We start from the raw sequence: 72,089 nt of genomic DNA on the forward strand, positions 1-72,089 counted from the left end.
TTGATGAAAACCTCACCAATACGTACTTCTCTTCCCAATTCCTCTTCCTGTAATGTTAAGAAACAGACAAGTAAATTTTTAATGTAACAGCTAGGTCAAAAATAAAAGTGGCGAATGTGTAACAACATAATTGGCTCACCATTTCGTTTTGAATCTGTCGATATGACTTTGGCCCTGAGAGGTGGACATGATGACTGAGGCCATTACGGTCAGACATACGGGCATCATAATATGTTTTGCTCCTTTGTTGTGCTTCTTCAGTGTCCCAGAATTCTGTCATTGTTGTCCATAGAGTAGTTCCAATCCATTTAGGTTGGCGTCTAGTAGTTCTCACGGTGCGAACCATGTCTTTGAGCCGATTTTGACAGATGGTCTCGAAGTGAGCTTAAACAGTCCGAGTTATCAAATGATCCCAAGTGTGGGTTTTCTACAAAAAACAAAAAGAAAATAAAACCAAAGTCAACCATCAGAGAAACTCAAAATAACAAATCGATAAGTCTAAGAAACGATAACCATCAGGATGATATCAACTAAACTAAGAAGTCTTAATGCTAAGTCTAAGAAACGATACACCATAGCTTCAAAGAGTTTGTAATCGCATCAGAGACCAAACAATGAGACCTAAGCAAGACCTAAACAAAACCAAAACCATTATTCAAAGAGTTTGTAATCGAATCAGAGACCAAACACTTCATAACTAAGACGAATCGAGACCAACCAATGAGACCTAAGCAAGACCTAAACAAAACCAAAACCATTATTCAAAGAGTTTGTAATCGCATCATAGACCAAACACTTCATAACCAAGACCTAAACACTAAAATGAAATGAGACGAGACCTAACCGTACCATTCGGTATTTGGTAGGGGAATGGGAGAGAGGACGGTGGTGAACTCATGTCTGTTTGGCACTAGAAGCAGTGCATTTAGAGCCTGCAATGTGTCCTCCTGGAGTTCCGGCAACACCGGAGGATAATCAGCTTGGAAATTGTTGCCTTGAGACGATGGATGCTAACGATGACTGCGAGTCTGAGAGACTTCAGCTGGAGAAGGCGGAGGGTCAACTAGAGTAGGCCGAGGGTCAAATAGAGTAGGCGGAGGATGCGACGGATTGTAGTGGACTTCTTGAGAAGGAGTCGGGTTCACTGTAGGCTGCGGTGGGTGAGTGTAGGTGTAACGCCCCCGAACCGTACTATGACCACCCAGGCCATCAGACGGCGCCGAGATGCTACTATGGGAACGTTCATCAAAGGTCCGGCCGGGTGCAAGAACAAATCAGGCCCTTCAGCCAGTCCCTTGGCGAGGTTCCCGACCACACGACATATCCTTCAGGCTTTGCAACCCTAAGGACACGCCGTGCATTGGGCCGACTCGGACTAAGTCTATATCAGTACGACCCGCTCGATTTAAAAGAAAATACGAATACATTAAAACTTAAACAAGTTTCCACAACCGATTACACAAAATAGTTCACAAGGCTTAACGCCAAATTTTGGTTCGCAAATAAACATACTTTGAATTTTACAATAGACAGAAAAAAGAAAACTACTCCGGAGCCCTATCGTTCACCACGCCCTCTAGTTCCCTCTAGGGTCACCTGCAGAACAACAATATTATCATATGTAATCTAAGATTACTTAGTGAGCTCAGGGTTCCTGCAGAGAAATAAATCCCAAACCCCAATTCCCCATTAACAATCAACATGCATGCAAATAAACCAACATGCGAACAAAAATAAGCAACATGCAAGAATAGATAGACAATATGTAGGCATAAGCCATCAACAAGCAAGTAAGCGATTAATATGCAAGCAAGCAAAACAACTTAACAACCATCAGAGATGACATGCGGAAGCTAACAAGCCAACAAAATCATTCTACCAATAATCGCAACTACATGCAACAATATACAACAACATGCAATGACATGCAACAACAAAACTTGAAATGAAACAGCAGTTTTTAACAAGTTTTAATCTATTTTGGGCCCGGTATGCATTCCTCTTCCCCAACCCCTCATGAATTCTCCAAAATGCAACCACAAAGGCAGGCGTTTGGATATCAACCAAAATTACACCATCGTGTAAAATAGCCTCGGCCAGGGTAGCTAGCCCAGTAACCTCCGAGCTCTTCGTGACCAACCCTGCACACACACGAACATGGGTTGCATGTCGCGGCTGCATGTGGCACGGAATGGGAAGGATAGCCATACCAAATCTTAAAACACTTAGCCGGAATTTCTCGCGGACTAAAGCGCCTTAAGATCTCACCGAAGTTTATACTTGAATTTATACGGTTCTTAAACCTATAATTTTACAAGTATCTCCACCAAAACTCGCCTTTGTTACTAGATCATCTCGATCTAGCAAGTAGCACAACCTCAACGCGCATGCATTTAAACAAGAAAACATAAAAGAACTTCAAGTAAATGCATCTACATGCAACATGCAAAACCGCGCACTAGATGGATGTGTTTAACTCTCCATCTAAGCCGATGCAAATATGTGCCTGAACTCACGGTAAACCGTCGACGAATGATCTCCTTTGATGAAGCTCTTCTCGAGGCAACTCGGATCTCCCCTTCGGTTAGAATCGATTTCCTTATCGATCTAACGTTGATGGTCTTGGTCGATAGTCTTCTCTTGCAACTTCTTCTTCTTCTCGCAAACACTTTCTTCTTTCTCTCGCAAACACTCACTCTTCCTCTCTCAATTTCTCTTAACTTACCCCTTCTTTCCTTGAGCAAAAATGAGAGGAATGAGGGCTTATTTATAGAGTGAATGGGCGGCGGAGATAGCCAATGAGAGTCGCATTCACTCTCCCTATTAGAGGGACTTCAACACTTGGAAGCTTCTTGGTTAGCCACCTTGAATTCCACTTAAACTTTTGAATTCTTTAATCCTTCCACTAATGCTCCACTAATCCTCTTGGAATTAAATATTCACCCACAAACTCCCACTAACTTCTCTTGATTAAAATAATAATCCCACTCAAATCTTGACTTAAGTGATTTTTGGTGGCGGAAGACTTTTAACAACTTCAGTCGATCATCGTCGATCCTCGGCAGCTCTCTTGGCAACTATCGGCATCCATCCGCAGCTTCCTTCGGGTACTCGACCCTTTCTCGGATACTCGGCAACTTCCTCGAGTACTCGATAACTTCCTCGAGTGCTCGGTACTTTCCTCGAGTGCTCGGTAACTTCCTCGAGTACTCGACACTTTCTCGGGTACTCGGTACTCTCGGAAATTCTTGGCGTCTACTGGACAATGCGTCACGGACGGTACGGGCGGTACGTCTCGGACGACTCGGATAACTCTTGGTCCGTTACACTTTTCTCGGACTTTCCTTCATCAAATTTTCAGCTCTTCTTGCTGCCTTCCTTTCTCGATCTTCTGGACTTGAATGGACGTCAAAACTTTATCCCTTGGTAAGGGTCACTACATTCTCCCCCCCCCCCCTTAATAGAATTCGTCCCGAATTTCATAGGGTTCTGATGGTCCTGCCTCATCTTCTTCGGCGAAAAACTGAGGATACTTGGCGCGCATCCTATCCTCATCTTCCCATGTGGTGACTTTACAGTTCTGCTTTCCCCAAAATACTTGGATTTGAGGAATGCTCCGGTTCTTCAGCTTTCGGGTTCTTCTTTGTCCTATTCCAAACGGTCCTTCGGGGTATGTGAGATTTGACTCCAACTCCTCGATAGGCTCGGTTACAATCATTCTAGGATCTGGCACATGCTTCCGTAGTTGTGAAACGTGGAAGACTTTATGCAATCGCATCACCTCGGGCATTGATAACCGATAGGTACCTCGCCAACTCTTTTCTCAATCCGGTACAGTCCGATAAACCTTACCGCAAGCTTTCCCGCTTTGCCAAAACGATCCTTTCCTTTTTGTGGTGCAACCTTCAAATATACCATGTCTCCAACTTCAAACTCCACTTCTCGCCTCTTACGGTCTGCGTACTTCTTCTGGCGATCTTGAGCTTTCTTCATGCTCTCACGAATAAACTTGATCTTCTCCGTTGTTTCATCAATCAACTTGTGATTGAAACTTGTCCGCTCTCCAACTTCCGTCCAACATAAAGGCGTTCTACACGGCCTTCCGTACATGGCTTCAAATGGCGACATGCCGGTACTCGAGTGATAACTATTGTTATACGCGAACTCCACCAATGGCAAATTCTTCTCCCAATCTGATGACCATTCTAACGCACATAGTCGGATCATGTCCTCTATGGTTCAAATAGTCCTCTCCGTCTGTCCGTCAGTCTCTGGGTGAAAAGAGGTGCTCATATGAACATCCGTTCCAAACGCCCTATGTAGATCCTGCCAGAATATTGACGCGAACTTCGGGTCGCGATCAAAGACGATGTTTGCTGGTACCCCATGCAACTTCAGAATCTCGTCTATATACTTCTCTGCCAAGACTGGCGCTTGATCTGTGCTTCTTACTGGAACCAAACGGGTTACTTTGGTTAAACGGTCAACCACTACCCATACTGCGTCATTGATTCTCCCTTTTCTTATCGGTAGACCGGTAATGAAATCCATAGAGATAGAGTCCCATTTCTAAGTCGGTATGGGCAAGTTGCGAAGCAATTCTGCTGGCACTTGATGCTCTACCTTGATTCGTTGACATGAATCACATTGGCTTACCCATTTTGCTACTGCTCTCTTCAGTCCAGGCCAATGATAGTACTTACGCACGTTCTTATACATCTTGGTGCTCCCCGGGTGTATACTCAAAGCTGAGCTATGGGCGGCTCCTAATATCTCCTCTCGTAATTCGTTCCGGTCAGGTACGGTTACTCTCCCATTGAGAAGTAAAGTGTCATCATCAGCTAGATGATAACCACTAGCATTCGGTCCTTCTGAACTTTTTAACTCCTCGATGATCTTCTTCAGGTTCTCGTCTTTGGGTTGTTCTTCACGAATTCGATGTAGTAGGCTCACTTGAGTTACTGCTTGTAAACCCAACGGCTCACTAGATTCTCCTTCTAAGGCTAAAAGCCTTACCTTCTTCAATTCCTCGGCTAAAGACTCCACGTCTTTCTGGACATCAACTTGAGCTTTTCTTCGGCTTAGCGCATCTACTACTACGTTTGCTTTGCCTGGGTGATACTGAATCTTTAAATCGTAGTCGGCTACGAACTCCATCCATCTCCTCTGGCGCAAATTAAGGTCCGGTTGCGTGAACAAGTACTTAAGACTTTGGTGGTCTGTAAATAGCTGAACAGCTTCTCCATACAAATATGATCTCCATATTCTTAATGCAAACACCACGGCTGCCATCTCCAGGTCATGTGTGGGGTAGTTCTCCTCATGCATCCTTAGCTGCCTAGATGCATAGGCAATCACCCTATCACATTGCATCAATACACATCCAACTCCAACTCTTGATGCGTCTGTAAACACAGAATACGATTGATTTGGCTCGGGCAGAGCTAGTACTGGCGCGGTTGTCAGCGCTCCCTTTAACTTCCTGAAAGCTTCTTCTACCTCTTCACTCCATATAAATGGTACTCCTTTCCCGGTAAGTCGTCTCAAAGGCTTCGCGATAGTCGAAAACCCCTTTACAAACTTCTGGTAATAGCCTACCAGGCCTAAGAAACTCCTAACTTCTGATGCGGTCGTTGGCTTTGGCCAATCTTGTATTGCGGCGATCTTTTCAGGGTCTGCGGACACTCCTTGCTCTGAAACTCGGTGTCCTAAAAATCCAATCTCCCTCTGCCAAAACGTGCACTTGCTAAACTTTGCGAATAGCTTCATCTCTCTTAACCTCTCCAAAACCTTCTTCAAATGCTCTGCGTGCTCCTCCGCACTACGTGAATATATCAGGATGTCATCAATGAATATTATCACGAATCGATCCAGGTAATCATGAAAAACTTCGTTCATTAATCGCATGAATGCCGCCGGTGCATTGGTAAGTCCAAACGGCATCACCACGAACTCGTACTGGCCATATCTCGTTTGAAACGCCGTCTTCATCACATCTTGATCTGCAATTGAGATTTGATGATAGCCGGAGGCTAAATCAATCTTCGAAAACCAACTTGCTCTTCTCAGCTGGTCCAACAGCTCATCGATCCTTGGCAAAGGATACTTGTCCTTTATAGTTATGTTATTGATACCTCGGTAATCAATACATAACCGCATGCTTCCGTCCTTCTTCTTGACGAACAACGCTGGGGCTCCCCATGGCGACGAACTTGGTCATATAAAACCCTTCTCCAACAAGTCTTCTAACTGAGTCTTGGGTTCAGCCAACTCGGCTGGTGCCATGCGATATGATGCCTTAGCAAATGGGGTAGCTCCGGGCTCCAAATTTATGGTAAAAGGATGGCTCCTAGGTGGAGGCAATCCTTCCAATAGCCTAAACACGTCCTCAAAGTCCTTGACTATGGCAATGTCTTCAACTTCCATGCCTTCCTTGTCATCTCCTCCCATGGCGGTCAGAGTGACTAAATAAACTTCATCCTCTCCAATCGATCTGCCAATCCTAGTTGCCGATGCGAAGTATGCCGTTTTACTCGGGCTGATCCCGTTGAAAACTAGAGGGGTCCTCCCTCCGTTTTCAAATATAACTCTGCTTCTACTGCAGTCTATATGGGCTTGGTGTTCCGATAACCAATCCTTTCCCAAAATAGCATCAAACCTATCCAATGGCATCACCAAAGGATTTACCGGGAGGTTCGTTAATTGCAAGACTATCGACACTTCCTTGACCCATCTTCTTGTCTTCAAAGGTGGTTGATTACCAGCAGTGTAGACGTTGATGTTCACCTCTTCCTCCTCACACAAGTCTCCAAACTTGTCAACCACTTCGGGAGTCGCAAAACTATTGGACGCTCCCGAATTGAACAGTACATGTGTGGGGTTACCACCAACAAGTAATGTTCCTAAAACGCAAAGCAAATATAACAAAATGCAATGCTAAAACTAACCACGCAAACACACAACAATCACTAACAATCACAAGAGAGTTAGAACCCAATCAAACCTGTTATAGGGCCTTTCGCGGCCTGTGGAGGTTTGGGTGGCTTGTTGGGGTTGCTTGCTTCTTCGCTGGGGGTTCCTTCACTTGGTTCGCTGCCTGGGCACGGTTCACCGTTTGGGCGTTCGGTTTGGCCGGCTTTGACGGACATGAGTTCGCATAATGTCCTAACTCGCCACAGTAGAAACATGTGACGGTTGACAGATTGTTGCTCTTCGTTTCCTCAACAGTCGGACAAGCGCGAGCGAAATGCCCAACTTGCCCGCACACATAGCATCCCCTCGGATCCATGTTGCTCACATTACGACCACCTTGGCTAACGTTCATCTTAACCTTCCCGCGGCCTGCGCCCCAGTTCCGTCCCGCTATTTGATTCACCTTCCGGGTGTTCACAATCTTAGTCTGTTGGACGGTTTCCTTCTTTTTATCCCTAGCTGCAATCTCCTTTTCTTTCTCGATCGCTTCCTCAACACTTACCGCTCTCTCTTCTACTTCCTCGACACTGCGGTACGTCACAGCGTGCAACCTTCCTCTAATATCTAGCCTGAGTCCATTGAAGAATCTCCGGGCCATTGCTAACTCGTCATCATTTCCTTGGTACAGATACCTCCGAAGTCTTGTAAAAATTCTCCCATATGCTCGAACGGTCATTTCACCTTGTTCTAGTTGCAAAAACTGACTCTCCAACCGGTCGCGTGACTCTGGTGGAAAGTACTTCAGCTTGAACTCTTTCTTAAAGATTCCCCATGTTATCGTCTCAAATCGATATCGCGAAACTACGGTATCCCACCATGCACGAGCATCTTCCTCCAAGAAATTAACCGCTACTGGCCTCCTAAATTCCTCTAGACACCTTGTCATCTCAAAGTTACTCTCAAGGTCTTTTATCCAAGCGTCTGCAAAAACGACATTCGCGTCTCCTTTGAATTTACGGAATCCTAAGTTCCGCAACAACATCACCCGCTTAAGAAACTGGTCGGACGGATCTTCTGCTGCACGATTTGCTTGTTCCTGCTGCTTCTGCTGGATCATATGGTTCAAGAGATCTTGGACCATCTTAAGTGTCTGCTGGGTCTCCGGCACATTCTGCTCACTCGGTCCTTCTCCATGCGCTCGATCTACACTCGGCATGTTCTGAGTTGGATAAGCGGCGTACGGTCCAAACGGTGAAAACCCTGGCGGGTACATACCCTCCGATGTACTGAAACGATTTGAACTTAATGGTGTGTAGCCTAGCGTCGCGCCAGGTACATTCCAATCTGGCATAAACATGTCCGGCCCATACATGTCTGGCAATGACTCTTCCCTTTGCGCATCATCAAACTGCAAATCCCATTCCTCCGGACCAAACTGCTGACTTGAACCCCTCCCTGTGCCCGGCGATCGGTACGTCGACCTTGATCTTTCGGATCTTTGACGAGACATCTGCATCCACGATCAACAAAGGGTTTACTTAATCCCATCTAACCCTAAGTGATGAACGATCCGGATTATCCTAAGTGTCTATTGCGACCATTTGACTCGATAAATCATTTGAAAATGCGAGTCCTATACAACATCATAACCATGCTCTGATAACACCGTTGTAACGCCCCCGAACCGTACTATGACCACCCAGGCCATCAGACGGCGCCGAGACGCTACTATGGGAACGTTCATCAAAGGTCCGGCCGGGTGCGAGAACAAATCAGGCCCTTCGGCCAGTCCCTTGGCGAGGTTCCCGACCACACGACATATCCCTCAAGCTTTGCAACCCTACGGACACGCCGTGCGTTGGGCCGACTTGGACTAAGTCTATATCAGTACGACCCGCTCGATTTAAAAGAAAATACGAATACATTAAAACTTAAACAAGTTTCCACAACCGATTACACAAAATAGTTCACAAGGCTTAACGCCAAAGTTTGGTTCGCAAATAAACATACTTTGAATTTTACAATAGACACCAAAAAGAAAACTACTCCGGAGCCCTATCGTTCACCACGCCCTCTAGTTCCCTCTAGGGTTACCTGCAGAACAACAATATTATCATAAGTAATCTAAGATTACTTAGTGAGCTTAGGGTTCCTGCAGAGAAATAAATCCCAAACCCCAATTCCCCATTAACAATCAACATGCATGCAAATAAACCAACATGCGAACAAAAATAAGCAACATGCAAGCATAGATAGACAATATGCAGGCATAAGCCATCAACAAGCAAGTAAGCGATTAATATGCAAGCAAGCAAAACAACTTAACAACCATCAGAGATGACATGCGGAAGCTAACAAGCCAACAAAATCATTCTACCAATAATCGCAACTACATGCAACAATATACAACAACATGCAATGACATGCAACAACAAAACTTGAAATGAAACAGCAGTTTTTAACAAGTTTTAATCTATTTTGGGCCCGGTATGCATTCCTCTTCCCCAACCCCTCATGAATTCTCCAAAACGCAACCACAAAGGCAGGCGTTTGGATATCAACCAAAATTACACCGTCGTGTAAAATAGCTACGGCCAGGGTAGCGAGCCCAGTAACCTCCAAGCTCTTCGTGACCAACCCTGCACACACACGAACATGGGTTGCATGTCGCGGATGCATGTGGCACGGAATGGGAAGGATAGCCATACCAAATCTTAAAACACTTAGCCGGAATTTCTCGCGGACTAAAGCGCCTTAAGATCTCACCGAAGTTTATACTTGAATTTATACGGTTTTTAAACCTATAATTTTACAAGTATCTCCACCAAAACTCACCTTTGTTACTAGATCATCTCGATCTAGCAACTAGCACAACCTCAACGCGCATGCATTTAAACAAGAAAACATAAAAGAACTTCAAGTAAATGCATCTACATGCAACATGCAAAACCGCGCACTAGATGGATGTTTTTAACTCTCCATCTAAGCCGATGCAAATATGTGCCTGAACTCACAGTAAACCGTCGACAAATGATCTCCTTTGATAAAGCTCTTCTCGCGGCAACTCAGATCTCCCCTTTGGTTAGAATCGATTTCCTTATCGATCTAACGTTGATGGTCTTGGTCGATAGTCTTCTTTTGCAACTTCTTCTTCTTCTCGCAAACACTTTCTTCTTTCTCTCGCAAACACTCACTCTTCCTCTCTCAATTTCTCTTAACTTACCCCTTCTTTCCTTGAGCGAAAATGAGAGGAATGAGTGCTTATTTATAGAATGAATGGGCGGCGGAGACAGCCAATGAGAGTCGCATGCACTCTCCCTATTAGAGGGACTTCAACACTTGGAAGCTTCTTGGTTAGCTACCTTGAATTCCACTTAAACTTTTGAATTCTTTAATCCTTCCACTAATGCTCCACTAATCCTCTTGGAATTAAATATTCACCCACTAACTCCCACTAACTTCTCTTGATTAAAATAATAATCCCACTCAAATCTTGACTTAAGTGATTTTTGGTGGCGGAAGACTTTTAACAACTTCAGTCGATCATCGTCGATCCTCGGCAGCTCTCTCGGCAACTATCGGCATCCATCGGCAGCTTCCTTCGGGTACTCGACCCTTTCTCGGATACTCGGCAACTTCCTCGAGTACTCGATAACTTCCTCGAGTACTCGGTACTTTCCTCGAGTGCTCGGTAACTTCCTCGAGTACTCGACACTTTCTCGGGTACTCGGTACTCTCGGCAATTCTTGGCGTCTACCGGACGATGCGTCACGGACGGTACGGGCGGTACGTCTCCGACAACTCGGACAACTCTTGGTCCGTTACACTTTTCTCGGACTTTCCTTCATCAAATTTTCAGCTCTTCTTGCTGCCTTCGTTTCTCGATCTTCTGGACTTGAATGGACGTCAAAACTTTATCCCTTGGTGAGGGTCACTACAGTAGGAGTTCTGAAAAAGCTTTTAAGGCGGAGGATAGTTCCGGATCTGGGCCACCGATGACTGTCGTTGTACTTCAGGCGTCTGCAGCGGAGGAGGAGATTGGACCGCCGGCGTGAAGTTGTACTGATTGGGTAGACTGTGCGGCCGTTTATTTGGTGTTGACGCTCCGACTCTCTGAGAAACGTTAGGAGCAGCAGGTTTCCTCTTCCTTCCTCCTCGATTAGGCATCGTTTGAGAGATGATGGGAACGATTAGGGTTACAGATTTGGGAGAATCGAGAGGAAGAAGAAAAGGATTAGGGTTTAGATTTGGGGGATCGAGAGGAAGAAGAGAAGGATTAGGGTTTAGATTTGGGGGATCGAGAGGAAGAAGAGAAGGATTAGGGGTACAGATTTGGGGGATTGAGAGGAAGAAGATGCGGATTAGGGTTAAGATTTGGGAGAATCGAGAGGAGTCGAAGGCTGCGAGAGGAAGAAGATAATGGATTAGGGTTTTCGTATTAGGGGGAATCGAGAGAAGAAGAGGGATAATGGATTCGGGTTTAGTTAAAATTAGTTTATGTTTAATTAGGCCCAAATTTTAATCTAAGCCCAAATTTTAAAATTTCAATTACAATTTTAATTAACCAAATTTATTTATAAAACACTGATTAATTTTAATTAACCAAATTTTAATTACAATTTTAATTAACCAAATTTATTTAATTACAATTTTAATTAACCAAATTTTAAAATTTTAATTACAAGTTATTTATATAACCAAATTTATTACACAATAATATTACACAATAATATTACATAATAATATTACACAATAATATTACACAATAATACACAAATATTACACAGTAAAAAGACAAAAATTAAAAACAAATACATAGTAATTTTGCCAAATAATTATTGTTCTTCGTCTTCTTGTTCTTCATCATTAGAAGACGATAAATTACACTGGAATTCATCTTCTGGATCCGCATCTCCAACATCGTAATCAAGGTTTATTGGATTAGCATCTGCTACCAAATTGTCGACTATGAGATCTTCAACTGTAGTCGTCAATACAGCATCATCATTTTCTGTTTGCAACAGAGTCAGTTCATTGTTTTCATATTCTCCTGAAATGTTTCCCCTCGGATTTACTTTCAGAACACTTAGCCACTCTCGCTTTGGTTTCTTTGTGTATGGATACGGAATATAGCAAACTTGATCCGCTTGAGATGCTGTTTGCACAAAATCACAATTTAGTATGTATAGTTACATTAAATAAACTTATATGTAAATTATATTGATTCTTACGTACCTAAAATGAATGGCTCATATTTGTTGTATTTTCTCGAGGAGTTCACGTCAACAACGCCACTATTGCTCTTCCGAGTCCCTCTACCAATGACAGGATCATACCACTTACACTTAAAAAGTGTGATTCTCAAGTTGGTCATCCCTTCGTACTCAAGTTCTATGATATCAATTAAGTTCCCATAGAAATCTGCACCATCAGATGCATCAGTGTAATTTTCACCTTGAACACATACACCATTGTTACATGTCTTCCGTCCAGCGCCGTGATTATGCGAATGAAACACATAGCCTCTTGTAAAGTATATTGGCCAAGTTTTGACCTTGTGTAAAGGTCCATGCACTATTTCTTGAACCCAAGTAGGAAATGGATTTGTGACGTTCCAGTATATAACCTGCGTATACATATAAATATTATATATCAATGATATTATTAAATAAATGCATAATCAGAGTCGGTTACATGGGTTCGAGTATACTTACATAATCTTTCACCCACACATGATATTCTTCAGCTCTTTTCGTGGACAGTTCTTTTTCGGTTAATTCAGGATATTTGGTAGAAAGAAAATCCTCGAACATACTAAGAAAATTAAATATATTTAATATATATAAGAAATATTTGTGGAGTCTACATATTTGCGAGTCTATATTATATACCTCTTTAATTGGTTAAAAATAGTCACAATTCCGTAAAACATATGCATGTGCGCACTAATAGTCTCTCTCTGAAAGCCATACTTCATGCATTTCCCCACTTGGGCGACCGACATGAGTAAATATATTAGGGACTCCAGGGACATGATATATTGGGACTTCACCTTCATAGAATCTTGTTAACTTGATCAAATAAGATAATTAAAAGTAATTCAAATTAAGTATAAATTATAATTTCATTTAATTATACCTTGATTTTGTTTGTATATGATCGGCAAAGTAGTGCTCAGAGAAGTAAGCAATCTCGTCATTGATATAGGACTCAACGATTGATCCAGCCGCATATCTTTTGTTCTTCGCTTTTCCTTTCAACTTTTTGAAAAATTATTCAAAAGGATACATCCACCTGTATTGGACAGGGCCTCCCAATTCTGCTTAATATGAGAGATGTATAGGCAGGTGCTCCATCACATCAAAAAATGATGGTGGAAATATCTTCTTTAAGTTGCATAAGATCAAAACAATGTTATGTTTAAGAATTTGAACACGACTTTTTTGCAAAGTTCTTGAGCATAAGTCCCTGAAAAATGCTTCAATCCTTGAAAATTTCATGTCTTAGGAAAATATATTTAAAAATATATATAGGTAATCTGTAGTACCTGATAATGCAAGATGAACGTTCCGGTCTAGGAGTTCTGCGAAGATAAATGGAAGAAGTCGCTCCATAAAAACATGGCAATCATGACTCTTCATTCCTGAAAACTTGTCATTGATCAGATCAACACAACTGGCGAAGTCTGACGAATAACCATCTGGAAATTTCACCGCATGCTTGACACATTCCAATAAAACTTGTTTTGGCTTCCTTTGTCAATGTATATGCTTGGAATGGATCTTTACCCTTCCTATCAATATGTAAGTGTGGTCGAGAACAAAATTGTTCTATGTCCAATCTTGACATGATGTTATCTTTAGATTTACCCTGTACACTCATAAGAGTATACAAGATGTTGTCCACAAAATTCTTCTCGGTATGCATCACATCAATATTATGTCAGAGATTGAGGTCCTTCCAATAAGGTAGCAACCATAATATGCTTTCTTTGTGCCAATTATGTTCCTTTCCATAGCCTGGCATCTTCTTTTCATGACCGTTACCACCGACTTCCCTGGTTTTTGGTGGATTTACATCTTTCAAACGCTCATAATAAACTTGCTCATCAGTTAAAGACTGCGGTGGATAGTCGTTAGAAGCGTCTCTTCCCTTCAGGAAATCTTTTTTTTTCTTCCTTAATTGATGACCATGAGGCAGGAATCTTCGGTGACAATCAAACCAACATGTCTTCCTTCCTTTGGGTAGATAAAACGACATTGTACTTTCCATGCAAATTGGACAAGACAATTTACCGTGGGTGGTCCATCCCGATAACATGCTATACGCTGGAAAGTCGCTTATCGTCCACATCAGCACTGCTTTTAGATTGAAGTTTTGATTCAAAGACACATCGTATGCATCGACTCCAGTAGACCACAACTCTTTTAACTCCTCAATAAGAGGTTGTAGGAAGATATCGAGGCTAGCTCGCGGATGATTTGGCCCAGAATTCATAATTGTAAGAAACAAGTACTCCGTATTCATGCACATACCGGGGGGTAAATTATATGGAGTCAAGATCACAGGCCACAGTGAATGAATACGAGACATGCCAAATGGATTGAACCCATCGGTACATAATCCAAGGTAGACGTTACGGGGTTCTTCCGCAAACCGAGGGTTAAGCTCTTGGAAATATCTCCACTCCGCCGCATCAGAAGGATGATTCATTTCTCCCTCTTTTGATTGGTGCTCTGCATGCCATCTCATTGCCGCTGCAGTCTTTTGGCTCTGATACATTCTCTTCAACCTATCAGCAATAGGTAGATTCCACATACGACTATATGGTACTCTTGTTCTCCGTCGGTCCTCCTTAGGCTTCCATCTTGGTGAACAACAAAATAGACATGTCTCTTCCTTTTCGTCTTCTTTCCAGAAAATCATACAATTGTTAATACAAACATCAATTGTATAATATGGAAGGCCCAAATTACGCATCAATTTTCTGTCTCTTAATGTGAACCGGTAAACTGGTTGCCTTCTCGTAAATAATCCGTCAAAATTCCGCAAACCGAATCTACTAACTTTTCACTCATATTATACTCTGCCTTATTTTGCATAAATCAAGCAGCCAATGACAATTGCGAGTGACCTTCACGACAACCATCATATAAAGGAGTTTTTGCACTATCTAACAAGTCGTAAAATTTCTGCGAATGGTTTTGTACCGGTTCTTCCACATTCTCATAACTCTCATTTTGATGATAATTATCATCTAAACCCACATTATGACGAAATGCATCAATAACCATATCCACATATGGATCTTCTACTACATTACCCATTTCTTCATGACTCCCATCATACGTCCTATCAGTGTAACTACTTCCTATATCCAAATTAATTTCTTCTCTGTGGTTATACCAAACATAATAATCTGGCATAAATCCATTACTAAACAGATGACTCATAACTCTTCTACCCGAGAGACATCTACTGTTTTTGCAAACACTACATGGACAGAGAAACTTACCCCCATTATTCTGAACTGTTTCTTGGCTACTTGCAAACGTTAAGAATTGGTCCACCCCCACTTCGAATTCAGATGAAAAATTCCCCGTCACTTCATCGAACCTCTTGTACATCCACTCCCGATAATTACCGCCATTACCACCATAATTGTAGTATCCCGCAATTATAATTAATTATATATATATATATATAATTTTTTTTTATTTTGGGAGAAAATTTAAAAAATTATATAAAGCCAACTTTTTTTTTTTTTATAGATTTTTTATTTTTAGAAGAGGAAAGTGAGTTCGGAATGAAGAGAACAAATGAGTGCAACTTGTGTTTATAGACTTTCCTAGGTGACTAATAGGTGACTAATAGGCTACTACATAATAAAAGTTGGTACACCAACCCCTGCATGGAAAACACGTTCTTTTTTAACTGTTTTTGCGACTATTTGGCGACTACATGATGACTATGTAATGACTCGCCGTAAGAGTCGCCGAACAGTCGCTAACATTTACGACAACTTTACGACTACCTTATGACTCGTCGAATGAGTCTCAACGTAGTCGCCAAAGTTTACGACTATCTGACGTGGTCGTACTGTAGTCGTTAATTTAGAGACTAAATTGCGACTATATAATTCCATCAACAATATAGTCGCCTCTTAGTCGTTAAAATACGACCACCGTACCGAATGCATGAATTAGTCGCTTTAGATTGACTAATTAGCGACTAATTCCATGTAGTCGTCACTATGTAGTCGTTATTTTTGGCGACTACATATGTGGTCGCTATGTGTAGTCGCTAATCACCTGTTTTCTTGTAGTGCTAGCTTCCCAGTCCTGCTCGAGGGTTTGCTCGATGAGGTGCATGAGGATGAGGTCTGGTTACTCCACGGGTAGGTCTTCCGGTTGTTCTTCCTGCCCTTGGATCCTCCTCGATCGGGTTGGGGTTCAGACTGTTCTTCCTGCTCAATAGCTCCTTCGGATACATGCTCGGGTTTAACCTTATTTCTCCCCATTTTAGGCTATAAAGCACCTGTTTTCATCCAAAATATGCAAATGCAAGAATGCAACACCCTAAATGGCCTAAATGCGAATTCCTACAGTTAATGACCTAAAAGTGCTGATGTTAGGGTATAAATAATGCAAAATATGGACAAAAAAGGATGATTAAAACATGTAATTAGAGAGTTATCAGCTTCTCATGTGGCAGGTTCTGGAATGACCTTTGTCCAACAAGAGCAAAGTAGGCAGGCTTCAACTCAAAATCATTTCTTGGAAATGAAGGAGGGACAATTGCGGATCAGTTCTCATAAAACAAGTCTGGTCTGTTGAAATCCGTAAGAGTCTTGACAAGTTCTCCATTGTTATCACGTCTAGGCTGAAGGTTCTGCTGGTTGTTACCATTCAAATCGGCTCCATTCGCACCAACTCCAGCATTGCGTCGATCGACGCAAATGTTGCGTTGGTCGATGCCTTCGTGGTTGCGTCCATCGATGCCATCATTGCGTCGGTCGATACAACCTGCATTCTCATCGGCCACGACGAGTTCTTCCTGAATAACCTGTCCATCAGCATCAAGTTTTTGGCCTTGTTCGTTGCGCACATGACCCTCTTGATCCCTCAAAACTCCAGCCGCATCTGGTCTCAATATAATTGGGTTGACCATCTTTGCTGATTTGGCTGCTTTTGTGTTTCCACGCTCTAGTTGTCCTAAATCTTGGTTTGTAAGCTTCACAACTGGACCAGTAGGATTTTTCCTGGTGCTAGGCTTAGGCATGTACATGAAACACACACAAGAGAAAAGAAACAAAAGCGTGTGAGTCAAATAAGAAAAAAAAATTTAGACAAAATGAAAGACTTTAATCTAATGGTGAATCAAAAGAGTCCCCGGCAATGGCGCCAAAATTTGATATGCTCAAATTTACCCTAGAGCTACTCTCTCAAATTAAGAGATCAATTGTAGTACTTAGGGATTGAATCCACAAGAACTCTAGATTCACATAATATATTTAATAATCTTTTAATTATGCTAAATCAGAATATTAATTTAAAAACAATGTAGAAACAGAATTAAAAAGTGTTGTAAATCAATAGGAACAAACGCTAGGCCTAGGGAAATTCTCAGGAAATCATGGAAAATCAGATCAATTCACCGTTTTTGAACTCTAAACACAATTGTAAAATAAATCAGTTCTCACTGCAAATATTATCTAAGTTTTAAAACCCAAAAATCCAAGTCACTTTGCAAAATTCAAGTTAAAAACCAGCAATAAAATCAAGTTTAGATAAGTTCACAAAATTACTAAATCAAATCTCTTTGCAAGAAGTAATTTTGCTCACCAAAGGTTTTTGTTAGGAAAATCAATTATATTTTCATATCAATCAATAATCCTAAGATCTAAATCCAGATGACTAATCAAATGTCTAGCATTAAGAACAACCTATGGTGAAGAACAAGAAAGATAATGAATCCAAACAATTAATCAATCTAACAATCCATGAAATTCCTTAAGAGAAACCCTAAACCTAACAAGCAGATCTACTTAGACATAATTGTAAGAACACAAATCATGAATTAAATATATAGCATTAAGAGATTAAAGAAGAAGAAAAGGAGTTCTGTGATGTTCATATATTTTACCTTGTTTTCCCTTAGTTTATTAACATCTTTTGCATCTTTTGCTATCCGTTTTAACCATTATTGCATAGCTTTAGGACCAATCATGCATTAGAGTTTAGTTGCATTGCATTTGCATCTTTTCATGCATAAATAGGTGATTTTGGAGCTTAAGGAGCATGGAAGCAATGGAGAAGAGATGTGAAGCAATCATGAGGAGGAAACAAGGGAGTTAAGGCTGAAGAACTAAGGTCCAGAGTCCAACTCGACCGCACACTCGACCAGACACTCGACCGTGTGCTGAGGAGGACTCGACCGAGTGGATGATGCACGAGAGAAGCCAGCTCGACCAGCCACTCGACCGAGCACTGGTCGAGTTGACCGAGCCGTTGACTACTTTGACTTTTTGTATTTTTAGGGCTTCCATCTCCTCTCCTATATAAAGCCTTGTACCTGCAGCCACCAAGAGAGTCCAGCTTTTTAGATATTCTCTAAATCTAGTTTTTACCCTTTTGGGAATTATTCTTTTTGCACTTCTATTTTTCTTAGATCTTGTACTTGAAAAAGACTAAATTCCTCAATATTGTTGGTTTCATAACTTTCTTAATATTGAGAATTTGAGTTTGATCCTTTTATCAATATTGAAGATCTTTGTTTCATCTTTCTGATAATGTAAGTTTCAATATTTTCTGGGTTTTTGACTTTGTTCATCATGTATTGTTGTGAGTAGTTTGCTTAGGATCTTGAGGATGGGTTAGGATGGATTGATCTTGTGGTTTGTGTGATTTGGTCAAGCTTGATTGTTGTAGATCTCTTCTAGGCTAGATGTTCTTAATGCTGATCCTATATCTGAAAGGGTAGGATCTGATTTCAAGCTTCTTAGCATCACACCAATGTTTAAGAAGCATAGATAAGGCTAGATCTAGAGCTTACCATTAGGCTTGCTAAGAGATTAGAGGTCTTGTTTGGTTTGAGATGTATTGCTTAATGCCTGCTTGTGTAGATTCTTTACTGTGTGAGAACAAGTCTAGAATTGCATAGGTTTGATTGTTTCTTGCCATGAGGTTAGCTCAAAGTTTGCTTGAGATTTGTTGACCAAGTTAGATAACCACAATGATTAGTTCATCCCATGAATCCATCCTCAGGACCTTCTTTGTTTATTGATTTTAAAGTCTTAATCATGTTGCTTGCTTGTTGTTTAATTCGTATTTGCATTGCTCTGTTTTTATTGTGTTGCTCTGTTTCCCGGATTTAACCAACTCGACCTCCCACTCGACCTACACTCGGTCGAGTGCTTGCTCGAGTTCATCCCCAGAACTCTTGTTTATGATTTGTGATTGTCCTGTTACATTTGTCTTAACTTAGATTCATATGCATATCTTAATTGTTCACAAACACTCATTTAGGATTGATACCTCTTATACTGCAACAGCATAAGGGGAATTGAAACATCCATCCATCATTCCATTCATATCTCACCATTGCATACATTCATCATCATTCACCACATACAAACCTTGTTTCAATTTGGCGCCGTTGCCCATTTGAGTATGTTTTTGTGATATTTAGGATCCATATTAGTCTAAGATTAAGTTCGTTTATACACTTGAATCTTCTGTTGCTGGGTTGAAGTTCCAGTTCAGGTACCACTCGAGCAGTCACTCGACCACCACTCGACCGAGCAGTGATCGAGCACTTGATCGAGTCAGAAGCCATATACATTTGGACACCACTTCCCAGTCGACTTGACCCCCCAGACGAGCCTGAGCTCAATTGTGAACCTGTTCGAGTCTGTGCTCGCGTTTGTTGATGCACACAAGATCTAACGGGAAAGACAATCTTCAAAGGCCTATTGACAACATCCATAGGAAGCAAAAGGGTTTGGGAAATCAGAGAGGAAGGGTAGTTCAAGTTCAGCAAGAGGATTCAGTGATCATGGAGCAACAAGCTAACCATGAGCAGAGACCTAGGCACATTGGTGCTGGAGATGCACCCAACACCCACAACCAAAGGGCAGGTATTGTGCCTCCAACAGTGCCAAACAACAACTTTGAGATCAAGAGTGGATTGATCTCCATGATTCAAGCTAACAAGTTCCATGGGTTGCCAATGGAGGACCCACTAGATCACCTTGATGAGTTTGACAGAATATGTGGTCTTACAAAGATTAATGGAGTGAGTGAAGATGGATTCAAGTTGAGGCTCTTCCCATTCTCACTTGGAGATAAGGCACACCTTTGGGAGAAGACTCTTCCTACTGGAGCAATAACCACATGGGATGCTTGCAAGAAGGCTTTCTTAGCCAAATTCTCCTCCAATGCAAGGACTGCTAGATTGAGGAATGAAATTTCTGGATTTGCTCAAAGAAACAATGAAAGCTTTTGTGAAGCATGGGAAAGGTTCAAAGGATTTCAGACTCAATGTCCTCATCATGGCTTCAACAATGAGTCACTCTTGAGTACATTGTATAGAGGAGTGCTTCCCAAGATAAGGATGCTTCTTGACAAATCTTCTAATGGCAACTTCCTCAACAAGAATGTGGAAGAAGGCTGGGAATTAGTTGAGAATCTTGCTCAGTCAGATGGCAACTATAATGAGGACTATGACAGAACCATAAGGAGTTCCTCAACTGATCAAGAGGACAACTACAAGAAGGACTTGAAGATGGTCAATGAGAAGCTTGACAAGATCCTTCTTAGCCAACAAAAGTCTATTCACTTCATTGGTGAAGAAGAGGTTCCAGTTCAAGAGGGGGAGACTGAATTTGCTGAGTTGTGCTACATGCAAAAGCAGGGAGGATTCAAAGGCTACAACCAAGGAGGTTTCAAGAACAACAATCTCTCTTATAGGAGTACCAATGTGGCTAATCCTCAAGACCAAGTCTATCCACCTCAACAGCCTCAACAGCAACAAAACTATGTCCCCAAACAACAACATCAAGTGTTCCAGCCTCAGTTGTGTCCACCACCAGGGTTTCAGACTAACCAAGGCCAAGAACAAGACTTAAGAGCAATGATGCAATAATTGTTGATTGGGAAAACACAAGGAAAGATTGAGGAAGCCTAGCAGTTTGCTGAGTTGAACCAAAGGTTAACATCACAGTACAATGATCTGAATATGAAGTTTGAGGGTCTTAGTTCAAGAGTGAAGTATATGGAGAGTAACATAGCCTTTACTTCAGCTCCAAAACCCAACCAACTCCCTGGAAAAGCTGTTCAAAATCCAAGGGAGTTCACAGCCAAAGCCATTCAAATTCATGAGGAAGAAGTCACTGAGGACAGTGAAGTCCAAGTTTGGGGGAATTCATTAGTTACTGAAGCCCCAAGTGACGTTTGTGCAAAGCAACAGGAACTCGCACGCGAACTCGACCAGGAACTCGAGCAGTCACTCGACCGAGTGCATGCTCGAGTGGTCGATCGAGCTGGAGACTCCGAAGCTGTCAAGCCTGCTAAGTACATTCCTCCTGCTTACAAGCCTCCACTACCATTCTCTGGGCGTTTCAAAGCACAGAAAATTACGGAGCTTAGGGAAATCATTGAGAGAAAAGAAATGTTGGCTAAGCAACTAGAGGAAGAAAGGGTTTTGAAGAAAGAAGCTTTGGTTGAGAAAAAGGAAGAAGTTATGGCTATTCAAGAGATCATCATAGCTTACCAAGAAGAGGAGAGAGGACCTGCCTTGGAACAGTATGAACCATATCCTCTCTATAGAGATTTTTGGCTTGATTTGTCAAAGAAGAAGGCTCAAGCTCAAGATAAGAAGGATCTTGAGAACCTTGGAGGAGTGATCATCCCACTTAAGCTTAAGGATCCAGGGCCATTCTATCTGCCCATCACAATCAGTTAACTCCACTACAATCAATGCCTTTTTGATTTGGGAGCTTCAACAAGTGTGATGCCATACTCCATAGCTCAAAAGCTTGGGAGAACTGATTTCAAATCCACCAACCTCCATGTTTGCCTAGCTGATGGGACAAACAGAGAAGTAATTGGAAGGTTGGAGAATGTCCCACTCAAGATAGGGAAGGCAAGGGTTCATACAGATTTTGTGGTATTGGAGATGGACAAGGAGCCTGAAGATCCAATCATCCTTGGGAGGCCATTCTTAGCCACTGTTGGAGCAGTTATTGATGTCAAGGAAGGTCTTGTGACCTTGAACATTGCTGAAGATGTAGTTATGAAGTTCAACATCTACAATCCAACCAACTTTCCCACCATTGATGACCAGCCTTTTACTATCAAGGACAAAGGTGGTCAAGAAGGCTTAAGTGATAAGGTAACTCCAAAGGCTGAGCTCCCACTTCAAGAGGATTCTGTGGAGAAGCTTAAGAGGTCAGTTCAAGAGCTGACTAGTATGGTTGAGGATCTCCAAGTTAAGCTGAACAAGAGGTCTTTGAGGAAAGCAAGACCAAGGCTCAAAATCAAGAAGAAGTATGGTTTCTGTGCTAAGGGTGAGGTGATCAAGGATCAACTTCACAGTGACCAAGAGGTTCCAGGGAGGATTTCATCACCTCCTTGGTATCTAGATCAAGTCTAAAAAGGAAACCAAAGTCAAGCTTAGTGACTTTAAACAAGCTCACTAGGGAGGAAGTCCCTAAGGTATCCTTTGTAAATATGCTTTAATTTCTTAGTAGCTTTGATGTGTTTTCTTTTATGTTTTTGTTGGACAGGCTTTTAGGTGAAAATGTAGTTGGGTAAGGAGAGATGTGGACTTGGAGAAGGAGACTCGCAGGCCCACTCGACCAGGCCACGAGAGGTACTCGGCCGAGCTGGATAAGAATTGAGGCCCATTCGATTCCCATTTTTCTAGAATGATCGAGTGGAGGGAAGAACAAGGAGAAAAATTTTGAAATTTCAAATTTGGTCAAGGTGCTCGACCACGTGCTGGTCGAGTGTGGGGTCGAGTGGCAGCCAAAAGCAAGTCAAAGATTCCCAATTCAAAATTTGAATGTTATGGACGCTCCACCCTTGTCTCCTTGTCCCCTTAGCTTCTTTATAAGGACCTTGCACGATCCTATACCTCTCACACTCTCTCATTTGCTCAAAACATTTAAATTCAAGCTTTAAAATCTCTTTCAAAGTTCATCTCTTGCTCAAGTTTTGTTCTTTCAAGTTTTTGGGTCACTAACCTATTAACTTTGAGCTTTGAGTCTATATTCCCTTCAGTTTCTTTTGAAAATGTCTTCCAAGATAACCAAGAAGTCTCACCAAACCGCTGCAAGCTCCATGGAACGTCGTGATGCTGAGCTTGAATCAAGAGGTGAAGCTGGGAGAGCCACTCGACGGACCACTCGATCGACCACTCGACCGAGTGGCGGTTCGAGCAGCCGGTCGAGCCAGGTGCCGTGTCCAAGGAGAGAGCCAGTTGAGGAAGATCCTGAGAGGACTGAGAGTGAGGAGGAAAGGGAGCCTACTCATAATGAGTTTATGAGGAGACACAAGGCCAAAGGGAAGAGGCCAGATGTTGAAGTTGAGCAAGAAGAGAGTGAAAGTGAAAGTGAGGAAGAAAATGAAGAAGAAGAATTGATGGATGATGGAGAAGCTGAGTCTTGTGGGCTGTCAAAGAGGCAGCTTTATGATGCTTTCATGAGGATGGAGTTCTTGGGAACTAGGTATCCACACAAGGAGACCATGGAGAAGCTTGCTATTGATGAGGATGTGGAATATCTCTTTGAGAAGAGCAATCTCACCAAGTTTATGGGGCTTTGCATGGAGGGCTACAAAGAGGAGAGTTGTGAGTTCCTTGCCACTGTCAAGCTGCATACATATGATTTGTGATTGCTCGAGTTCATCCCCAGAACTCTTGTTTATGATTTGTGATTGTCCTGTTTCATTCCTGTTTCATTCCTGTTTCATTCCAGTTGCATACATTTAGTTTTCAGTTCATTAATTGGCTTGCATTAGTTCATTAGTAGTAGTTTTTATTCTGTTCTAGTATCATTACTGTTGCAATCATTCAGTTTCATTTGCATTTAGTTCTTAGTTCTTGTAGTTTACTTTCTGCATTTTTACATTTCCATCTTAGGATTGTTAGTGACAAACAATCTTTACATTTGGCTTAACTTAGATCTATATGCATATCTTAATTGTTCACAAACACTCATTTAGGATTGATACCTCTTATACTGCAACAGCATAAGGGAAATTGAAACACCCATCCATCATTCCATTCATATCTCACCATTGCATACATTCATCACCATTCACCACATACAAAACCTTGTTTCATTCTGAATCTTCTCTGAAGGAGTCTTGATTCTTCTCTCCAAAAGCTCTCTAAAATTCTCTCAGGGTTTTCTCTCAAAAGTTGTAGGGAAAAGTAAAGCTTAGGTCTAAACAATGACCTAGAAAACCTATTTATATTCCTAAAACACATCCATGGACTAATGATGCAAATATGGAAAACTTTGGGGCAATTTTGTAGATCTTCAAAACTTGTGGGAAAACTTCCAATTTGTCTTGTGGACACTGCATCGATCGACACCATCACTTGCATCGACCAATGCAAGTCTCTGAACTTGTCTCCCAACTTCACAGCTTAGCCTCAATGCTTGAATGTGCTCCAAATCCTCCTATTTAGCTCTATTATGCTCCTATCCATACTAAATCCAATAAAGACTAAAAAAGACTCAAAAAGACTCTAAAAACACCACAAAAACTCTATAAATAAGACTTATCCTATCCATACTAAATCCAATAAAGACTAAAAAAGACTCAAAAAGACTCTAAAAACACCAAAAATACTCTATAAATAAGACTTATATCATGGCTAAAAACACCTAAAGACCATGATATATCAAGGTATCTGCCAGGTCCTTTTGTATACATCAATCCCATGTCGTATGTGCCATTGACATACTTAACAATCCTTTCAACAGCTCTTATGTGCGATACTTTTGGATTGTCAAAGTATAGCTCACAGATTGTGACAACATAATAGATGTCTGGTCTACTAGTACAACAAATCTTCAAGCAAGCAACCAATCCTCTGTACCAGTCACCATCCACAATCTTCTGATTCATCTTCAGATAAGTCATCACTAGTTCCCATGGGTGTAATCTCTATTTCATAGGCTTGCAACCCACATGTAACGACCAGTCCTTTTGCAAAGTTCTGTTGAGTTAAGAATATTCCATCATCCATTTGTTGTACTTCCAATCATGGATACTCTTTTAAGTTCTTCATAGTCATCCACTTTGAAATGTTGCATAACACTGCTCAGAAATTGATTTAACAGATTTTGACATGTAGCTCCAAAAATCACAACTCATCCATTGATCTGAGTGAAAACTAACCCTTCTATGTTGCTGAGAACAAACATTGTCTTGTCATTTTTTTTTTGTCTGAACCATTGTTCAAGTAGAAACATCATCAGACAGTCGCACCCAGATTGTCGACTGTTATCAAAGACTTCAATCACTTTTCTCATATGGTAGACATGATTAGGATGATTACGATCCTAAAGACCTTCTGGTTGTTCTAAGAAAATGGCCTTTTAATAGCATAATATTATAGCGTTTGTTTTAGTTTTGTTATTATTAACTATATTTTAATCTGCGGTACACCGCGTGAATATAATTTTTATTATTATTTATATTTTATGTTGTATTTGTTTGTTAAATATTGGATGTTTTGTAAATAAAGGGATAACTAAATTTCCGACCGTTTGTGACGCAGCTAAATGTTTATATTAATTTTTAACCCGCAATACACTTCATGACCATTTGTGTGTTATATCTAGTTTGTTTAGTTTAGTGTTTGAGATTCTATTTTAATTTTTAATTATTATAACAAAAAATAAAGGATCCAAATACATAATAAATAATTTATACGCTGTGATTAAGTCATATCTTTCCTAATAATTTAATTATTTTACATAATCTTAGTTAAATCAATTTGATTTTATATGTCAGATATTATAATATTTGTAGTGTCGACAATTAATAAAGTAAGGATTTAACCCGTGTTAGTATAAATTTAATGATATTTTATTAATTCCAACATGTCCTCTTTATAATTCATCTACTATATAACCATATTATATAATATTAAAATTTTTTTATTAAGTTTATATATATTAGCTATAAAATTTAAATAAATGTGAATCGAAGTTTGCCGGTTATTCAGAGTTTGCCGGTTAGTAAGACTTCTCAACCGGATAGATTATTATGGCATTATACTAAGTCAGGGAAATATTCGGTCAAGTCGGGTTATCAGTTAGCTCGGGAATTAATAGCGGAAGTGGAGTATGGGCCATCATGCAGTTCTTTGCGGGCTCAATCCTGGAAATTAGATGTACCCCCGAAGATTCAACATTTTTTCTGGCAAATTGCCTCGGGTACTCTTCCTGTGGTAGAACGGCTTGCGTATCGGGGAATCCGTTGTGATGCTTTTGTAAGCGGTGTGACTCGGAGACGGAGACTATAAATCATGCATTGTTTGTTTGTCCCCGGTCGCGACGTATTTGGGAGTTGGTCCCGGTGTTAATGGAACCGGGAGGCTTTCCATATGCCTCTATCTATGCGAATTTAGACTTTATTTATTGGAGGGCAACTTCCCAACCCGGGAATTCTGACATCAGGTTGACTCTTCCCTGGATTTTAAGGTTTTCCAGGGTATTGAGATGGAGCCATTTGAAATTTTAGAACAAGCGGCAACTGATAAATTATTGTGGGAGGAAGCCAAATCTTTTTTAGTGAGCAATCTTCTTCCTCCACCTTTAGTGGAGGTGAGGGATTCTTCTCCCCGTTGTCAGGTTGATGGTTCGTGGAAAGGATCGGATCCTTTTCAGGGTCTGGGTTGGTGGTGTTGCAATGGTGAAGATTACACGCTTCTTTTGGGCGCCCGGAGTCTCCGACGAGGTCTTTCTCCCCTACACGCAGAGTTAAAAGCACTGATCTGGGCAATGGAGTCGTTACTGGCCGCGGGAGTTGTTTGTCAAGCCTTTGAGACGGATTGTGCAGAGCTCGTTGCGATGGTGCAGTCGCCAGACGATTGGCCCGCTTTCTCGAATCTCTTGGAGGATTTTTTACAGCTCCGGTATTTCTACCCATCCTTCTCATTAGTCAAGATTCCTCGCGACTTCAACGTAAGAGCAGACTGTCTTGCTTGGTCTTCAAGATCTTTACTTTCTGAATCGTTATTTGTAAACTCTCATCCTCCTGGTTGGGCAACCAATGGGGTCATCTTTTAATTTTATTAATGTTTGGTTGAAAAAAAAAAAAAAAAAATGCGAATCGAAGTTCTTTCTACGTTCAAAACTAAAGGTCACAGGTTTTGGAAAACAAAATGGGAATCAAAGTTTTGTTTTCTTTGCTTGCAAAGGATTTAGAGATAAAATATCTTCAAAACACAAGAGAATGTGTGGTTAAATATATCATAATTTGTGTTTCCATATTAATATTGCTGTAATTTTTTTTAGTTGAAATGGAATGTAAACTATTTAGGAAACAAAATCTGAAGTAATGCTATTTTTGGAAATTGTTTAAGGATTAACTTTGTAAATAAGTACTTCAAAAATGTATATATAGATATATCACTGACTTTTATATAGTGTTTAGTTTTTCGAAACGCTGTGAATAGGTTGATAAGAATGAAAATACAAAAAACGCGCTTAATTTTTGGGGATCTATGTATTATAGCATGCTGTTTAATGGCATAATCAGCTAAAAACGCTATGTCATATTAACCGTGGTCCAAATTATTGCCCGCGCATCCAAAAAACATTACGCGGAACTACATTTTTTCCCCAATTTTATCAAGCCAAAACTCTATGTTCTCTTTCTTTTTTCTAAGTAACAGCTCATACTGTCACTTAACAGACACTACAACAAATTTGTCCATTCTTAGCGTGCGATAAATGCTATTATATGTAATACACAGCATTTTTGTAAACGCTATTTCTCCCCAAGCTATAATAGACTCCCCATACAATAGCATTTTTTACGCCTGCTATTATATCGTTATATATAATAGCGTAATGTTGGCATATATATGTTTTAAATATAGCGTCTGTAAATACTCTTAAAAATTATTCAATAACATTATTGCACTGCTGTTATAGTTTATATTGTTGCAATATTTTATCGCTGTTATATTTCCTATAACGTCTTAATATTTGTGCTATGATTTAGTATTTTTTTATAATATTAAAATCCATTGTGCTATATTACCTGTTCATATTAGAGCTATTATATGGTTACGTTTTGTAACAACCCGTCCTGTGGACCCCGCTAGCCTCACTGCTAGCCCACTAGCCTCACTGCTAGCCGCCCAAACGGACCCCAAGCTGGCCTTGCAGGGCATCGATCCTAACCCATCACTGTGGATATCCCAATTCACCAGTAGGTTATTGGTACACCAGGCGTCCCTCGAACCCTGTTCCTCACCCTTTAACAACCTTCCCACATGACAAGCTGTCACCAATTGAACCCTGGCGCACCAATAACCTACTGGTGGATTGGGATATCTACAGCGATGGGTTAGGATCGATGCCCTGCAGGGCCAGCTTGGGATCAGTTGGGACGGCTAGAAGTGGGCTAGCAGGGTCTACGGACGGTCCGTTGGGGCAGCTAGCGGTGGGCTAGTGGTGTCTGCGGGACGGGTTGTCACATAAAAATTGCAGCTCAATTGGTGACAGCTTGTCCTGTGGGAAGGTTGTTAAAGGGTGGGGACAAGGGTTCAAGGGACGCCTGGCGCACCAATAACCTACTAGTGGATTGGGATATCCACAATGATGGGTTAGGATCGATGTCCTGTAGGGTCAGCTTGGGGTCCGTTGGGACGGCTAGCAGTGGGCTAGTAGGGTTCGCGGGATGGGTTGTCACATAAAAATCGCAGCTCAATTGGTGACAGCTTGTCATGTGGGAAGGTTGTTAAAGGGTGGGGACTAGGGTTCGAGGGACGCCTGGCGCACCAATAACCTACTGGTTGATTGAGATATCCACAGTGATGGGTTAGGCTAGTGGGGTCCGCAGGACGGATTGTCACATATTTTAAAAGTAGAGCCTGTTTTATATGAAAATCTATATAATATAAAACATCCAATAAATACACTTCAATCCAAAAATTACATAAGTCTCAACATACATAAGTTTCAATATCATAAGTTCCCATAAGATAAACTTCATAAGTCTCAATACCATAAGTTCCCATAAGCTAAACAACACAAGTCTAAATAGCATAAGTTCCCATAATCTAGACAAATGTACTTCAGTTCAAACCATTACCACTTTTTCCTCTGGCCATGCGATTGTTGTACCAATTGCGTCTTCCATACACTCGATAGTAGAAGTACGCCTCCAAACAGCAGCATCATTAACCTTCACCACATCTACCCAACGCCTACTGCATTAGGTCCCAATGGAGCACAATGGACAACTTGGTCTGGATTGTTTGAAGACCAACATCCTTCAGCAACAACCCGCTTCTTCCCGGTAATATCCAACAATTTGCACTTCTGATTTTCCTTGCTAACTGACTCTTTCTTTTTACGCTGACAATATAACAACATATTATAAGCATTAACAACACTACCAAACATCAACAATTTATATATTGGCAGGCCATACTATTGGCGATAATATAAATAACACTTAAAGGAGTGAAGTACATTACTGGCGATCTCCGAACAGGTGAGTCTATAACATTTTTAGCTTTCTTGACAGGGGCTGAAGGAGTTGCTTCATATATCTGATTATGAGATGAGACTGTTTGCATATTAGGAGTTGGAATCTGAGACTTAGACAGTGGTGATTCATCTGTGGTTGTTTCAAACACAACTCTACTTGTAGACCATGCTACGAAAGTCTTCAAACAGTCCTCAATGATACTAATTTCTGTTGTAGGTCTCCATAGAAATGTCTCAGGTTTCAAGACCACATCCACAAATACCTTTAATGCATTAGGTCCGATTGGAAGTCCATTAACCAATGCATCTAGTTCTTTTGACTGCCAACGCCCTTCAGCAACAGCCACTTCTTCATTTCCCCTCAAATTTAGTAGTGTACACTTGTTTGCATAAGATGTATTTGGACTCTGAAACAGATGAAAATATATGTTTTTGATTATCAAAATACCCAGTTATATACATATATGTTATTTTTACCTTTGGCGCATTGTCTTCTTGGAGAATGCAATTGTCATCTGGCCAGGCAAGCATTTCTCCAACAGCTTGTTCCATATTCAGGATGTTAGTTGTAGGTCTCCATAGGAATGCATCTGGTTTGATTGCAGTTTCTACCAATACTTTATAGGAGTTAGGCCCTAATGGAATCCCATTCACAAAGTCTTGAGGATCAGAAGACATCACACGAGCTTCAGCAACAATCTCACCAGTATCATTATAATCCAGAAGCAAACACTTAGGATATGCTCTATTAGTGACACTCTACAAATATTTTCATCGTTAAAAGTTAAATATAAGTTACAATCAATGATACATGATCTACTGCCAAAAAAAAAAAACATGATTACGTACCCTTGCAGCTGAATTTTCCCCGACCTCAGGTTCTCCTCTCTGTTACATAAACAAAAGGTAACTTAGAACTGATGAATCAATACCATTTCACTCTAATAATGCTTTAATTTTAAAAGACTACTAACCTTAAAATGTTCAATGACAGCTTGTAAGTCATCTACTTTTCTTTGTAAACTAACTTGCTTTTCTTTCATTTCAGCCATACACTTACTGTTGACTTGGAAAAAGACAGTTTTGTCATACTCATCCCTCTGCCCATAGCCCTTAACCGACCACGATTATCAGCTCCTAACAATTGTGAAAGACCATCTGACTTTGGATTTATTGTTGTTGAATGAGGAACACTCTCCAACTCAGCTGCCTTTCTCTGTATAACAAATAAACAAATGCATAAACAAGTTACATTATTTGACTACTAATTCATAAACATGAAAACAGAAAATATAGATTATAGTTTAGACTAACAATCTTTTCAACGGCAACAGTATTAACCGGTGTTCCATCTTTTTTGGTTCTTGACTTTACCCAAACTTTCAGCCTTGTGACCTTAGATGGTTCAGAGCATTCCTTTTTCTGAAATTAAAATAAGAAATGACACTACAACTAATGATTTGACAATATAGCTAAGATTATACAATTAAAAACTCACCATCTCTTCTGCTAGTCTAACCATTCCTTTATGGCTGCAAGTGTGAGGAATCTGTTTACGCCTTCGTTCCTTGAATTTATCACTAACAACCTACGTAGAAATGTTGTTAAAATATAGCAAGCAAGAAATGTTATAATACAATCACAAAACTTATAAAAATCAAGTACCTTAAAGCTGTTGCTAGTCTTCAATTTGATAAATTTGCGCCAATCATTAATCGGGATATTCTTCGGTCGCATATTCATCATGGCTTGGTTATTAGGAGCTTTTCTAATCTTAGTTACAAGACATGATTTAAAGCACCTCCACAAACATCCCATCTAGCTCATCACATAAGTCTTTTGATACTCTTCATCAAGTTTAAATCTAGCCTGCATTTACATTGATAAAACATTGTGAAAAATGAGTGGTAATTAGAATAAGCTTGATTTAACATATTTATAATGGAAAAAATGCAACCTGAATGGATTTCCAGAGAACTGTCTTCAGGTCTGCACTAACCATCCTCCAATCATTAACTAATACTGGAACATGTTCCCGGACCAAACATCCTACATAGGATGCCAGCTTCACTGACCCAGGACCATAAGCTTCTCCGATCTCATTGTACTCAACTTTCTCCCGTGTACTTGGATCCTTTGCAATGTATTTCATTCTGGTAGGTCCTCCCTTTTTCTTACGATTAGGCTGATGTGTTTCCTGCTCATTATCAGCAGCAGGCAATTCAGACTCAGTGTCATCCACTGGATTATCATTTATACCTTCGTCAGCATTTTTCAGCAGCAGACTTTTCGTGTTTTCCATCATTCTGAGTCGCAGGCAGTTCAGATTACTCATGACTCTGAAGCTGTTCAGATTGATGCTCAGTATCCTCTAAATGTTGTTGTTCAGATTGCAGCTCAGGTTCTATTGTACACACAAACTCTACTGCACTTTCTTCTACATTCTTCTTCCTTTTAGTTGCTTTCTTATTCTGACCCATTTTAGTTCACGTGAAAACACAAGATAAATAGTTAAAAAAAATGGTAGACAACAGTTAAACACAAATCATACTTAGTAGACAACAGTTAAACATAAATCACAACATTATTAACAACAAGTGATCAATCAACATAACATAACTAAATAAAGCTTCCATTACTGAACGAGAAGATCCAAAGATACATTAAAGTTTGTAAAACCACATTTTTTTAACTAAAACATTTATTTCAAACATAAATGCCTTCACAATCAGCTCTGACATTTTGTGCTTCATCATCTAAGTCATCATCGGTCATGGACACCACTGATGGCAATGGCCCACAATCTAGATTTGCATATGCTGAATCCTCCTCACTATATCTCCTGGGAGGACATTTCAGAGGAACATACCAATTAGACATATCATCTTCCCTTGAGTAAAATATTTGCTTTGCTTGAAAGGCTAATATATACGGATCCTTTGAGAATGTAACTTGGCTGTGGTTGAGGTTAACAAGTGTGAATCCATCTTCTACTTTGACACCATTACCTCTAATTGCCCATTGACACTGAAAGAGAGGGACATAAAAGACATGATAGTCCACCAGTATTATGTCAAGATCTTGACTCTGCCATAGTATGACACTAAATCAACTACTTGTGAAGTGTCTCTTGCACTGGATCTACACATTGATGTTGCCTCATAAAAGAATCCACTATTCTGACTTTGCCTTTGAACTGAGACAGTATGAAACCTCTGCCCATTTATTATGACCCGTGTATGACCTGGCTGTACTACGCAGACCACATGCCAACCATTTAAGAGTTTCTCCATGTGTTTCTAAATCAATATGCACCTACAGTTGACAGAAGTCAGCTTAAATTTTTGCGCCGCCAAATGTATATAAATTTCACTAATAAAAGACATTTGCCTGTTCCTTTAACCATGATGCAAATATCTTAGTATGCAACTTCCACAACAATGTTGCATCACGTCTAGCTCTTGCATTAGTGTTTTGTAAATATTCCGGGTGCATGCTTGTAGATAGAAAATACATGAAATATTAGACTGTTGTTCATAAGTGAAACCTGACAAGTGAGATTAATCGGGAAACAACAACTTACTCCACATATGGCTCCACCACAGCCGTGTTTTGTATCACTGCAAGATGGATAATCTATCTCTCTGATTCAGTAAGCTCCATAGACGTTGCTGCTGATATTGGACGACCCTCTAATATGGACTTGCTTTCATATTCTGTATTTCTATCAAGCTTCTCTTCTACTTTTGTTGTCTTCTTCAGAAATTCACTGCAAAACGTCATGCTTTCATCTGCAAGGTATGACTCAGCTATACAACCTTCTGGTCTTGCTCGATTTCTTACATAGTCTTTCAAAATTTTCATCTACCTAGTCAGAACGAAAACTATGAATATCTACACATAATCATCCAATTTTATGAATTTAAGTATAAATCTGGAACCAGTACCTTTCAAAAGGGTACATCAAACGAAAATGTACTGGCCCTCCTAGTCTTGCTTCTCTTCCTAGGTGTACCGTCAAGTACACCATAATATCATAGAAAGTTGGAGGGAAAAATCGTTCAAACATGCAGAGTGTTTCAACAACTTCAGCTTCCATTACTGAAATTTCCTTTCTCTCAATCACACGCTGACACAAATTGTGGCAGAATGTGCACAATCGTGTGATAGCCAACCTAGGACCTTTAGGTAATAAACCTATAATTGCAACTGGGAGAAGTTGTTGCATTAAAACGTGATAATCGTGAGATTTGAATCATGTGATCTTGCAATCATCTAAGGTTACACCTCTCGATATATTAGAACAATATCCATCCGGTCCTTTGAAGTCAAATAGTCGTTGACAAAAGAATTTCTTCTCTGCCTTTGACAAAGACCAAGGTGCTGGGGGAAGGTACGTTCTTTTACCTTGGGATTTAGGGTGTAAATCCTTTCTAATGCCTAGAACTTGAAGATCTTTCCGACAATTAATACCATCTTCTGATTTTCCACAATGTAACACTGTCCAGACAATACTTGCAGCCATGTTTCTCTCCACATGCATTACGTCTAAATTGTGTCTTACTGGCAGCTCCTAACCAAATACAAATACACAATTAAGGAAATTAATAAAAACCTGAATTGAGAAAATAATTTATATTCAAGCAATCAACATACCTCCCAATAAGGTAGCTTGAAAAAAATTGATCTTTTTTTCCATCTTGATAACTCATCCAAGTCAACTTCTTCTTCTTCTTCTTCTTCCTCTTCCTCGGATTCAAAATCTTCATCCTCACTGTCAGCTACGGAACCAACACATTCAGTCCTTTTTCTTTTCTTTCCAGGTTCTCTACCATTTCCAAAATTATTTCTGTAATTTTTCAAGAGTTGAGCAATATTACGACCACTTAATATTCTGTCTTTTCTCCCATGTTCAGCATGTCCATCAAACCATGTTTTTTTTAACTCGATACATATGTGTTGGAGGTAGAGACTTTCTATGGCACATAAAGACATGTTTTCTGTTGTGACTCAACCACAAACTATCTGTGTTCTTCCCACATATAGGACAGCCCATTTTTCCCTTTACTCTGCAGCCAGCCAGATTCCCGTAAGCTGGAAAATCACTTATAGTCCAAAGAAGCATTGCCTTAAGTGTAAACGTCGTTATACTAAAAACATCATATGTCAATTTTCCATTGCTCCACAAATGCATTTGATCCTCAATAAGAGGTTCTAAGTAGACATCAATGCTATTTCCCGGTTGATGTGGACCTGGAATCAACAAGGTAAGCATGATGTTCTCCTTCGTCATACATAGGTGAGGAGGCAAATTATAGTTCACCAGCAAGACCGGCCAAGAAATATACCTTGTATTCTTCATGATAAACGGATTAAATCCACCTGTGGACAGTCCAAGACGGATGTTCCTTGGTTCAGCAGAAAATGATGGGTATTTATCATTCATTTGATCCCACGTCACAGAATCTACTGGATGACGTATCTTCCCATCGTTGCTCTTGTTACTGAAATGCCACCTTAAGTCCTTAGCCATTTCTTCAGACCTAAACATCCTCTTCAGACGAGGAATTATCGGAAAGTAAACCGTAATACTTTTTGTGGGACACCCTTCTTGACTTCACCATTGTGCATATTGCTTTTCCATCTTGAAGCCTTACATTTGGGACAGTTGTCCAGCTTCTTGTACTTCTTTCTGAATAGGCAAGAATCATTTATGCAGGCATGAATCTTTTGATAACCCATATCAAAAGACTTCAGAAATTTCTTCACATCATTTAGTGATGTGTGAAGTACATTACCATCCGGTAACATTTCTGACAATGTCTCAAGGAGATCATTGAAGCTTTTGTTGGACCAGCCATTCTGTGTCTTCATTCTAAACAATCTCACAATGGGTGATAGCTTGCTATGGGAAGAACAGCTTGGATATAAAGGGGTTTCTGCATCAGCTAGCTTTGCGTAGAACTCATCATCTATCTTCTCTTCCCCCTCCGCATTCTCACAATTTCTTAACGGCTCTTCATCCATAAACTCAGCAGCTTGATATAAACCACAAATCTCTTCATTCCACCGATTTAATTTCTCAACGAATTCACCCCCTGAGTCCACTCCACCGTGATGATACCAATCTTTCCCCAACTTGTAAGTCTCATTCATTCCTCTAGTTACTAGATGAGCAACCACAACACTACACGAATGACGATCTACATTTCTACAGTCAACGCATGGGCATATTACCATGCCACTGTCTCCTATCTCAGCAGCCACCGTCCGGACAAATTTCCAGGCACCTATTTCGTATGCTGGATCAAGTCTTCATTGTATTTGGAAGGAAGAACGACACAAACAAAGATAACTTAATGTCTATATTCCTTTATTGAAGTCCTAACAGTATATAATCAATTACATACCTGCTAAGATGAACATATTCCTTGTCCACCATTTTAGTTTTTAAACAGTTGAATCTAAAACTAAGCATAAGTTTGTAAACAGTTAGCAAAAATCGATGCATAAATCTAAATAAAGTAGATTTGACCAAAACGAGATTAAAAGTGAGATTTAGTTTCCACAGATTTGAGAAATCAAGCAAACATGCAATTTTTAGATTCGACCAAAATCAAGCAACAATCAGTTCAAGCACATGAAGAGGACACAAACATGCAATTTTCAGATTCGACCAAAATCAAGCAACAATCAGTTCGCACATGTAATTTTCGAATCTGAACAAAAATTTTAACTAAAATGTGAACAAACTTATAGATTTGTTGTTTAGGTTTTAGATTTCTCTTCTTTCAAGTTTGTCTTTGTTGTCGGACGAGCTTGACACCTCACAAAACGAGATTAAAAGTGAAATTTAGGTTACTGATTGAAGATTAGAATGAAATTCAAACAAAAAAAAACAATTAGCTGTCTAATTTAGGTTACCTTCATCGTTCTTCGTCTGAGAAATCGAAGAGGAGAAGATATAGCTCGTCTGAGAAATCGAAGAGGAGAAGATATAGCTCGTCGGAGAAATCGAAGAAGAAGATATAGCTCGACACAGAGACAGAAGGAAATCAAAGAAGAAGATACAAAGATAGTGCGACACAGAGTCGGAAATTTGGTCCGCGACGGCGACAGCGACGGTGGTAGATTCGTTTGAGACTTAGACTTTTTATTTTTTGAGACATATGTTTTGTGATAGAATGAAAATTTTGGCTAAGTGTTTTGCGATAGAATAAAATTTTGGGCCGCCAAAGTGATGTTCGCTTCCCGCTTATACTATAAATGTGCTTAGCACTAATAAAGTGCTGTAATATAATTGCTAAAATCCGAAACTATTCTTTAACAGAAGTTACAGAATTAGTGCTATCAATGAGCAAATTTGTTGTAGTGAGAAGCCTTCTCTCCCTTGATTTCTCTGCTTCATGTTCGTTTGAATCTCTCTCATTCTCATTCTTGTTGTGGGTGTTTAGGGAATCACATCGATTGGTGTTGAACAGCTCATTAATTTACGGTACAGGTTAATTTTATAGTGAGGACATATATCTAATAAAGGAAACATGTGTAATTAGTATAACACATCGAGGTAGCCGGCAAGGCCATAACTGGTGAGCAAAGCACGAATCTGACGACTCCACATCAGGAAGTTGGAGGCAGTGAGTTTTGTAACATTTGACATGTTAATGTTGTGAAGCTGGGAGGGAGATGTTGTATTGATAACATCAGAGGAAGATTCAGCCATGGTGAGAAGAGAAGAGAGTCGGCGAGAGAGAAAGAGAGAGAGGGAAAAAAAAAAAAAGGTCTAGGACTTTACTACTCTGATACCATGTAAGGAATGCTGGATTGTATTGATATGAGAGATTACAATATATATAGCCCTTTACAGTAGGGTTTTGATTATATTAATTACACATGTTTCCTTTATTAGATATATGTCCTCTCTATAAATTTTGTGCTCGACAATCATCTGGTTTTAGGCTTCTTGCAAGTTTGTAATTGATTCAAATCAATTATCTTTGTTTGCAGGAAGGATTTCTGCGTGCTTGCTTCAGTTAGAGGTATGTTAGGGTTTTTCGATTTGGGGTTAATTTGATAAGTTTACGTTTTTGGTTTCCATTAGGTTTTTCGATTTGGGCTTACATTAGGGATTTCGTTTTCGATTTGGGTTTAATTGTTTTTCCAAAAATTTTGTAGACAACTTTCGGTACTATCACTTGAGTATAATTAGGTAATTTTGATTGATTTTTTTTTCTTCCATGAATTTGGCTTTGCTTGTTTATAAATTGTTGTTTGAATGTCTTGTTACGTATTGTTGTCTATATATTCAGTTTTTTTATGCATACATATGTCTTATCTATGAAACTCTTATCTCATATGTATATCTCGTGGAGCTGTGTTCTTTTGATATGGACAAGTCTTGGGTTTGGCTTCCAAGATATGTAACTTGCATAAATTTCTTTAAAATCAAAATGTTTTTAGACAAGTACTGAAGTTCAAATGTGTTTATTAACCGACAAGGCTAGCGTTGAGTATCAACACGGTTTAAGTTTTTTTTGTTTATGACTCAGCACAACGTTTGGGTAATCCTGAAGAAATGTTCTGTCCGTTCATTGATTGCAGCAATTTATGCCATCAGCCTAGAGAAGTTATTGGATCATCTAGTTGTTAGGGGAATGAATCAGAAATATAAGAGAAAAGCATGTTGGAGTAAGCATTGGGAGTTAATTGAGAACAACACAGATGATGATGCCAATCATGAATTTAAAGCTCATTACTTGTTTAGAACAGCTTTTTTTTATGGTGTAGGAAAGCCAAATTCTGGAAATCACATCGATAACCAGATAAAGGAGGTGGAAAGGAAGGAAGAATCATATTTTAGGAATAAGTAAGAGGATGCTGAAGTTAGTCAAATTTTACGGGCTAAACAATTACAGCAGGTAATAAATTTAAAAAAAAGTAATTATAGTGTAACAATAACAGCAATTGGTACATTTTGGCTAAGAGTAATAACAGAAAATTTAACGCTATGTTATATAAACAAATAACAATTTAAAAATGCTTTCATAGGAGACAGTAACAGCAGTATAGTAAAGCTGATATTTAAAATACTATAGCATATAGATAGCCGCTTGTTGTAAAACACTGGATGGTGGACTCTATAACCGACCATGCAAGGCCATGCACGATCCATGTGTTTACGGTCCATCGGCCATAGGCCCATCAGCCTCTTTCTTTATACTATGTCGGTTTAAGTTATTATGTTTCCTATTGTGATAAGTCCTAGACATTACTATATATATGTAACCTCTATCAATTCTATGGAATAAGAATAAGAGATTTCAAACTTTAAATCCTCTAGTTTACAACACGTTATCAGCATGATAGACTCTAAGATCTTGCTGAGAAAAACCCTTACCCTAAAACCCTAAAAGCCGCCGCATCCTTCTCTTGCTCGTGGTTACCATCGGCGATCGATTCCTGCTCGAGTTCATAGTCGGTTCCTGTCCGGGGTGAATTCTGTTCGGGTTTTGTTCGAGACTTGTTCGAGGTTCGTGGCGTGTTCTGTCCGAGAGATCCGGTTTCTGCTCGTGTTCGTGATCGGGTGCTGTTCGGTCCTGTCCGAGGTTCGTGATCGAGAGAGAGGTACGACCGAGGTCTTTAGCTCCCGGTTCATATCCAGTCAGACCCCTAATCGGTGAAGGTAAATAAGAACAAAACCTCCTTAGAACCTATGAATCGAATTTGATCTAATAGACTTATTGGAACCCTAAAACTACAAAGTAAACAATCAACAAACAAGTCTTATGCTAAAACCCTATAACTTTAAAACTTAAAATCGGATATCTTGATGCTTAGGGTTGCATTGATTGATTGTGAATTGAACCTACTGATCATGATTAATATTTGGTTTGGTTGTTATTGCTTGATTGTTTCATATGTTGCATAAAACGAACCTTGCATAGATAATAAACTAGAACCGATTATAACATAGATTTTCTGTAAAACTTTCGGCCATATGAAATATAAACTCGAACACATAGACTTGTTCTAGGATTGTCAAAACTATTAGGATAACTTCCAAATAAACTTTAGCAATTATCCTAAAAAAAAAAACTTAAGAAAACATTAACTTTGTTACTCTAGGATTGAATCCGATTATACATAAATTGTTTGTTAAAATTCTATAAATCAAAACTTGAAAATCGGAATTAAAACATTTATTAGGATAAACTCCTAAATTAATTCTAGTAATTATCTAAAAGCCTAGAAAAATATTTACTAAAATCCTAGTTTGAAAAGAAAAACTTAAGAAAAGGAAATTCTATCTAGTAATAAGGAAATTGTTGCATGCTACTTTCTATCTAGGTTTGTTGTCTTGCATGCATGAATTTAAACCACGAAATTTTGTAAGAGGCAAGGCATGTTTCGGTCTCAAATACCGCATGGCCTAAGGCATGTTTCGGTCTCAAATACGGCAAGACCTGAATTAATATTGATTGCATGTTTCGGTCTCTAATACCGCATGCTAATGATCGGTTGTCTATTTCTGTTTTATGTAGATGGCAAGGCTCAAAAACCTAGAGTATGGTATTTTGAATGCTTCTGGAGACAACTACTTGCAATGGGCATTGGACACTAAGATCTATCTGAAGTCAAAGGACTTGTTCGAATGCATTGAAGAAGATAATGAGTGTATTGACAAGCAAAAGTACAAGGCCATTCAGCACATACACCATCACCTTGCTGAGAGTCTCAAGAATCAGTATCTCTTCATAGAAGATCCTCTTGGCCTTTGGACAGAGCTTAAACGCAGATATGGACACCAAAAGACGGTGCTCCTACCAAAGGCTGAGTTTGATTGGAAAAACCTAAGGATCCAGGACTACAAATCCGTGGATGAGTATAACTCTGAGCTTTTTAGGATTGTCTCACTCCTTAGGTTGTGTGGTACTGAAGTGACAGAGAAAGAGCTGCTAGAGAAGACATTGTCTACTTTTAGCACTCACAATATAGTCCTTCAGCAACAGTATCGGGAAAAGGGTTTTGACAACTATGGGGACCTTATCTCGTGTTTACTGATAGCTGAGCAAAACAATGAGCTGTTGCTGATGAATAGTGCTATGAGACCTCCTGGTACAACCCCATTACCAGAAGCACACAAGGTTGATTTGGCAAAGAAAAATCTTGTAGCGCCTAAAGAGCCAAAGGAGACCAACTATGTCCACAGAGAAAGACACTATGGCCGTGGCCGTGGTGGCAGAGGACGTGGTGGTCGAGGAGGCCAAGCTAGCCGCTTTGATGGTTATGGCTGTGGTGGTAGGGGCCGTGGGTCCTTTAAACCACAATCCAAGGATAAATCGGTTTGTCACCGATGTGGTATGTCTAACCATTGGGCAAAGAATTGCAGAACACCCAAACATCTTATTGATGCATATCAAGAGGTCTTGAAGAAGAACCTAGAAGCCAACTATGTGCATCTCGATGGTGAAGGAGACTTCGACTATGAGAATGATGACTCACTAGCATATAAGACTTTCGAACCTTAAGAATGATGTTTGAATTTCGGTTTTTATTTTGGTTTAATTTCTATGCTTTTATGCTTTAATTTCGGTTTATGTATTGGATAATTACTTTGGTTTAAATTCAAGGATTATATTTTATATCATTGTGTTATTAAAATTAAAACATAAATTGTTGTCCTATATATAGAGATGGCCGAGGACATGAGTGTACTAGTGGTGGACAGTGGTTCCAGCCACACAATATTGAAGGACAAAAGATATTTCATAAACCTCATAATGAAAAGTGCCAATGTTAGTACAATTGCGGGTATAGCAAGCTTAATAGAAGGCTACAGCCAAGCTCACATATTATTACCTAATGGCACACATATTAAACTAAGTGATGCATTGTACTCACCCAGCTCTAAGAGAAGTTTATTGAGCTTTAAAGACATTGGATTGAATGGTTATCATATTGAAACCAAGGGTGAAGGAAATAAAGAATTCCTATACATTACAGAAAATGTGAAAGGACATAAGAAGGTGCTAGAGACTATACCTGCACTAGCCACTGGTTTATACCATGCTAAGATCAATATGATAGAAGCTAACTTGGCAAAGCACAAAATGTTCAATGAACAATTCAATCTATGGCATGACCGGCTAGGCCACCCGGGTTCGAACATGATGCGTAAATTGATTAAAAATTCGAATGGGCACACTCTTTAAGAGAGAAAAGTTATCCCTAAACATCTCACTTGTGTAGCATGTGCACAAGGGAAACTTATCATAAGGCCATCACCAGTAAAAGTCACTAAAGAGACTTTAAACTTTCTGGAAAGGATACAAGGTGATATATGTGGACCAATACACCCACCTTGTGAGACATTTAGATATTTTATGGTTATGGTCGATGCATCAACCAGATGGTCACATGTTTGCTTGCTATCCACAAGGAACCTAGCATTTGCTAGGCTGTTGGCTCAAATTATAAGGCTAAGAGCACACCTTCCAGATTTTCCACTTAAGACCATACGTCTAGACAATGCTGGTGAATTCACATCCCAAGCGTTTAATGATTACTGTATGTCCATGGGGGTGAGTGTGGAACATCCTGTGGCACATGTCCATACACAAAACGGATTAGCTGAATCCTTCATTAAACGAATACAATTGATAGCTCGGCCATTGTAAATGAGATCGAAGGTCCCTGTGTTGGCTTGGGGACACGCAGTCTTACATGCTGCAGAACTTATACGCATCAGGCCATCTAGTGAACACAAATATTCACCATCCCAACTATTATCGGGTCAAGAGCCAGACATATCCCATCTCAAAACATTTTGATGTGCCGTTTATGTACCTATTGCTCCACTACAGAGAACTATGATGGGACCTCAAAGGAGGATGGGAATATATGTTGGATATGAGTCTCCCACTATTATAAAGTATCTTGAGCCAACTACAGGATATTTATTTAAGGCCAGATACGCGGACTGTAACTTTGTTGAGTCCGAATTCCCTATGTTAGGTGGTGAGACTAGCAAGCTGGTCAAGGAATTAACATGGAATCAAACATCCTTACATTGGCAAGATCCTCGGACTCTAGCATGTGATGCAGAGGTTCAAAAGATTGTTCATTTACATAAGCTAGCTAATCAATTGCCAGATTCCTTTGCTGACCCAAAGAGAGTAACAAAATCGTACATACCAGCGTGTAATGCACCAGTACGTATTGATGTTCAAAAGGAACACAATAATCAAGTTGCTACAGAGTCTAAGCCACGTTTGAAACGAGGTAGACCATTAGCTTCCAAAGATAAGAACCCTCGGAAGTCTAAAGGTGCAAAAAAGACCGAGGTTAAGGGAATTACAAAAAATACAGACATAGCCACGGCAAAGCCTAAGGTACCAAGTGAGGTTTGGGACGCTGAACCTCAAGGACCTGAAGGTATTGATAATAATGAGATCTCAATAAATTATATCATGTCTGGAATTCAATAGAACAGAAAGGATGTCGACATCAATGAAATATTTGCATACAAGGTAGCATTTGAGATAAATGAGGATCATGAACCCACGTCTATATTAGAGTGCACTCAAAGTAAAGATTGGCTAAAGTGGAAAGAAGCCATTGACGTGGAGTTAAACTATTTAAAGAAGAGAAGTGTGTTTGCTCCGATCTTAAGGACAACACCTGAAATCAAACCAGTTGGACATAAATGGGTCTTTGTAAGGAAGAGAAATGAGAATAATGAAATTGTGAGATATAAGGCACGGCTTGTAGCACAAGGATTCTCTCAAAGACCAGGAATAGACTATGAGGAGACATACTCCCCTGTGATGGATGCAACAACATTTAGGTACTTAAGAAGTCTGGCTATAAGAGAAAAACTGGATTTGCGGTTAATGGATGTTGTAACTGCATACTTATATGGTCCACTGGATAATGAAATTTATATGAGATTACCAGAGGGTATTGAGCTCAAAGATAAGAATGGTTCTCGAGAACAGTACTACATTAGGCTGAACAAATCCCTTTATGGACTGAAACAGAGTGGTCGAATGTGGTATAATCAATTAAGTGAGTATTTAGCTAAAGAAGGCTATAAGAATGACCCAATCAGTCCATGTATTTTTATTAAGAATTTTGCAAACAAAGGGTTTGTTACTATAGCAGTTTATGTTGATGATTTAAACATATTTGGAACCCCTGGTGAAATCTCCCAAACAGTAGAGTATTTAAAGAGAGAATTTGAAATGAAAGACTTAGGGAAAACTAAGTTCTGTTTGGGGCTACAGCTTGAGTACATAAATAATGGAATCCTTGTGCATCAAATGGCATATACAGAAAAGGTACTAAAGAGGTTTAATATGGACCAGGCTCACCCATTGACAAGCCCAATGGTTGTAAGGAGTCTTGACTTGGATAAAGATCCATTTGGTCCAAAGAAGGACAATGAAGAAGTTCTTGGTCCTGAAGTGCCATACCTCAGTGCTATAGGAGCTTTAATGGTCTTGGCTAGCCACACTAGACCAGACATATGTTATGCCGTGAATCTCCTAGCAAGATTTAGTTTTTGTCCGACCAAAAGGCACTAGAATGGTATTAAACATGTTCTGCGTTACCTACAAGGAACGACAGACTTTGGTTTATTTTATACTAACTATAACAGAGAAGGTTTAGTTGGTTTTGCTGATGCAGGTTACTTGTCGGATCCACACAATTCAAAGTCGCAAACAGGCTATGTATTCACACATGGTGGTACAGCGATCTCATGGCGTTCTATGAAGCAAAGCATAGTAGCAACCTCATCTAACCACGCGGAGATCCTAGCAATTCCCGAAGCTAGCCGTGAATGTGTTTGGTTGAGGTCTATGACTCAACATATCAAGGCCGATTGTGGGATGCTCGACAATAAGGAAGCAACGGTCATACATGAAGATAATACGGCCTGCATCGCACAGCTCAAGGAAGGTTACATCAAGGGAGATCGGACAAAGCACATTCTACCGAAGTTCTTTTTCACACATGAACTACAAAAGGCCGGAGAAGTTCAAGTGGTTCAAGTTTAATCCTGAAACGACCGACCTTTTTTTTTAAATAATAATATAATATAATAACTAAACTACAACTAGTGGTCCCATACCCACTAGCCACCTAACCACAATCACAACCAACAGCGGAATAACCAATACCAAATAATATCCAAATAATAATCCAATAATAACCAATAATCATAACATCAACAATATCCAATAATCAAATAGCAGAAATCATAAAAACCAGCAACCTAGCAATGTTCTAATGACTCAACTCTAGCAACCTAGCAAGCCAGACAACATCAAATCGAGTCCCTAGAACATCCTCCTCTTCATTGCCTTGATTCCACGATCACACTTTGCCTTTACCTACACCACAAACACATATTGCAATACATGAGTATTTATAAACACTCAGTAAGGCAATCCTCCCATCTACTGGGCTATACACACAAGCAATAGAGACATCTCTAACAATCAAACAACATTCAACAATCAACAATAACAAACCAGGACTCTGCATCGACCGATACCAACATGCATCGACCGACACCAGATGGAGGTTGCGTCGACCGACGCAAGATCTGCGTCGACCGATGCAAGGTTAACTTGCATCGACCGATGCAAGATATGCATCGACCGACGCATGCTCGACATAACACGAAAACCCTAGAGTTTACGCGCCGTCCTCGCATCTGCATCGACCGACGCACAAAGTGCATCGACCGATGCAATGCCGAGCATCGTTTTCCTCCAAAGCTTCTCGTCGGATCTTCGTTCCTGACACCACGAAACTCGATCCCAAGCCACAAGAAAGCTTCCAAACGTCCCAAATAACAATCTAACCAGCCTAACAACACATAAAAAGCAAATCAGAGAGATCTGTAGCTTAGATAAGCCATGGTCATGCACTTACCTTTGCCAAGACGAATCTGAACCTAAATACAAGAAGAAAACGCTTCTAGGAAGCTCCCACAATGATCCCAGCTACAAATCTCACCAAGAAACGTCACCAACCTCCAAGAATCTCCCAAAAACGCTCAAGAACGGCCACAACCAAACGAATGAGACAAAAATCGTGTTAAAGGTTTTTCCTTCACCCAAAACGCAGCATTTGACTTAAGTCAAAACGCAGGAACCTGACCTTGCATCGACCGACGCAAGATATGCGTCGACCGACGCAACTCCCAAACCGGGATTTGGGTTCACGGATGTTACAATTCTCCCCCACCAATCTAGATTCGTCCTCGAATCTCGAACAACCATCAGCCAAGGACTCCCGTGCAACCGTCTCCACGGCCCGCACTCCTCCGACCAAACTACAGAAGGTCACCTCTAGGCGATAGACTCACGCTCCAGGCGTTATTTGCTCTCGACTATTTGGACTTTCCTTTACTCATAGGCCTAAACCTTGAGTTTTCATTGGCTCCTCATCAGACCTAAGTCTGCATGCCAATGTTGGCTCCTCATCGGGCCTAAAACCGCATGCCATAATATATATATAAGGAAAAATCCAAAACTCGTCTCTCGGGTTGCCACCCTACAGCGCGCCCCCGGATCGTCATCCGAAGTCGATATACCAACCATATTCCCAAGCCACAAAGTCTCTGAATATGGCAGTACTAGGAAAACCTAAGTCCTCCAAGAGCCGCGAGCAAACAATTCTGAACACGTCTGAGTCCTATCCCTATCCAGGTTTCCTTCCCGTGGCTCGCGTAAACATCTCAATGTCCTGCCAACGACATATCCCCTCACTGGAATACCTCATGACCACACAAGGATCATATACATGCCACAAGGGCCGCCTCAAAGGCCAAACAAAATGTCCTAAAGAGGACCGCCACCAAGGCCAAACAAAATGTCCTAAAGAGGACCGCCACCAAGGCCAAACAAATGTCCTAAAGAGGACCGCCACCAAGGCCAAACAAATGTCCTAAAGAGGACCGTCACAAAGACACTCTGGCTAAACAGCCCGCCACAAAGGCCAAACAAATGTCCTAAAGAGGACTGCCACCAAGGCCAAACAAATGTCCTAAAGAGGACCGTCACAAAGACACTCTGGCTAAAAAGCCCGTCACAAAGACCACACAATGTCTAAAAAGACCGCCACACACTGGCACACTGACTCAAAAGTCCGCCACTAAGGCCACACACAAGCCCCTCCAAGGCTCTCCACCGCTAAAATGGACAAATTCTAACTCCCGTAAAACTTTCCATATTTAACACTTTCCATTTTTGGAAACTTTCCACTTTTGGAAACTTCTATTTCAGGAAATTTTCCTCCAAAAACCCCGCCTCACGGAAACTTTGTACCCCGAGCACCACCTCATCTTGTTACTGAGTCGCACAACCAACCACCCCAAGCGACCGAGGAAAATGAGAGATGGGCTGGAATACTCCATTCCCGCTCCAGCCACGGATTACAGATGGGACCAGGCTAAACAAGCTCAAGTCGCGGCTTGCTTCTCATATTACTTCTTGAACCTTGCCTTCATCTTTGCCTCAGGCTCCCAAGTCTGCTCTCAACACCATCACAGTCCCACAGGACTCTCATCAAAGGAATCTTCTTCTTCCGAAGTTCCTTGATCCTCCTCTCGAGAACCCTCACTGGTCTCGCCTCCAATGTCATGTTAGGCTGAAGATCCTCAGGAATCTTAGCCAACACCTGCTCACCCTCACGGAGACACTTCCGCAACATAGACACATGGAAAACCTTATGGAATGCACGCATCACCTCAGGTAACTCCAGTCTATAAGCCACTGGTCCAACCCGCTCAATCACTCTGAATGGACCCATATACCTCGGACTCAACTTAGTCTCTAACAATGACCTGTTCGGACCCCGCAACATGGCCATCTTGAGGTACACTCTGTCTCCTACCTGAAACTCAAGATCTCTCCTCCTCCTATCAGCATAACTCCTCTGTCTATCCTGAGCCTCCTTCATGTTCAGCTTGAGAACCCGAATCTTCTCTGAGGTCTCCTGTACAAAACTAGCACCAAAAATGCTCCTCTCCCTCACCTGAGTCCAGCATAATGGTGTACGACATGGTCTCCCATACAAAGCCTCATAAGGAGCCATCTTAATACTTGCCTGATAACTGTTGTTGTAAGCAAACTCTACCAGGTTCAGGTGATCTGCCTAATGGCCACCCCAATCCAACACACACATCCTCAGCAAATCCTCCAACGTTTGGATCGTCCTCTTAGACTGTCCATCTGTATGGGGATGATAAGTTGTACTCATATGCACCTTAGTGCCCATCTCTGCCTGAAATGTCTTCCAGAACACCAAAGTGAACTTAGAATCTCTGTCAGACACAATACTCGCTGGCACCCCATGCAATCTGACTATCTCTCTCACATACTTCTTAGCCAAGACCGCTGCTCCATAAGTCTTCTTAATGGCCAGAAAATGTGCTGACTTAGTCAACCGGTCCACAATGACCCAAATAGCATCAAAGGTCCGTGACACTGGCAATCCTACCACAAAATCCATGGTGATCATATCCCACTTCCACTCTGGAGTGGGTAAACTCTTCAGTAACCCGCCAGGAACCTGATGCTCAGCCTTCACTAGCTGGCACACATCACACCTCGAAACCCAACTAGCTACATCCTTCTTCATCCGACCTAATGATAGTACCTCTTGAGATCACGGTACATCCTAGTCGCTCCTGGATGAATGGACATCTTGCTTGCATGAGCCTCTCTCAGAATCTCCTGTCTCAACTCCTCATCCTTGGGCACACAAACCCGACCGTGCACCAAGATAGTACCATTATCTGAGACCTGATACTCTGAATCCACATCCTTAGAGGCATTCACCAGCCCCAAATCCTTCTCCTGAGCCAACCGCACTCTACTCAGAAGATCTGCTCTATCTACTGCTTCCAAACCCAATGGTTCCTGTGAAACAGCACACAAGCTCAAAGCACTGATCTCCCCTACCAGAGACTCCATCTCCTGCTCCTGAGCCGAAGCTACCCTCTTCCAACTCAGAGCATCTGCAACCGTATTAGCCTTACCAGGATGATAGGCTATCTCCAAATCATAATCTGCCACAAGCTCCATCCACCGCCTCTGTCTCAAATTCAGCTCAGGCTGAGTGAATATATACTTCAGGCTCTTATGATCTGTAAAGACCTGTACCTTTGCACCATAAAGATAAGATCTCCAAATCTTCAGGGCAAAAACTACAACACCCATCTCCATATCATGAGTAGGATAGTTGCCTTCATGCACCTGCAACTGCCGCGAAGCATAGGCAATCACCTTCCCATGCTGCATTAGAACACACCCAAACCAACTCTAGATGCATATGTATAAACCACATAGGGTTCTCCCTGCTCAGGCAAAGCTAACACTGGCGCAGTAGTCAACATCTCCTTCAGGCTTGCAAAGCCGTCCTCACACTCTTCTGACCAGACAAAAGGAACATCCTTCCCTGTCAACTTAGTCATAGGACGTGCTCTGCTTGCAAACCCCTGCACAAATCTCCTGTAGTAACCTGCCAATCCAAGGAAACTCCTGATCTCTATGGCATTCTGCGGTCTAGGCCAATCTCTGATAGCCTGAATCTTCTCTGGATCCACAGAAACCCCCTTTGCAGAAGCAATGTGACCGAGAAAGCCCATCTCACGCTGCCAAAAACCTCACTTGCTCAACTTAGCAAACAACTTCTGCTCTCGCAGCTTCTCCATAACTGCCCTCAAATGCACTGCATGCTCCTCAGGACTCTTAGAATAAACCAGGATATCGTCGATGAAAATGATGACAGACACATCCAGAAACTCCTGAAACACGCTGTTCATCAATCTCATAAACGCTGCTGGCGCGTTAGTCAGCCTGAAAGGCATCACCACAAACTCATAGTGCCCATACCTCATCCTGAAAGCAGTCTTCCTCACATCTGCCTCATCTATCGGTATCTGATGATAATCCGGTGCCAGATCTATCTTAGAGAACCAAGTAGCACCCCTCAACTGATCCAACAACTCATCGATCCTAGGAAGAGGGTACTTGTTCTTCACAGTTACCCGGTTCAAACCCCGATAATCAATGCACAACCTGAAACTCCCATCCTTCTTCTTGACAAATAACACCGGCGCTCCCCACGGTGATACACTAGGACGGATGAATCCCTTACTCAACAAATCCTCTAGCTGCTTCTTCAGCTCTGTCATCTCTGCTGGAGCCATCCTGTAAGGAGCCTTGGATAACGGCATCGTCCCCGGTTCCAGTTCAATGGTAAAAGGATCGGACCGAGATGGTGGTCATCCCTACAAAGACTGAAACACATCCTCAAACTCCTCTACTACCAGAATACCGCTAACCATCGACTTCTCCACTGACTCTGGCATAGATATAGTAACCAAATAAGCCTCACGGCCTTTCTCGATCATCTTCCCAGCCTGAATGGCTGAGATCACGAGACTCCCCGAAGTCAGTCTAAGACCCTGAAAAACCAACTTCCCTCCAGAATGCTCAAACTCCACTCTACCCCGATGGCAATCCAAATGCACCCCTATGCCGATGCAACCAATCCATCCCGAGAATAACATCATATAGCTCTACTGGACTGATAAGCAAATCCGCTGGCCACGACTCCCCTGCGACCTGAATATCAATTCCACTAGCTCGTCCAATCACTCTCAGGAACTCACCTCCCGCAACCCTGACAACTCTTGCGCGCTCTCCAGGATCCCCGCTGATCCCCGCACACTCCGCACACTCCGGAGTAATGAAGCTATGAGAAGCTCCAGAATCAAACATAACATGGGACTTAAACCCGCCCACCAACAAGGTCCCTACACAAACCTCATGTGTTGAGAACCTAACACTTTATCACAGGAAATAAATACAATCTGAACCTACTAAAATTCACAAAGTTTAAGTGCCAGAAATTATACCTGTGATCGCCCCAGCACTGGTTCCATCAGTCTCTACCGTCGTGTAAACACGTGGCGTCTGCTCAATCCGTGCCACCTGCTGACCTCCAGGCTGCACCTGCTGCAACGCTGCCACTGCTGCCGGCTGCAACTTGGGACAAAAAGGTCTGATGTGCCCTGTCTCCCTACAATGATAACATACCTGAGGCCCTGTCGTCGGAGCACTCCTCTTGGGACAACTAGCAACCCTGTGATCCTTGCTTCCACAACCGAAGCAACTCGTACCACTCGGCTTCTGCGTAGTCTCCCACCTCCTCTTGATTCCCTGAGCATGCCTACCGCCCCTGCTAGAACAACCCTGCTGCTGAGCCTTACCAGGGTGAACTGCCGGAGCTACCGCCACTGACTGTGCCCAGACTGTGCCCGGATATCCTTTTCAATCTCTGCTGCAGTCTCAACACGCTCTGCACGCGTAGCATAACTCTGCCCTCTACAGTGAACTCTCAAATCATCACGTAGAGCCTTCAAAAACCTCCTGATCTGAGCCTCCTCAGGCTCCATAGCCCGACCCCCATAACAAAGAAGTCGACTGAACTCCAAGTCCAGCTCCCGCACTGACCGCGTCCCCTGAGATAACTGAAGGAACTGCACCTCCAACCGGTCCAATGCCTTTCTAGGAAAATACTTGCGGTTGAACTCCAAGACGAAGTCAGCCCAAGTCATCTCACTCTGCACCCTCCAAGTAGCCACTGATCTCCACCATATCTGAGCATCACCAACCAAATGATGGACCCCTATGTCCACCCAAAACTCCTCAGGGCATCTCAGAGTATGGAAGTTACGTTCCACACTCGCCCTCCATGCATCCCCCGCAGTAGGATCTACACCTCCTGAAAACTGCTCAGTACGAATATGGCCAATCTCTGTCAGCATGCTGAGATAACAAGAATGGACTCCCACATCCGCAGCCACTGCCTGTCGCTCCTCCGCCACCACTGGTGGCACTACCTGAGCCTGCGCTGGTACCACTGGTGGTAATCGCGCTAGCACCTCTGCTAGCATAGCCGCAAAGTTAGTACGAGGGACTCCACCCGCTGGGACTCCCACACCCGGGACCCTAGCATCACCGGCCACTGGAGCATCAACACCGCCCCCTCCTGCCACACTCACGGAATCCCCCGGAATATCCTGCGACTCGCCAACACCCTCAGCTGTCACACTCTGGTCCTCGGTCTCACTAACCACTGGGACTCTGCCCCTACCACGACCACGTCCACGTCCACGAACACGTCCGCGTCCATGACCTCGACCAGCCACATCATCCTCTCTAACCATCTGCACTACCATGAACAGAAGGCTAAGCAAACAATTTCCAATACAACACAGAACATAAACTCACCGTGGAATCACACAGTCGGCTCGAAGAGGATGTTCTAGGACTCCATGCCACACACAATTGACTAACTCACATAATCAATCAAGACATGCAATCCCAAACATCACAACAGAAACCTAGTGAACCCAAACGTAGAACCGTAAGAGCTCTGATACCAAAATGAAACGACCGACCTTTTTTCTAAATAATAAATAATAAATAATAATATAATATAATAACTAAACTATAACTAGTGGTCCCATACCCACTAGCCACCTAACCATAATCACAACCAACAGCGGAATAACCAATACCAAACAATATCCAAATAATAATCCAATAATAACCAATAATCATAAACAATATCCAATAATCAAATAGCAGAAATCATAGAACCAGCAACCTAGCAATGTTCTAATGACTCAACTCTAGCAACCTAGCAAGCCAGACAACATCAAATCGAGTCCCTAGAACATCCTCCTCTTCATTGCCTTGATTCCACGATCACACTTTGCCTTTACCTGCACCACAAACACATATTGCAATGCATGAGTATTTTATAAACACTCAGTAAGGCAATCCTCTCATCTACTGGGCTATACACACAAGCAATAGAGACATCTCTAACCATCAAACAACATTGAACAATCAACAATAACAAACCAAAACTATGCATCGACCGATACCAACATGCATCGACCGACACCAGATGGAGGTTGCGTCGACCGACGCAAAATCTGCGTCGACCGATGCAAGGTTAACTTGCATCGACCGATGCAAGATATGCATCGACCGACGCATGCTCGACATAACATGAAAACCGTAGAGTTTACGCGCCGTCCTCGCATCTGCATCGACCGATGCACAAAGTGCATCGACCGATGCAATGCTGAGCATCGTTTTCCTCCGAAGCTTCTCGCCGGAGTTTCGTTCCTGCAACCACAAAACTCGATCCCAAGCCACAAGAAAGCTTCCAAACGTCCCAAATAACAATCTAACCAGCCTAACAACACATAACAAGCAAATCAGAGAGATCTCTAAGCCATGGTCATGCACTTACCTTTGCCAAGACGAATCTGAACCTAAACACAAGAAGAAAACGCTTCTAGGAAGCTCCCACAACGATCCCAGCTACAAATCTCACCAAGAAACGTCACCAACCTCCAAGAATCTCCCAAAAACGCTCAAGAACTCTCACAAAGCTTTTTCTCTCTTTCTCTTTCTCAAAAACGGCCACAACCAAACGAATGAGACAAAAATCGTGTTAAGGGTTTTTCCTTCACCCAAAACGCAGCGTTTGACTTAAGTCAAAACGCAGGAACCTGTCCTTGCTTCGATCGACGCAAGATATGCGTCGACCGACGCAACTCCCAAACCGGGATTTTGATTCACGGATGTTACAAATCCTGCGACAACTCAGCCGATCTCTTCACCAAAGCACTGCCGACAACAACATTCAAGAAGCTCATGCACCAGATTGGGATGCAGAGACTTAAGGACTTCAGGGATGCTTAGAACAAGGGGAGCAATGTGTGTTGTACTCTTTTTCCTTCACCATGGTTTTGTCCCACTGGGTTTTCCTGGTAAGATTTTAATGAGGTAGCATCCCCAAGCACATTGCATCGATCCCTTAGCATCTTGCATGGTTATGTCATCCAAGAGGGAGTGTTGTAAAACACTGGATGGTGGACTCCATAACCGACCATGCAAGGCCATGCACGGTCCCTATGTTTACGGTCCATCGGCCATAGGCCCATCGGCCTCTTTCCTTATACTATGTCGGTTTAAGTTATTATGTTTCCTATTGTGATAAGGCCTAGACTTTACTATATATATGTAACCTCTATCAATTCTATGGAATAAGAATAAGAGATTTCAACCTTTGAATCCTCTAGTTTACAACACCGCTGTTATATTTCTTGAAAATATAGCAGCACAAAAAACACTATCTAAAGTGGTAGAATTTTTATCGCGTGTGATGATATAACGCTTTCCATAACGCTATGATATCGTTAAATAGCGTTGTTGGACGCTATTAAAAGGCCATTTCTTGTCGTGATTTGAACACATCTTTGAAGAAACCCATTCTTAGCAATCCTACTAACATCCATCTTAAACAACTTAAAGTCGTGGATGCAAGCAATCCAAGTCATATTCCTAATTGCCTCATAGTCAAGTATAGGGGTTGTCTGTACTTGATCCTCCACATGACTTGGAACTACCAATCGTACTTTGTTCCTCACAACATGTCCAAGATTATCTTTCTTGCTTAGGAAAACCAACTATGAGACAAGACCTTGAGAAGATATACCATCTATGTAAGACGAGCGTGGAACCAATATTCAATTATTCATGCGTTTCAACAACTCTAGTTCGTCTCGCATAGCAATGACCCACTCAGCATCACTCAATGCTTCAGCAAACTTAACAGGTTCAAGGGTAGATACCAGACATATGGGATCCCTCAGCACAACAGAGTTACCATCCACATTACAAGTAGATTTAATGATTTTTGTCTTCCTGTAGAATGGAATCAAACCGGGTGAGTTCTCTTAGATTTATAACGACTAGCTCAGTAGTCTCTTTTTTTAGCTAGCACCACCTGTGAGATATCCAAATGTTGTAGGTTGTATCCATCAGCAAAACTCCGACTACAACACAATTAACTGTATCAACAAACCTCTGTCTAACAATGGCATTCGTCAAGAGAATTGTGGATCCAAAACTCTGTGTACTAGCAATAGACATAACAACTTTTTCCTCCTGAATCCTTCCAGCATCGTTTTGGTGGATATGATTCTTACAGTTTCTTGATTGTTGCATCTTACACTTAACAACAGCTGCTTGATGCAAGCCTTCTAATATCATGTCTTCAAACATCATAGAACTCTTCTGACTGAACTCTTTTGCATGTGAATTGCAAGGCTTCCACACGTAACAGCTATTCGCAGACCTTTGAACTCAAGTCTGATATTTCCATACTCATCAGCAGCCTTACACCCTACTTTGGTGAAGGTAACATCCAATACCTCAACACACAGCTGACTGATGCTAATCAGATTAGTCTTCAGGCCATCAACAAGATACACAATTTGCAACAAGGGCTGTTTTTCACCAACAAATGTGCCTCTGATTTTTCTTTCAGCTCCATCTCCAAAGGTGACCTTACCAGCCAAATACTCTTCAAGGTTGTGTAGACTCACAATCGCCCACAAGGGCCGCCACTAAGGCCACAAAACGTCACAAAGACCACTAAAATGTCACAGAAACCATAGAAATGTCCCGAAGGACCGCCACTAAGGCCACACAAGTTTCCAAAAGGATCACCACCAAGGCCAAGCAACGTTACCGAGACCGCCACCATAGTATACAACATCACTAAGACCACCACCAAGGTATCCAGCGTCACCAAGACCACTACCACTGACAAGCGTCACCAAGAACTCTGTCACCAAGACTACCGTCAAGGTACAAAACGTCACCAAGACCACTACTACTGACAAGTGTCACCAAGACCTCTATCACCAAGACCACCGTCAGGGTACAAAACGTCACTAAGACATCTATTAAGGCGCAAGCGTTACCAAGACCGCCATCCAGGCAAACATCCCGAAAGATAATCACAAAGATTGCCACACTTTCTAAAAATAGCAAAGTTCTAATTCCCATAAAACTTTCAATTTTTAGAAAATTTTTATTTATGGAAACGTTCCATTTATAGAAACCTTAAGATATTTCTTTTTTCAAGACATCACAAGCCCAATAAAGAAATACTCATCTTATTATCATAAAATGTCATAATCGTTACAATCTCAACGAAAATACATAATGTAAAATAAGATACAACGACACTAAGCCAATACAAGAATCCCGAACACCACCTCATCTTGGTACTTAGTCGCACAACCAACCACCCCTAAGCGAACAAGTATCAAGAGATATGGGCTGGAATACTCCATCCGCTCCAGCCACGGACTTCACCTCATAACAACCACATCGACACTTGGATCGAGGCCCGTGGACTAGGATTGGACATGGGACCCACTAAAAGGTGGCGGTCAGAGCGTTACACGAAGAGACCAGCCATTCTCAATAGTGAATCAGACTTCCACATCTTGAGTTAGAATCATCTGTCTGATCTAAGCTTTCCAGGCGTCATAATGCTTGGTGTCAAGCATTAGCTGATTGTTCTCATCTATGAACTGTTGTGGATTCTCCATACCTTGTCGCAGAATCTCACATGTTGAAGAGATAATCAATTATTTTATCAGCCGTCTGCTCTGATACGAAATGAAAACGTATAGAGATGCACAACACACTATCTTTTTTTCACTTGGAAAGCGCCAACTCAACGCTTTATACTCGTTCTTATTAAACAAAATCGATCTTTTACAAGGATACAATTTTGGTCTCGGACCTTACCCAACCTACTCTACACAATAGAGTTTTCCCCAATTAAGAACGAATCTAAGCTTCTCCCTTTTTTTGTTATCTTAACACACACCTTTGAAGATCTAAGAGAATCGAACACCCACCTTCTCAGCTCTTTTTGTAGCTCCGAAGTTTACAACTCAACAACAATATTCTACAGTGCTCAAGAACAGCTCATAGCCAACTCCTAGTATATTTATACCACGACGAGAAACCCTACAAGGCGAGTCTCCAAGTATCCACGAAAATAGGAAATTGCTTTTTCTTTAAACTTATCATTTCCCTTAGTTGTTGTAGAGACTATTTCTTGAATCTCTACAACTACAACATTGCCTTTTTGCTTCCTCACGAAGTCGACAACCCCTTCGCTTGTCATTCATCCACTCAAGCTCTGCCATGTCAGCAACTCGGGCATCTAATGTGATTTGATGCAGCTTCCTAATCCTCATAACGGTCTGTTAACACATCGATCTGTTCCTCACAACGAGCTGTTCCAGAACCTGCATCTACAATGATATTTGGAAACTAGATAGTAACCCGCACTCTGAAGTGCGGTAAATTTTGTTTGTTAAATTTATATGGTATTTTCTCTATTTTAAAAGTAAATATTTTGTAACACTATAAATAATAATAAATGAAGTTTGTTTCTCATCTAAGTTTTGGACTGGATTCATTTCAAATATGATATTCAGGATATTCAGTAAAAGAGATTTATTATTTAAGTGTGGATGAATGCGAAACATAACCTGATACCTCTTATATATATATATATATATATATATATATGCCTAACAAAACGATTTGTAGGTTAAAACATTTTGTAGATTATAACAAAAAGATTAGTTGAAACATCCTACTTTAACTGTTATTGAAGTGGGTTAGTATTTTCTTGTTACAACTATACAATTTTTTTTTTCGTAAGACTTTTTGTATAAAAGTATAATGGTAGTTTCAATAATATACCACATGACAATAAGGTTATTTTGCTATAAACATGAAACAACCCAACCCGTTTTTTTTTTTAATAATAACAATATATATAATTAAGCATCTCATACTATTCAATTAAACCAATCAAACCATAATTCATCATTAAAACAACAACAACATATAAGTACATCGACTCCGCAGACACGTTCTGCTCGAAACCGATCATCGAATCCCCGTTTCTAACCATCTCCAATCCGTCCCAAACTCACCCAAAAGCTTCAGGAACCTATGGGAACTATAACACAACCACCACAAGCAAGAAAACACCACTAACAACATAGAACAAACAAAACAAAAGAGATCTCAGGCTTAGATCAACCATGGTCATGTACTCACCTCTTTTGCAAGAAGTTCTGACCCAAAAAGATGAATCCAACACCTTAGGAAGCTTCTCCTTTGATCTCAGCACTAGATCCTCCCTCCACAGGAGCAGATCTCATCCCACAAGCCTAAAATCTCCCAAAAACTACTCAAGAACACTCTCTAATGTTTCTCTCCTTTTTCTCTCTTTTTTCTCTCTAAATGGCGGCAAAACAAGCTTTCCCCAAAACCCTTAAGTCGACTTCCTCTATAAATATGTTGGTTTGGGACTTCAATTGAACCAGACCGAACCAGAAATTGTTGGTGTCGATCAACACCCATCTCCAAAATCCTTGATTTGGTTCACGGATGTTACACAACATTAGTTAAATAAGTATATAGAGATAAACCAGGGTCATGTCTGACTCGTGTCAAAACAATGTAAGCATCTAGACTAAAGGTACGTTTGACTTATTGTAACTCTAATTAAATTATAATAATATGTTTCTTGATTTTAATTTGAAGGCTCCAAAGCAAAAGACTATCAAGAAGACCCTTAAGGATGAAGAAACTTGATATAATATACAAGGCAAGCAGTTATGATTGTTGGATTTAAATTTCATGGACAACATTGTTGCATATTTATAGGCAAGCATATGATAGTTGCACATTTCTAGGATCACTAAGTTTTTTTTTTTTCAACCTACCATTAATTAGAATAAAACTCCTAGGTTGGTTGCCCAAACTGGAGGATATGAGTTTACAAAATTGTTTATGACACTAGCTTTCTAGAAGAACGAGCTAGACAATCAGTCTTCACATTTGACGTCCTTGGGATCTTGGAAAGTGTAAAAGGAGGCAAAATTACTAAGTCTAGGATCATTAAGTTTACTTTGAATGGCTATTATCTTATTATATAAAGCTTGATGTCAAAATTACTCATTAACAAGATCTTGACATGTGTCAATTATATCATTAAGATGTTGACACATGTCAATTCTAAAATTATTAAATTTTTAGAAAATAAAAATTCAAAACCTACCATATAAAAAGAAAATATCTTTATAAGGATATTATATATATATACATATATATATATATCAAAAAATTCAAAATTGTAATATTGTTTACTTATTTTAATTTTAAGTTGCTAATTTTACAAGAAAAATGATTACTTTTTATATAAGATAAAAAAATATGATTGTGAAAATTATACAACTAACTACTGTTTCTAGAAAAATGTAAATACTTACCTTTAAATAAAGAAAGAGATTGTTGAAGTAAAAAAATTAAAATAAAAATAGATCGTTTCATATTTTTTTCACCAATCAAATAATTTATTTAAAATGACTGCTATTGTAACATATAAGATAGGAGTTTGTAAGATTAACATATGCGTTTTTGTAACTATAAAAATGTTAAAATGAAGAGACATATAATAGGTTATTTAATATGTTCATAAAGACAATTTTTTGGTAGTAGTAAAGAATAATGAGTATATTTTAACAGTAAAATATATTTGTGTGTACAAATACACTTCAAGTGGTAATGTAGATTTTTTAAATGGATATACATTAGGGTATTACAGCAAAAAAAAAAACAACTATTTTCGATAACTAAAAGTTTATCTCTGTACTTTTATACATTGTTTTTACTTACAAAAAGAATAATAAATATATATTCTTTGTTAAATTTAATTTAATTTTAATAAATTTGAATTCATTTACAACTATTTTCTTCACTAAAAGTGTATCTGTTTACTTTATTTTTTATGCAAACAATAAATTAAAAGAAAATTCCTTGGTTAGTTGACCAAGCCGGAGGGAAGGGGTTTACAAAAGAAACTTCAGAGATAAGAGAATGTGAAGCACGGACAAGACAATTCACCTTTGTATTTGTCACACGCGGGATCCAAGAGATGGAGAATAGTTGAAAGGACTCCAACGAGTTGAACTCATCGAGCATGTTGGAGAAGGACGGCTGATAACTCTCTAATTTACATGTTTTAGCATCCTTTTTTGTCCATATTTTGCATTATTCATATCCTTAACTTAGCATTTTTAGGTCATTAATTGTAGAAATTCACTTTTAAGCCATTTAGGGTGTTGCATTTTTGCATTTGCATATTTTGGATGAAAACAGGTGCTTAAGAGCCTAAAATGGGGAAAAACAAGGACAAACCTGAGCATGTACCCGAAGGAGCTATCGAGCTGGAAGAATAAGTCTGAACCCCAACACGATCAAGGAGGATCCAAGAGCAGGAAGAACAGCCTGAAGATCTACCCGAGGAGTAACCCGACCTCATCCTCGTATACCCCATCGAGTAGACCCTCGGGCAGGACTAGGAAGATAGGTCAGAGGGGTTTCCATATATAAACCCCTCCTCTCCTTCCTCGCAAACGAGCACGCCGCAGACCCTCAAACCAGAGAGTGAGAGCTTCTGAGAGAGAACTGAGAGACTCAAAACTCTTTTCACTTTTTTTTTAGGATTTGTTTCATATCTTTTTATCATTTCTTTAGATTTCTATCTTGTATTCTTACTTCTCTACTCTACCGTTTATTATAATGCAATTTTCGTTTATATATGCTTTTATGTTTCTTGCTATGATTTCCGAGTAGTGTAGTAAAGTTTCTAGAGATGGGATAGATGATTTTGTGTTCTTGATATGTTAGGATGTCTTAGTTTGATTGTATTTGTTTAATAGATTTCCTTCTAGATTGGTGTTCTTAATGCTGTCAATAAACCAAGAGGGTGAGATTAGGTCTAAGGTGTTTTACCACCGAGAGGTGTAGATAAGATGCTTGAATCAACCAATGCTAGAGGTTTACTCACTTAGCCTAAGAGATTAGATGAGTAAGGGGTTTACTGACAATAATGAATCCGATCTTAATGCCTGCTTGGTCATGTTTCTCCAACGAGAGTTGGGTAGGGGAGTGATCAAGGTTGATTGTTTCTATCACGAGAGTGTTTTAACAATATTTTAGAGATTCATTGTCTAGGAAATATTTGCTTGAGGCATGTAAGACATTTGTACTGGTCAGGAATACTTAGGATTCGATTACCCCATCCTTAGAAGCTTTCGTATCTTAATTGCTTGCATTTTCATTCATCACTCGATCCCTTACCCGAACAGGTACACGATCACCTGCTTCGAGTAACCCCTTGAGTTGTTCATACTTCATTTGCTTACTCGATCACCCCACTCGATCCTGTACTCGAATGGTTGCATCGAGTGCTTAGGTCGTGTGGTTTCTTTGTTTATATTTTTTTCTTTTATTATTTTTGGATTGTTAGATAAAACTGATGTTCATATATTTTACCATGTTTTCCCTTAATATATTCACATCTTTTGCATCTTTTGTTATCCATTTTGACCATTATTGCATAACTTAAGGACTAATCTTGTATTAGAGCATAGTTGCATTGCATTTGCATCTTTTCATGTATAAACAGGTGATTTTGGAGCTCAAGGAGCATGGAAGCAATGCTGAGGAGAAGTGAAGCAATCATGAAGGAAAAGCAAGAGAGTTAAGGCTGCAACAACAAGGTCTGGAGTCCCACTCGACCGCCCACTCGACCAGACACTCGACCGTGTGCAGAGAGGGACTCGACCGAGTGGAGGATGCACCAGAGAAGCCAACTCGACCTGTCACTCGACCGAGCACAAGGTCAAGTTGACCGAGCTGTTGACTATTTTGTCTTTTAGTATTTTTAGGGCTTCCACCTCCTCTCCTATATAAAGCCTTGTACCCGCAGCCACCAAAAGAGTCCAGCTTTTTAGAATGGTCAGAAACCTAGTTTTTACCCTTTTGGGAATTATTCCTTTTGCACTTTTATTTTTCTTAGATCTTGTACTCTTTTAAGAGAGAAAACATAAGATTCTTGGATTTTGTTGGTTTCATAACTTTCAAGATATTAAGAATTCGTGTTTGATTCCTTCTTCAATGTTATAGATCTTTGTTTTATCTTTCATTTGATGCAAGTTTCAGTATTTTCTGGGTTTATGACTTTGATGTTCATCATGTGTTCTTGTGAGTAGTGCTTAGGATCTTGAGGATGGGTTAGGCTGGGCTGTGTTTGAGGTTTGTTTGCTTTGGTCAAGCTTGATTGTGGTAGAATCTCTTCCAGGCTAGATGTTCTTAATGCTAATCCTGAACTGAGAGGTTAGGGTTTGATTTCAAGCATCTTAGCATCACACCAATGTTTAAGGAGCATAGATAAGGCTAGATCTAGAGCTTACCATTAGGCTTGCTAAGATATTAGAGGTCTTGTTTGGTATGAGACATATTTCTTAATGCCTGCTTGTGTAGATTCTTTTCTTTGTGAGAACAAGTCTAGAGATGCATAGGTTTGATTGCCATGAGAGTGGATTAAACTTGTCTTAGATTCATATGTCTAGAGATTAGCTCAAAGTTTGCTTGAGGTTTGTTGACCAAGTTAGATAACCTCAACCATTAGTCCAGCCCATGAATCCCTCCTCAAGGCCTTCCTTGTTTACTGATTTTTAAGTCTTAATCATGTTGTTTGATCGTGGTTTGATTCGTTTTGGTATTGCTCTGTTTTTCTTGTGTTGCTCTGTTTTTGCGTATTTGTCCAGCTCGACCCTGCACTCGATCTACACTCGATCGAGTGCTTGCTCGAGTTCATCCCCAGAACTTTGGTTTATGATTTGTGTTTGTCCTGTTTCATTTGAGCTGCATTTCTGTTGCATTCATTTAGCTTTATGTTCATTACTTCCTTGCATTAGTTCAATACTTGCATTATTGTTGTTTCTATTTCTCTTCCAGCTTCATAACTGCTATAATCATTCTGTTCCATTTACATTCAGCATCTAGTTCTTGTAGTTTTACTTTCTGCACTTTGCATTTCCATCATAGGATTGTTAGTGACAAACATCTTTTACAATTTGGCTTGACTTAGTCTCATATGCATGTCTTAATTGTTCACAAACACTCAGATAGGATTGACACCTCTTATACTGCAACTGCATAAGGGGAATTGAAACACCTTACCATCCATTCATTCATATCTCACCCTTGCATACATTCATCATCAACCTTACCCACATACAAAATCTTGTTTCAATTTGGCGCCGTTGCCCATTTGAGTGTGTTTTTGTGACATTTAGGATCCATATTAGTCTAAGATTAAGTTCGTTTATACACTTGTGAAGTTGCTGGACTCGAATTTTCTGTTGCTGGGTTGTCTTGAGTTTCAGGTACCCACTCAACCAACCACTCGACCGAGCAGTGATCGAGCACTTGATCGAGTCAGAAGCCGTGTACATTTGGACGCCACTTCCCAGTCGATTCAACCACCCATACGAGCCTGAGCTCAATTGTGAACCTGTTCGAGTCTGTACTCGCGGTTGTTGATGCACACAAGGTCTAAGGGGAAAGACAATCTTCAAAGGCCTATTGACAACATCCATAGATTGCAAAAGGGTTTGGGAAATCAGAGAAGAAGGGTAGTTCAAGTTCAGCAAGAGGATCCAGTGATCATGGAGCAACAAGCTAACCATGAGCAGAGACCTAGGCACATTGGTGCTGGAGATGCACCCAACACCCACAACCAAAGGGCTGGTATTGTGCCTCCAACAGTGCCAAACAACAACTTTGAGATCAAAAGTGGATTGATCTCCATGATTCAAGCCAACAAGTTCCATGGGTTGCCAATGGAGGATCCACTAGATCATCTTGATGAGTTTGACAGAATCTGTGGTCTTACAAAGATCAATGGAGTGAGTGAAGATGGATTCAAGTTGAGGCTCTTCCCATTCTCACTTGGAGATAAGGCACACCTTTGGGAGAAGACTCTTCCTACTGGAGCAATAACCACATGGGATGCTTGCAAGAAGGCTTTCTTGGCAAAATTCTTCTCAAATGCAAGGACTGCTAGATTGAGGAATGAAATTTCTGGGTTTGCTCAAAGAAACAATGAAAGCTTTTGTGAAGCTTGGGAGAGGTTCAAAGGATTTCAGACTCAATGTCCTCATCATGGCTTCAGCAATGAGTCACTCTTGAGTACATTGTATAGAGGAGTGCTTCCCAAGATCAGGATGCTTCTTGACACAGCTTCTAATGGCAACTTCCTCAATAAGAATGTGGAAGAAGGCTGGGAATTAGTTGAGAATCTTGCTCAGTCAGATGGCAACTATAATGAGGACTATGACAGAACCATAAGGTCATCATCAACTGATCAAGAAGACAAGTACAAGAAGGACTTGAAGTTGGTCAATGAGAAGCTTGACAAGATCCTTCTTAGCCAACAAAAGTCTATTCACTTCATTGGTGAAGAAGAGGTTCCAGTTCAAGAGGGGGAGACTGAGTTTGCTGAGTTGTGCTACATGCAAAACCAGGGAGGATTCAAAGGCTACAACCAAGGAGGTTTCAAGAACAACAATCTCTCTTATAGGAGTACCAATGTAGCCAACCCTCAAGACCAAGTCTACCCATCTCAACAGCCTCAACAGCAACAAAACTATGTCCCCAAACAACAACATCAAGTGTTTCAGCCTCAGTTGTGTCCCCCACCAGGGTTTCAGACTAACCAAGGCCAAGAACAATACCTAAGAGCTATGATGCAACAATTGTTGATTGGGCAAACACAAGGAAAGATTGAGGAAGCCAAGCAGTTTGCTAAATTGAATCAAAGGCTCACATCCCAGTATAATGACCTTAACATGAAGTTTGAAGGTCTCAACTCTAGAGTGAAGTATATGGAGAGCAACGTTGCCTCTACTTTTGCTCCTAAACCCAACCAACTCCCTGGAAAAGCTGTTCAAAATCCAAGGGAGTTCACTGCAAAAGCCATTCATATCTCTGATAAGGAAGTCACTGAGGACAGTGATGTTCAAGATGGGGAGGATTGGTTAGTTATTGAAGCTTTGAGTGAAGTTTGTGCAGCGAAATCTGAATCCGCCATTGCACTCGACCAGGTACTCGAGCAAGCACTCGATTGAGTGCCTGATCGAGTGGTCGATCGAGCTGAAGGATCATGAGCTGTTAAACCTGCTAAGTACATGCCTCCTGCTTACAAACCACCTCTACCATTCCCATGACGTTTCAAATCACAAAGGATCAAGGAATTAAGGGAAATAATTGAGAAATAGGAGATGTTGGCTAAGCAACAAAAGGATGAGGAAGCTTTGAAGGAAGAAGTTGTGGTTGATAAACAAGAAGAAGTGATAGCTATACAAGAAGTCATCATTGCTTACCAAGAAGAGGAGAGAGGACCTGCCTTGGAACAGTATGAACCTTATCCTCTCTATAGAAATTTTTTGCTTGATTTGTCAAAGCAGAAGGCTCAAGCTCAAGATGAGAAGGATCTTGAGAATCTTGGAGGAGTGATTATCCCAATTAAGCTTAAGGATCCAGGACCATTCTATCTGTCCTGCACAATCAGTTACCTCCACTACAACCAATGCCTTTGTGATTTGGGAGCTTCAACTAGTGTGATGTCATACTCCATAGCTCAAAAGCTTGGGAGAACTGATTTCAAATCCACCAACCTCCATGTATGCCTAGCTGATGGGACAAACAGAGAAGTAGTTGGAAAGTTGGAGAATGTCCCACTCAAGATAGGGAAGGCAAGGGTTCATACAGATTTTGTGGTATTGGAGATGGACAAGGAACCTGAATATCCTATCATCCTTGGGAGGCCATTCTTAGCCACTGTTGGAGCAGTCATTGATGTCAAGGAAGGTCTTGTGACCTTGAATATTGCTGAGGGTATAGTTATGAAGTTCAACATCTATAACCCAACCAACCTTCCTACCATTGATGATCAGCCTTTTACTATCAAAGACAAAGGTGGTCAAGAGGTCTTAAGTGATAAGGCAACTCCAAAGGCTGAGCTCCCTCTTCAAGAAGATTTTGTAGAAAAGCTTAAGAGGTCAGTTTAAGAGTTGTCTAGTATGGTTGAGGATCTCCAAGTTAAGCTGAACAAGAGGTCTTTGAGGAAAGCAAGACAAAGGCTCAAAATCAAGAAAAAGTATGGTTTGTGTGTTAAGGGAGAGGTGATCAACGATCAACTTCACAGTGACCAAGAGGTTCCAGGGAGGATTTCATCACCTCCTTGGTATCTAGACCAAGTCTAAGAAGGAAACCAAAGTCAAGCTTAGTGACTCTAAACAAGCTCACTAGGGAGGAAGTCCCTAAGGTATCCTTTGTAAATATGGTTTAATTTCTTAGTAGTTTTGATGTGTTTTCTTTTATGTTTGTGTTGGACAGGCCTTTTAGTGAGAAAGTAGATGGGTAAGGAGAGATTTGGACTTGGAGAAGGAGAAACGCAAGCCCACTCGGCCAGCCCACGAGAGGTACTCGACCGAGCTGGAAAGGAACTAAGGCCCATTTGATCTTCAAATCGCTAGAACGATCAAGTGGAGGGAAGAACAAGAAGAAAAATTTTGAAATTTCAAAATTTGGTCAAGGTGCTCGACCGAGTACAGTCGAGTGTGGGTCGAGTGGCAGCAAAAAGCAGGTCAAAGATTCCTAATTCAAATTTGAATGGTATGGACGCTCCTCCCTTGTCTCCTTGTCCCCTTGGCTTCTTTATATAGAGCTTGCACGAGATTATACCTCTCACACTCTCTCATTTGCCCAAAACAACTAATTTCAAGTTTTAAAATCTCTCTCAAGTTCATCTTTTGCTCAAGCTTTGTTCTTTCAAGTTTTTGGGTCACTAACCTATTAACTTTGAACTTTGAGTCTACTCCCTTCAGTTCTTTTTGAAAATGTCTTCAAAGATCACCAGGAAGTCTCAACAAACCGCTGCAAGCTCCATGGAACGTCGTGATGCTGGCCTTAAATCAAGGAGAGAAGCTGGAAAGACAACTCGACTCCCCACTCGATCATGCACTCGACCGAGTGGCGGTTCGAGCAGCCGGTCGAGCCAGATGCCGTGTCCAAGGAGAGAGTCAGTTGAGGAAGATCCTGAGAGGACTGAAAGTGAGGAGGAAAGGGAGCCAACTCTCAATGAGTTTATGAGGAGACACAAGGCCAAAGGGAAGAGGCCAAAGAGGAGAGTGAAAATGAGAGTGAGGAAGAAAGTGAAGAAGAAGAGTTGGTGGATGATGGAGAAGCACAATCTTGTGGGTTGTCAAAGAGGCAGCTTTATGATGCTTTCATGAGAATGGAGTTCCTGGGGACTAGATATCCTCACAAGGAAACCATGGAGAAGCTTGCCATTGATGAAGATGTGGAGTTTCTTTTTGAGAAAAGTAACTTAACCAAGTTCATGGGACTTTGCATGGAGGGATACAAGGAGGAAAGTTGTGAGTTTCTAGCCACTGTCAAGCTGCATACAGATGCAAGGAAAGATCCTGAGGTTGGAGCTGGTCACATTTCCTTCACAATCAAGGGGAAGAGGCATAAGCTTTCAATGAAAAAGATAGTCGATGTGTTTGGTTTTGAAGTTGGGAGCAATAGGAGCTTGATGATACCAAGAGAGGAGCTCTATTCAGTTTGGGAAACCATTGGGGACAACAAACTCTACTCATCCTCCAATTCCAAGAGCTCAAGGATAAGGAGTCCAGTCCTAAGGTACTTCCACAAAGCTCTTGCCAACACCTTCTTTGCAAGGAAGGAACCTGGGAATATCAATGAGGGGGAGCTAAAAATGATTGATATGGCTCTCAATGGGATCATCCGCAAGGCAAGAGATGGGACCATTATCCTTGGGAGCACTGTGGAGACTGACCTTGCAATGGTGCTCATAGACCATATGATATATTTGAGAAGTTGGGTAGGCAAGTTGGAGAACAAAGGCTCAAGAGGAGCACTAACCATTGGAGGCATCATTACTCCAATTCTACAAGCTGCCAAGGTCCCACTTAGAGGAGAAAGGGTCTCACCAAGATGGATTGACTCAAGCTACCTCACCTCTACTCTCATCCTAGCCAAGGAGATGCATCAATTCACATCTTCAATTTTGAGCTTCCAACGCTTGGAAAGAAACAATTGATCTTACCTAACCAAGAGCTCACCACCATTCAAGAAGGAGCCAACATTGACTTTTGGCCAGCTGAGGAGCACTTATTTGATGGAGTAGTTCAAGCTAGAGTTGAGGAAGCTGGGAATGCACAAGTGGCTGATGGGGAGGAGCAGTTTTATTTTGAGGATTATGAGCCCAACCCAAGGGATAGTAGAGGAGTGAGGGAGACTAGCAAGAGGTTGACACTTTTGCAAAAGTGGAACAAGTGGCATGGGAAGAGGTTTGATAAGCTGAAGAAGAAGATGACCAACATGGCTAAGTCTATCAAGGGCTTAAAGAAGGAGGTTGCTGACCTGAAGAGTGGGAATTCTTCACCTTCACCATCAAGCCCTTTAAGGAGAAGTAGCTCAACTAGAGCACTTTCAAGAGTTGCAAATCCTTTGGAACCAGCTAGAGCTTCAATGTATGAGCCAAATCAGAGGAAGAGGAGCTCAAGTACCCGAGAACAACAGCTTTCGAGGCACTCGACCGGGTCACTCGAGCGCCCACTTGACCGAGCACCCCCGACGTACTCGACCGAGTTCCAGCCCAGATCAACATATGGCTTCCCACCCAGCTGCTTATCCAGGCTATCCAGGTTACCCACCCATCCCACCTCAATACTTCATGGATCCAGCTCTCTACCAGCAGTTCTACCAACAGCAAGCTCAACATTTTGACACACGCGGTCCAGCTCGACCCCCCCCCCACTAGGACACACACTCGACCGAGTGACGGTCGATCGCCGTCGTCGAGCTGCCCCAATCTCCATCTCCAAGTCACCAACAAGACCCCAACTACACATTTGACAGCATGCAAGAGGATGTGGACAACTTCTTCTCCAATCCTTGAGGTACCACTATCACCTTCACTTGTAAATATCATTGCATTTCATATTTTGTTTAGTTTTCTTAGTCTTGAATCCTCAATCAAATTTCTTTCACACAGAGGACTGTGTGATTTTAAGTTTGGGGGAGGGTTTGAGATAGAATTTGACATTTTGTTTTGTGATCTTATTTCAAATTTTTAGCATCAACATGATAGTATTTGCATAAGCATCTAAGGCATAGAAAAACCATAAAAATTTTAATTTAAAAAAATCTTTATAAAAAAAGAGTGTTTATGTAGTTTGCATTGCATATTAGAATCTTGTTTAGCATGTTTCATTTAGGATTGTATCATATTTGCATTAGGGATCTATGATGAGTATTTCCTTGTTAGCTTGTTTATTCACTAGACTAGGATCAATGCCCAAGTTAATAGTACTTTGATGCTAGTTGAGTAGTTAGAAGCATAAGATTGAACCAAGCCTTGAGTTCCTGCATTGCATTTGGTCTAAATTGAAGCATGTTGTGATTTGACACCATTTCCTATTTATAAGAACCTAATATTGACTTTCAATTATCAATGTGTGCATTGTTTTAAACTCATGGATACAATATACATATTTGGATCATCTTTCTCCTTCTTACCACTCTTGTTGATCCAAGTAGCTGATTTCCTCATTAAGAATCAGTTTCCCTACCTTTAACCAACCCTTCTTTCAAGCCATGTTTATTCTTGTATGTGTGAGGCCTATTTTTGGGATTGAGCTTGGTAGAAAGTGTTAGGTTTGAACTGACAAGAGTAAAACCTTGTGTAGTTCTAGTTTGCATTTTTCAAACTAGATAGGACTAGGTGGTTCACTTGTTGGGTTTGGGACTTGGCTGTTTTGAAAAGAAAAGAGGAAAAAGAGAAAGAAAAAGGGTAGAGTCTTTAAGAGGAGATTGTGTTTAAGAAAGGTCTAGTGAAAGGATAGGAAGTAAAAAGAAACAAAAGAAAAGTCTAGCAAAAAGCTTGTATGTCTTAAGAATAAGAAGAAAAGAGAACCATAGCAAATAAGTAAGAATCCCCCATCCCACTAGAAAGATCAAATAAGAAACCTCTCCTAAGACTTGAAAACCAAAAGAGAAAAGAAGAAGTTAAAGGGTAGCACTAGGATCATTTGGGTTTAGATTGATAGGATAAACACTTTGGGTACCATTGGGTAGACAAGGTTTTGTTCTTGTATGTGTCTAAGTGTTCTTACCTTTAGCATTCTTCTAAAGCTCAATCCATTTTTATGAGAGAACCTTGATATTGACAAGCCCCACTCTAAAAAGAGACCATCATTGTCTCTAAACCTTTATCTACAAGCCAAATGAGTTTAAGCATTGCATAGAATTGATTCATGTTCTTGATTAATGAATGTTAAAGGAAATGGTTGATTTGAATGCATGTGGACATCTAAGGCTCAAATCAGTAAAGGTTGTGATATGCTTGTCTAAAGTCTTTAAGTACAGCTCATTCAACTTGCATCATAGTATTAGTAACTTGGACATTGATTCTAGATGGTCTATTTGCAAGCTATAGGAGCTGAGATCCCACTTTCAAACCTCACCTACCTTCTTATGTCTTGTTTATTTGCTTGAGGGCAAGCAAAGACTAAGTTTGGGGGTGTTGATGTTCATATATTTTACCATGTTTTCCCTTAGTTTATTCACATCTTTTGCATCTTTTGCTATCCATTTAGGCCATTATTGTGTAGCTTTAGCACTAATCATGCATAATCAGGTGATATTGGAGCTTAAGGAGCATGGAAGCAATGCTGAGGAGAAGTGAGGCAATCATGAAGGGAAAGCAAGAGAGTTAAGGCTGAAGAACCAAGGTCCAGACTCCAACTCGACCCCACATTCGACTAAACACTTGACCGTGTGCAGAGGAGGACTCGACCGAGTGGAGGATGCACGAGAGAAGCCAGCTCGACCTGCCACTCGACCGAGCACAGGTCAAGTTGACCGAGCCGTTGACTATTTTGTCTTTTAGTATTTTTAGGGCTTCCACTCCCTCTCCTATATAAAGCCTTGTACCTGCAGCCCTCAAAAGAGTCCAGCTTTTAGATATTCTCTAAACCTAGTTTTTACCCCTTTTGGGGATTATTCCTTTTGCACTTCTTTTATTTTAGATCTTGTACTTATTTTTAAGGAGAAAAGGCTAAATTCTTCAATATTGTTGGTTCCATAACTTTCTTAATATTGAGAATTCGAGTTTGATTCTTTCTCCAATATTGAAGATCTTTGTTTCATCATTCTAATGATGCAAGTTTCGTATTTTTCTGAGTTTTTGACTTTGTTCATCATGTGTTCTGTGAGTAGTTCTCTAGGATCTTGAGGATGGGTTAGGCTGGATTGATCTTGTGGTTTGTTTGATTTGGTCAAGCTTGATTGTTGTAGATCTCTTCTAAGCTAGATGTTCTTAATGCTGATCCTATATCTGAGAAGGTAGGGTTTGATTTCAAGCATCTTAGCATCACACCAATGTTTAAGAAGCATAGATAAGGCTAGATCTAGAGCTTACCATTAGGCTTGCTAAGAGATTAGAGGTCTTGTTTGGTTTGAGATGTATTGCTTAATGCCTGCTTGTGTAGATTCTTTACTTTGTGAGAACAAGTCTAGAGATGCATAAGTTTGATTGATTCTTGCCATGAGAGTGGAAGAAACTTGTCTTAGAATAATATGTCTAGAGATTAGCTCAAAGTCTGCTTGAGATTTGTTGACCAAGTTAGATAACCACAATGATTAGTTCAGCCCATGAATCCCTCCTCAAGACCTTCTTTGTTTATTGATTTTTAAGTCTTAATCTTGTTGCTTGCTTGTTGTTTGATTCGTATTTGCATTGCTCTGTTTTTATTGTGTTGCTCTGTTTTTGTGTTTAGTCCAGCTCGACCCTGCACTCGATCTACACTCGATCGAGTGCTAGCTCGAGTTCTTCCCCAGAATTTGGTTTATGATTTGTAGTTGTCCTGTCTTATTTCTAGTCTCATTCTATTTGCATTTCTGTTGCATTTACTTATTGTTCTGTTCATTATTGTCTTGCATTAGTTCATTATTGTAGTTTCTATTTCTGTCCTAGCTTCATATTAGTTGTAATCATTATGTTCCATTTACATTCAGCATCTAGTTCTTGTAGTTTTACTTTCTGCACTTTGCATTTCCATCATAGGATTGTTAGTGACAAACATCCTTTACAATTTGGCTTGACTTAGTCTCATATGCATGTCTTAATTGTTCACAAACACTCAGATAGGATTGACACCTCTTATACTGCAACTGCATAAGGGGAATTGAAACACCTTACCATCCATTCATTCATATCTCACCATTGCATACATTCATCATCAACCTTACCCACATACAAAATCTTGTTTCACGCACCCTCCTACTTCCTTGCTAGAGGACTAGCAAAATTTAAGTTTGGGGGTCTGATAACTCTCTAATTTACATGTTTTTAGCATCCTTTTTTGTCCATATTTTGCATTGTTCATACCCTTAACTTAGCATTTTTAGGTCATTAATTGTAGGAATTCACTTTTAGGCCATTTAGGGTGTTGCATTTTTGCATTTGCATATTTTGGATGAAAACAGGT

The 72,089-nt window shown here is 40.7% G+C and overlaps 4 protein-coding genes, 2 non-coding genes and 1 pseudogene across 6 annotated transcripts in view; 2 read left to right on the top strand and 5 right to left on the bottom strand.

The window, feature by feature from the left end:
• The window catches only part of LOC147931087 (uncharacterized), a 997-nt gene extending 651 nt beyond the window's left edge, over positions 1-346 (bottom strand). Inside the window, exons 1-2 of the mRNA XM_087477177.1 lie at positions 140-346; positions 1-47 (exon numbers count right to left, since the gene is read on the bottom strand). The exon at positions 1-47 is cut by the window's left edge and continues 181 nt beyond it. Coding sequence (XP_087333303.1) covers positions 1-47; positions 140-346 — 254 coding nt within the window. The remainder of the gene's footprint in view (positions 48-139) is intronic.
• Positions 347-11,747: 11,401 nt separating this feature from the next.
• Positions 11,748-12,725, bottom strand: LOC147931088 (uncharacterized). Its single transcript, XM_087477178.1, has 3 exons — positions 12,627-12,725; positions 12,148-12,538; positions 11,748-12,067 (listed from the first exon to the last, which is right to left on the bottom strand). The coding sequence occupies exons 1-3, from the start codon at positions 12,723-12,725 to the stop codon at positions 11,748-11,750; spliced, it is 810 nt and encodes a 269-aa protein (XP_087333304.1).
• Positions 12,726-20,364: 7,639 nt separating this feature from the next.
• LOC147931089 (small nucleolar RNA R71) lies at positions 20,365-20,471 on the bottom strand. Its single transcript, XR_015576750.1, has one exon. It is a non-coding gene; the product is annotated as a small nucleolar RNA R71 (small nucleolar RNA).
• A 6,182-nt stretch (positions 20,472-26,653) lies between these two features.
• LOC147931090 (uncharacterized) lies at positions 26,654-27,223 on the top strand. The gene has a single exon (XM_087477179.1). It carries the CDS (start codon positions 26,654-26,656, stop codon positions 27,221-27,223), a length of 570 nt encoding a protein of 189 aa, XP_087333305.1.
• A 2,023-nt stretch (positions 27,224-29,246) lies between these two features.
• Positions 29,247-36,101, bottom strand: LOC147931091 (uncharacterized; annotated as a pseudogene).
• Positions 36,102-63,569: 27,468 nt separating this feature from the next.
• On the bottom strand, positions 63,570-63,676 carry LOC147931092 (small nucleolar RNA R71). Its single transcript, XR_015576756.1, has one exon. It is a non-coding gene; the product is annotated as a small nucleolar RNA R71 (small nucleolar RNA).
• A 3,234-nt stretch (positions 63,677-66,910) lies between these two features.
• LOC147931093 (S-protein homolog 25-like) overlaps positions 66,911-72,089 on the top strand; it is a 10,666-nt gene continuing 5,487 nt past the window's right edge. The window contains exon 1 of the mRNA XM_087477180.1: positions 66,911-67,079. Within this exon, the coding sequence (XP_087333306.1) occupies positions 66,911-67,079 (169 nt within the window). The remainder of the gene's footprint in view (positions 67,080-72,089) is intronic.

Source organism: Camelina sativa, chromosome 12 (assembly GCF_030686135.1).
Source record: "Camelina sativa cultivar CO46 ecotype springtype chromosome 12, ASM3068613v1".
In the NCBI taxonomy this organism is placed as follows: Eukaryota; Viridiplantae; Streptophyta; class Magnoliopsida; order Brassicales; family Brassicaceae; genus Camelina; species Camelina sativa.

What these genes read in the sequence shown, in the direction of transcription:
- LOC147931090 (XM_087477179.1), top strand. Translation starts at nt 26,654, where the DNA reads ATGGAGCCATTTGAAATTTTAGAACAAGCGGCAACTGATAAATTATTG.
- LOC147931088 (XM_087477178.1), bottom strand. Translation starts at nt 12,725, where the DNA reads ATGTTCGAGGATTTTCTTTCTACCAAATATCCTGAATTAACCGAAAAA. An exon ending in ATGTGTGGGTGAAAGATTAT is followed by an intron (nt 12,539 to 12,626) that starts GTAAGTATACTC and finishes ATGTATACGCAG; the next exon opens with GTTATATACTGGAACGTCAC. An exon ending in ATATGAGCCATTCATTTTAG is followed by an intron (nt 12,068 to 12,147) that starts GTACGTAAGAAT and finishes TTGTGCAAACAG; the next exon opens with CATCTCAAGCGGATCAAGTT.